The 72,089-nt window shown below is 39.7% G+C and overlaps 1 protein-coding gene across 2 annotated transcripts; it reads right to left on the reverse strand.

Annotated features, from left to right (window-relative positions):
- Positions 1 to 28,492: 28,492 nt before the first annotated feature.
- LOC121994052 (auxin-responsive protein IAA17-like) lies at positions 28,493 to 35,838 on the reverse strand. 2 transcript variants are annotated; one of them, XM_042548231.1, is made up of 6 exons: positions 35,764 to 35,838; positions 35,194 to 35,660; positions 29,638 to 29,867; positions 29,235 to 29,376; positions 29,004 to 29,065; positions 28,493 to 28,810 (listed from the first exon to the last, which is right to left on the reverse strand). In XM_042548231.1, the coding sequence occupies exons 2-6, from the start codon at positions 35,652 to 35,654 to the stop codon at positions 28,773 to 28,775; spliced, it is 933 nt and encodes a 310-aa protein (XP_042404165.1). In that variant the 5' UTR covers positions 35,655 to 35,660; positions 35,764 to 35,838; the 3' UTR covers positions 28,493 to 28,772. The 2 variants fall into 2 exon arrangements, with proteins under 2 accessions (XP_042404165.1, XP_042404164.1); XM_042548230.1 differs by lacking the exon at positions 35,764 to 35,838 and having other exon boundaries at positions 35,194 to 35,738.
- Positions 35,839 to 72,089: the final 36,251 nt, after the last annotated feature.

Consider the following 72,089-nt stretch of genomic DNA (forward strand, 5'->3'; position numbering starts at 1 on the left):
GCCGAGCCACGGCCGCCGACTTCTCCTCCCCACCGCCGGTCACGACGACCCCAGCCGTCGATCTCTCCCTCACGCGGACAACACACAACGGCGATCTCTTCTTCCTTGAGCCCTCACGCGAAGCCGTTGGATCTTCCTCTCCACACGCGAGCACCAGAGCGTCGTTGCTCTTGTGCCCTAGCGCCAACCGACTAGGTCCTGTTTCTCACAGCCACGATTGGGATCTCCACCGAGCCGCTACCCAACAAACTGAGGTGCACTTTAGATCTGACTAGATTGATGGGTGGATTAATCTACGCTTGTGGTTAGCTTAGTATTGATTTGGTTTTTGTTATTAGATTAGAGATTGATAATCTGTTGTTGTTGATAGAGATTAATTGATCCTTGGTTGGAATCTTTGAGGTAATGGATGGATGAATTGGATAAAGAATTGATCTGTTGGTTAAAGATAAATGTAATATCCGATCTATTTTATAGGTTGGACTAATTGGAGTTACCTAATCAATTTAGGATTAGGATTTGCTACTTGATGTATGGTAGAACCTTGTTATGATATGCATTCTATATTGTAGGGTTTGATTTCAGATTTTCTATGATGGTTGGGTTGGGTTAATCAGTTAGTAGGTTGATTTCAATAATTTAATGAGCATTAATAGAAAATCATTAGATTGTTATTGTGATAAGTGGTGATGGGTTATGAATGAGATTAATTCTCAAATTTAATGGATTCAACGATTAGAAAGATTAGAGGAAGTAGACATATCTATTTAGGTTTGGGATTTAGTTTAGCTAGTAAATGTCATATGCAAATAGTTAAACTGTACATTATGTGATTTACAGGGCCGTAATTCGAGACGAGCACTTCGACGTGGAGATTGTTTAGCTCGGTCTACATTTAAGGCGGGTACTTCTTGCTTTGTTTTCTTTTAGTAATTTGACCTTAGTGCATGAATTATTTTGGATAAGGACTGTGTACCTTGACTCCACTCTTATTTTTCCTGTGCTTGATACTTCCACGTGATCTTTGAGATATTCGTTTCCATATCTATACAGTCTCTAGTTGTTGTCCATGATAAGTAGCAGATATTAGATACCATATTTGTATGCTTGACTGTTGTTTATTATGTACTATACTGAGCATGCTGGCTTCATGTAGCATACCTGTTTCTGCTTATATATATATGATGACTGTTGCATTGTTTGCATCATGTCATTGCATGCATGCCGCATCCTCGGCCACTCGAGAGAGTGGTAGCTGGAGTTGATGCCGCTTGTCCTGTTGTGCCGCACTCGGCCATTCGTGCGAGTGGTAGCTGGAGTACGAGCAGCAGGGACCCCGTCGCAGATGTAGCTAGTTAGCTACTATGCAACTGTCCCCTCGGCCATTCGTGTGAGTGGTAGCTGGAGTGGTGTACAGTCTGTCACTGACCCGACCTCTCGACTATACAGGGGTCATGGTGCAGAGAGGTGGGCGGGAGTGACCATCCGTGCATACGCTGTTATTATATTTGCTTGGGCTGCTGTTGTTTATATATGCTGTTATTGCTTATTTACTGCTGTTGTTTACATACGCTGTTATTGCTTGTGTGTACCTTGCTTGTTGTCTCTGTAGTTATGAGTAGTACTGTAGCAGATTAGTACCAGTTCTGTCCCACTATACCTAGCCTAGGATATGGTTTCAGGTATGAGTGCTTATTTTGGTTCTATTGTAGTATCTGCTATTTCTGTATGAGACTGTATACTCTTGGCTCACTTTCTAGTTGTATTTTATGTTCATGCACTATCTTTCCTTACCCGCTGAGTTCCAATACTCACCACCCCGTAAAAATGGTTTTCTTTCGCCAGGTAGCAGTAGATGATTCATGGATGCTTGGAGAGTCCCAGCTGCCAGTCCCACGACACACTCGAGGATAGCTTCTTTTTCTAGTTTTGGTTGCTAACGCAATTTATGTTTTGGTTTTGTGAACTTGGTATTGTATGCTTCGATATGGATTTTGGATTCTAGTCTGGTGGTTGTAGGTATTTTTGTTAGTGCCATTGTTAATTTTACGTTCGTATTATTTTGTGTCTTCCGCTGTGCATGTTTCCAGTCGTGTGGGTTGTTGTTAACTGTGTGGTTGTTTTTATTCATTTATGTCCAGCCAGGTAGGCTGTGTATATTAATTGCGTGTTTGTGTTATTTCTATATTGTTATATATTCCAGCCGCATTTGGCTGAGGTATATGGTGATGTAGTAATGATTCAGATTGTCCGCCGTACAGGGGAGATGCTATCGAAATTTCTTCGGACAGGGACTCCTCCGGGGCGTGAGTTAAGGTTATAAAAATGGAGAACTTAGGGATTGAGTTAATCACCGAAGCCTAATTCCTCTCTTCCTCCTCTCGCGTGCGCGACGATTCTGCCCGAGCGAAACCGAAGCCAAGATTAGGGTTGTCTCCGGCGCCGGCTTGAGGTGTTCTTCAAGGGGTTCTCTCCACCATCACGACCTCTTCGTTGAGGGGAGCTCGAGAGCACGAGGGAGAGCCAGAACCGTGAGCCATCCGAAGCCCTAGCAGTTTCTTTGGGAGTGAGTCCAAGAACACAAGTAAGTGCTTACTCACCTGCGGTAAGATAGTTTCGAGTCTTTGATTTAGAGTTTATCTTGTTTTATGAATGTGCCGTGAGGAATTGTTGACAAGGAAGCTTGGTGCCATGAGTTTTATAAAGAAGATTGTTCTTCCCTTTTTGAGCTTTCGGATTTGTTGTAAGGATTTCGGAATATCTAGGGATTAGGTGTTTGTGATTGCAATCGTTGCTGTGCTGTTTCAATTGGTTTACTCGAGTTCAGGACAGTGTCCTTAGTTTTGTTTGGGTTATGTCATGGCAGTTGAGTTCCGGATCTGGATTTCAATGTTTTGGTTGATCGATGTTTTGTTCTCTTCTAGTGTTTATGAAAGTTACGGACAGAATATTGATGGCTTTGTTTACCCATTGTTGGTGAAAGGCTGGATTGATTATGAAGATAGGATTTCGATCGATGTAGTTCGGTTTATTGAATTTCCATGGGTTGGTATGAATTCCATTCATTGTGATTCTGTTTCACTGAATTGAAGCAGACTTGTGTGGATTTTGGGAGTTAATCCGATGGATTATGAAATAGGCAGATGGTAGTAAATTTGTAATCCTAGGTTTGTAGGTTGGGCAAGGAATTATAAATGGGATGAGATATCATAAGAATGTAGTGCAGGTGTAATACCATTGTATTGTGCTAAGTAGTGTTTATGGATAACATCTATGCTTGGTTGATTCTGGAATTTTGAATGGATTACGAGTTATAATATCTTTATTGAGTGAATTCCAGATAAGCTGGTTATTAGTCATATTATGGAAAGGAAGTTTGAGAGACGATGAAAATCTGTACTAGCCAGAATATGTTTCTTTTGTTAAGTTTCTTTGCAGAATTTCTGTTAAGCAAGTGCAGATTTTGTTAAGCTAGTATGCAGATTTCTGTTAAGCTATTATGAAGATTTTTATTAAGTTAGTATGGAGATTTCTGTTAAGCTATTATGCAGATTTTTATTAAGCTAGTATGTAGATTTCTGTTATGCATTAGTGCAGATTTTTGATAAGTATTGTATGTGCAAATTTCTTTTGTATTCTATGCATGATTATGTGTTACATAGTTAGTTTCATTCATAGATGCATACGAAAGATACCCTAACAGTATTTTGGGTTTAAGAAAAGTTTAAGAAAGATAAAGAAAAGTATAAGAAAGATAAAGAAAAGAAAGAAAAGGTCGAGGCCTTAAGTAGATCCCAAAGTCAAGACTTTAAGGATTTTTGGCACACAAGGTGCCTATTAAAATGTCAAGGTATTTAAAGAAGAAGTAATTAAGATTATAAGTATTTTACTTTTAAGAAGAGGCTAGTACCCGACTTCCGAGGTTGTCGTTAAACAAATCAAGGTGTCCAATTCCTAGGTCTTGGCCCTGGTAGACCGAGGTCTGCTCTTTTAGGATTGGTGGCTCGCTACCCCAACCTATTAGGGAATCCGCATAAGATGGTACTACGCCTGGGCCCAAGAAGAAAGTTGATTATTATTTTGAAGTATTAAAGTATAAGTTTTTAAACAAATGAAATAAGATTCAGAAAGTGTTTAAAATTCAACAAGATTATGCTAACATGATTGTATAGATTTGTTTTACACGTTTAACATTTTAGTATGTTTCTTTTGCTTGTAGATGAGCATGAGTAGTTTTCCTTTTGAGCATTCAGCTTTTAGATTTATTTTATTCACATACATATTCGAGTTTTGTGAGTTAGATAGCGCTTACTAAGCAATTTTTCTTATAGTTGCATTTCCTCTTACTGCAGATAAAGGAAAGGAAAAGTTATAGCAAAGGAAGGCGACATGGAGGTGCAGATGAAGGTGTGTGATGCCTGGACTATAGAAGCCTTGGGACCTAGCATAAGAATTTATTAAGATTGTCATTTATTAAGAATGTAATAGATAAGTCATTTAGTCTTCCGCTGCTAGTTAATTGTATGTTTTGAGTTCTCCGAGAGTTTTAGGAATTTCTATCAACATGTGAATAAGGATAGTTAAGTAAAGTTAGTAGCCCAGTAGCGCTCCACCCTCACAGTCCACTAGCGAGGAGGGTGGGGTGTTACATAAGGCGCCTTGAGCATGCTATAAAAGAAGGTCACGAGCAGCTCTTCTATATATCAAGATTCTAGAGCTCTTTCTCCTGTGCGCTGCTTACGTGACGACCTCAACGTGCTGTTTCAAGATCCCGACGACCCAAAGCGCCATTTCTTTAGATTCTGTCATTCGGTATATTTTTCTTATTACACTAAATTGTATTAAGCTTGTAATATTTTTGATCTTATAGTTGTTGCCCACTAAAAGCGGTCAACGACCGCGGGCCTTCGAGTAGGAGTCGAGCTAGGCTCCGAACGAAGTAATTCGACTGTGTCTTCTGTGTGTTTGTTATTTTATCATTTCCACTGCGTTTACTTTCAAACGATTTCCGAAAATGATTAGTGAAAGTCGCGAGCGCTATTGACCCTCCCTCTAGCGCTTTCGATCCAACAATTGGTATCAGAGCGGGGTCGTGTTGATTTGGTGCAACCACCAATCACATAATTTTTTTTTCGCGGTGTTTTAAATTTTTCAGAGTCAATTGAAATTAGTATTATTACTATATTCCAGTTTTTTTTTCGTTCGTATTGATCTCGCTCGAGGTTGGTGCAACACCACTCGAGTTAGTTCTTTTTCAATTCTTTACTCCCGCACTACTAATCCAAGACTTAGTCTTGGGACATATTTTTTTCTTATTTCTTTTGCATATTCTCTCAATGACCCAACAAGAGGGTTTCAGTACCGTTAGTCCCCCCCCCTCTTCTCCGGAGAAGATTTTGGATACTGGAAGGGATGAATGGAAACCTACCTGAAAATCTAATTCGAAACCTGGATGATAATCAAGACTGGGATACAACTACCAACAGACGATGATGGCAAGCCTACACCCTGCGAGAAATGGGAGCCATCCCTAATCAAGAAGGTGGAAGCCGACGCCAAATCTACCTGCACCCTCCAGTGTAGTCTTACCAAGGAGGAGCTCAACAGAATCGGTCCATTTTCAACCGCAAAGGAGCTGTGGGAGAAATTGATAGAACTCCACGAGGGCACCTCCGACACCATGGTAAGTAAAAGAGATCTTTTACTTAATAAACTATATAATCTGAAAATGCAGGAAGGTGAGACGACAAGTTCTCTACACGCAAGAATTCAAGATATCCTCAACTCTCTCCACGGAATAGGGCAAAAGGTAGAGAATCGGGACATCATAAGGTACGCACTAAATTCGTTTCCGAGGAGCACATTGTGGGCATCAATGGTAGATGCCTACAAAGTCTCCAAAGATTTATCTTCAATAAAGTTAGATGAATTATTCTGTGAGTTTGAATTACATGAGCAGACTAATGCACAGCCAACCGAGAAGGGGGTTGCTTTAGTTGTAGGTACCAGTCGAACGCGCGAACCGAGATCACGACGAAGAACTGAACCAGAGTCAGAAGGAGAACCTGACTCAGATGATGAAGATGAAGAACTAACAACGGAGCTCATGAACCTTGTGAAGAGACTCTACAAGAAGAAGAAAGGCTTCAACAAGAAGGACCTAAAGAAGGCAGTCCAATCCAAGGAGTCCCAACCAAGTTCTAAGGTAAAGTTCGAAGTGATCTACTACGGGTGCAACCAGAAGGGGCACATCATGGCCAACTACCCTAATCAAAAGGATGCGAAGAAGCAAAGAAGGAAGAAGGCCCTAAAGGCGACGTAGGATGAATCCTCATAAGAAGATACCGACAATGAACTCGATTAGATGAGTTTACTCACACTGATGGCCCGGGACCAGATCGACGAATCCGAGAGCGAGACCGAGTCGGAGGCCGAGTCCGAACGAAGCCATGGATCCGTATCCGTTTTCGAAGGGCCTAATCCCTCTGTAAGTATCCCTCGCCTTAATAATCTAGTAAATTACTTATTGCGAAAATTAGCTAAGTCGAACCTTAGAGTTAAGTCCCTTCTAAAGGAAGTAGAAGTCCTTAAAGAAGCGACTAACTCCAAATCTCTGACTGAACTAGTTCAGACTGGAAACTCAACTCAAGTCCAAACAGTTGAGGAAGAGAATTTCAGCCTGAAAACTCAAGTCAAGGATCTGGAGAAAACACTAGAACAGTTTTCTTTAGGTTCCAAGAATCTTGACCTAATTCTTGGGACACAAAGAGTCGTTTACAATAGAACTGATCTAGGATTTAAACCAAAAAGAAAATATAAATCCTACTTATCTCTTGTAGAAAGAACAAATAAGAAAACAGTCCAAGCATGGGTCCCCAAGTCCAAATTGATTAATCAAGTTGGAGTTGGTCAATATTGGATCCCGAAGGATCAAATACACTACCTCAATAGACCATATCGAGGCTATGATCCAGGGGGAGCAAAAAGGAAAACAATCTTAATAATTCGAAATTAAATTAAAAATTAAATTAAAATTCAAAATTTAATTAAAAAATGCAATTAAATTAAAAATTAAATCAAAATTCAACTTAAATCAAATAAAAAAATTAGAAGGAGGATCCAGAATAGCTGGCACTCCCAACTAAACTACCCGACTAGGTAACCCAACTTAATCTACCCGAAATAGGTAAACAAGAGTAGACTACCCGGCAGGATAATTAAGATTAGATAAAATGGGCTAGGTTTAACTTGACCCACGGTACTGGTGAAGTTTTTGGATGATAGTACGTTAGGAAAGCTTGGGCATCGCATGTCTAGGAAGATATGGCTTCGACCTGATGCATTTGGCCAAGTGGAACTGACCGAAGGTACCCTTAAATGGATCCTAACCAGTTAGACCAAAGTTTAGTATTAAGCTCAATGGGTAGGACTATTTGGAAAACCTCGAAGGCATGGTTACTTTAATGAGTTCCTTGTGACTCACCATAGCCCAGAAGTTTATCCAAAGAATACTTGCTTGTTGAACCCAAAGCTAAATCTGAATCTAACACAAAGTTAAACAAAACCCTTAAATTGAACCTCAATTCATCTCACAAAAATTATAGGATTTCCTGATTGAAAATTTAGATCGGGTGAGATGACTAAGTAATTAAAATCAAATTGATAATTAATTCAATTTCAAAATGATTATAAAAATTCTTTTAAAAACTTAATTTCAAAATTAATTGAAAAATCTTTTAAAAAATTATATTAAAAATCTTTTAAAAACTTCATTTCAAAATTATTTGAAAAATCTCTTAAAAATTATTTTAAAATTCTTTTAAAAATTTAATTTCAAAATTATTTGAAAAATATTTTAAAAAATTATTTTAAAAAATCTTTTAAAAACTTCATTTCAAAATTATTTGAAAAATATTTTAAAAATCATTTCAAAAATCTTTTAAAAATTATTTCAAAAATCTTTCAAAATTACTTTTAAAAATTATTTTAAAAAACTTAATTTCAAAATTACTTTTAAAAATTATTTTTAAAAAACTTAAAAATCTTTTAAACTTAATTTAAAAATTACTTTTAAAAATTATTTTAAAAAACTTTTAAAAACTTAATTTCAAAATTACTTTTAAAAAACTTAAAAATCTTTTAAACTTAATTTCAAAATTACTTTTAAAAAGTATTTTAAAAAACTTAAAAATCTTTTAAACTTAATTTCAAAATTACTTTTAAAAATTATTTTAAAAATCTTTTAAAAACTTAATTTCAAAATTACTTTCAAAATTATTTTTCAAATTAAAAAATAGTTTTCAAATTAAATTAAAAATTATTAACTTAAATTATTTACAATATCAATCAAACTTAATTTTCAAAATTAGTTAACTTAAACTCATATCACAATTAAAAAAAAAAAGAAGAAAGACACGTAGCGCCTGTTGGGGGCGCCTCCCATACACGGGAGGGGAGGCACCCTAGAAAGCGGCGGGAAAACTCCCGCCGCCTGAGACTAAGGCACCTCGGATCATGTCCGAGGCGCCTCCAATGCCTTTATAAGACGCCTTAAAACTCCTGTTTAAGGCGCCTTCAGTTCTTCATATTGCCACGAACAAAAGCTTATTCTGTTCGTTTTCGCCCGAAACACAACCCAAAGCTCGTGTACGATTTCTTCACGATCTAAGGCGCCTTCAACCTGTTCTTCCCCTTCTACACCCCACAATGCCTCCTAAGTAAACTCTAAACACTTCCCAGTCAATTTTTACATAATCTTTGCGCTTATTTTGCCAATTTTTGTATAAAAACGTTGAAAATAGGAAACGACGTCAAGTCGATCCCAATCCGGCTAGACTCCCATCAGCTGACCTCAGATTCCCAACCGACCAACTTAGGGCTACATTTGCTAGCTTTAAATTTAACACTATCAAACCTAGATACGTAAATAGGCCCTTTTTTAGTCAGTTTTGTCACCCATCGATCCAGATGATAGAATACTATCAGCTAGACAAATTGGTTTATTGCAGTAATGCAATAAATCATGATTTATGTGCACAGTTCTATCACAACCTTGAAAGGGTTGATGATAGAACATACTCCTCTAGAGTTGGTAGCACTGACATTCAGCTTACCCCCACTTTGTTACATACCGCTTTAGGGCTTAGAGCGTCAGAGTGTACCTTCCTTTGCTACCCCGGTAGAGATCTGCCATTTGGCGATCCCTACTCTCATATTACGTTAGACATGATCTATACGTATTTTTTTTTGGGGGGGGGGGGGAGACCACTCGGCTTGACTGAGTTCAGGTCAGTTTCTCTTAGAGTCCAGGACTATGTCATGTATAGGATCTTGACAACCTGCATATTGCCGATCTCATCTCGGGATGTCCCGAAGATGCGATCTTTACATTCATTCTTTCCATATGCCTTGAGTCATCAGTTGGACATTGATATAGCCTTACACATGTTCCAGAACATCATCTCAGCATCTAGTACAGTCACTTCTCGGATAGTGCATATGCCCTACTGCCATATTTTGACTTCCATCTTTTTGGCCATCGAGGGTATAGATGTGACTAGAGGAACAATTATCCCTTTAACCATATACGACGAACTAGGGCCACGCAGTTGTAGACTAGCCCGTGCTGAGGTCAACGCTGATGGAGTTCTAGCCTGGACAGGTCGACCATAGCCAGCCGATGCCCCTATCGATCCAGAGGCCGAGGATATACCAGGCGAGGGTGAGGAGTGGGATGACTTCTTAGCCGAGGACTTTTTCTCAGATCCTTCCACCTCTGTTGGACCCTCTACATCTGCCGGTCCTTCGACGTCGACACCACTTTCTGTTGAGGACAGACTGACTCGGCTCGAGATCCAGTCCTCTCAGACGCGATGAGCTGTGATAGATAGCCATCGCTTACTTCGATCTATGCGATCCGAGATAGCTGCAGGTTTCGCGTCTCTCCGAGGCGAGATACGACGTCATGGACAACCTCAGCTAACACCCGAGCAGCCTCTAGCCGATCCTCCAGCTGACGATCCACCTGCTTGACTCTATCTTTTTAGACTATCTGGATATGTCACTCACTTCTTGGATCTGGATATCGTACTCATCTTTTGGATTGTATCTTGGATTTGGTTATCTAATGTTTAGCTAACTTATGTTTAATTCAGTACTTATGTGTCACTTTTTCAAAATTGTGAGTATAAGTTCAAAATCACTTTTAAATTGGTTTTAAAAATATAGGAAAAATAATGATTTTAAAATCCCCTTCTTAGAATTTTCAAAAATTGGACTTAGTTTAGGCTTTACCCTAGAAATCCTGTTCCCTTAGATTAAGCCAGAGCATCTCACAAACACCTAGGTATACCATGCTTGTGTTTTAAAAACATAGAATGGTGTGAGATTCATAGGGTACAGCCTGGACGCAAGTATGCTTATTTCTGTGCATCAATATGGGTCTGGGCGTTAAATACTTTATTAACAGCAATCAAGTCAAGTCTTCCAACTCTAGTCAAATCTAACTAGACTAAATGACTTAACTCGACTAACCAAGTGAAAGCTGTTGCCCTCTAGGCAAACAGCAAGTAGCTAAAGGTTAGACAGTTGGTGAAGAAAATATTAAGATTAAGCATGCTTGTAATTTAGGGCTCTGATACCTGATCAAAACAAATTAATAAGTTAACAACTATTTAACTTGACTCGTGCTTGGACTTAAGGACCAACTGAATAAATAACCTAAATTAAAAATTCTTCGTCCCTTTTTAATTAACAAATTCTTACTCCTATTTTTTCAAATATAAGTATTGTTTTATTCAAATTAAGCTAAGTCCCTTTTTAACCTAAGCTATATTTTCAAAATTCAATGTTTGCAAAAGGCTTAGCTAAGTAACTTTATAAAATTCTTACTAAGATATTTTTTCTAAGTTACCCTTCAGATTCATTACTTCGCTAAAGGTATTGAAAATTATAGTTTTGCAAAATTTTAACTCATTGCTTTCAAAAGTTTAGGTCAAAAATAAAAATTGAAAATTGACTTATTTTTTGATAAATGGCAAAGGGGGAGAGTAGGAAATTCAAATGTAAAAATCTATCTAATTCAAAAGTAAAAGGAAGCCCTGTATTAAGGGGGAGCTTCACAAAGTTTAAGTGTTAGCTTAAGTTATGTTTTTTTTATATACTTAAGCTTGCTCACTTAAAATCTTTTAATATACTTATGCATTTGTTTTACTTAACTTTGAATTTGGGTTGCCATAATCAAAAAGGAGGAGATTGTTGGTGCGGGAAGCATCCGACGATCGAACCTGAGTTTTGATAATGGCAAAGGATTCAAAGTTAAGGTGTGTTGTGATCTAACGTGCTTGACTAAGTGTTTCAGGAAAGTCCTAACTGTGGTTAGGCAGGTGAAAACCCTAGGGGGTGGTAACCCTAGGTCATAGGGGGTGGTAACCCTATGCGGAAAGTCTTGGTGGGTCGAGTGCTTCAGGCAAAAGTCCTAGGGGGGTAACCCTAGGTGGAAAGTCCTGGTGTCGCGAACCAGGTGAAAGACTGGACCAGCCGAGAAGCGGAAGTCCAGCAGAAAGTCCGGAAGCATCGAGCACCGAGTAAAAGTCCAGTCGATCTGGAGGATCGCACTAGCATCAGGTAAATCTCCTGAGTGGAGTAGGTGAGGACACGTTCCCCGTAGAGGGAACAGTAGACGTCGGGTCGACCTAGGATTTCCGGTTGGAAATCCGAAGTCAGACCCGGACAGTTCGGAGACTGTCATTATATTCTGTTATCATATTTACTGTTGTTTTGTGTTAACTTTGTTTTGCAAAGTAAGTGTTTGGGACTAACACTTTTGCAGGACCAAAGGAGCACAAGTTAACCTCGGATGAACAGTGTCCGAGGCGCCTCGGGTGCAAGCCGAAGCCAGCTGTCCAGAGGGGTTGGAGGCGCCTTGAAGGAAGCTCAAGGCGCCTTGGATTGGAGGCTGAAGGGGCCTTGAAGATCAGTGAAGGCGCCTTCAAGTGATAAGGTTCGACCAGTTCAGCTCTTATCTCCGTGGCTGATTCGGCTCACTCAAGGCGCCTTGGATGGGCTTTAAGGCGCCTTGAGCATGCTATAAAAGAAGGTCACGAGCAGCTCTTCTATATATCAAGATTCTAGAGCTCTTTCTCCTGTTCGCTGCTTACGTGACGACCTCAACGTGCTGTTTCACGATCCCGACGACCCAAAGCGCCATTTCTTTAGATTCTGTCGTTCGGTATATTTTTCTTATTGCACTAAATTGTATTAAGCTTGTAATATTTTCGATCTTATAGTTGTTGCCCACCGAAAACGGTCAACGACCGCGGGCCTTCGAGTAGGAGTCGAGCTAGGCTCCGAACGAAGTAATTCGACTGTGTCTTCTGTGTGTTTGTTATTTTATCATTTCCACTGTGTTTACTTTCGAACGATTTTCGAAAACGATTAGTGAAAGTCGCGAGCGCTATTCACCCCCCCCTCTAGCGCTTTCGATCCAACACATTTAACGTGGTTCGGAGATTGCTTACTCCTACTCCACGACGTGTTCTTAAGGTGGACGATCCCTATCCGTTGGTGGATTATCCCCCGGCAAACTCCGGCTATCTCAAGTCGCTCCTTGTGGATGGAGAAACCTCACCACAACACCAACCATGACTCTTGAGACTAGTGGACTACTTATTAGGGTTTATCACCACTAATTTCATCAACATTAATCAAGCTCCCAAGGCTTGGTCATATAGGCCACGGGTTGGAAACCCCGCCTACCAGTCGACTGCCAAAACCATCAGTCGACTGCCCTCTTATGGAAATTTGACCGTTACATCCCAACGGCTTGATACCAGTCGACTGCTAAAACTAGCAGTCGACTGCTCCACATTGGTCGAGAGAACAAAAGCATTATGTTCGCTCCCAGTCGACTACACCAGTCGACTGGTGAAACTAACAGTCGACTAGTACCCGAGTACAATCTCTCAGCACTCGGACCCTCACCCTTACGACTCATTTGACGCTTCCTTCGCAGCCTCGACCTCTTGCCTTCAAGCCTACTTCCTTTGGCTCTTGTCCCTTGGATGCATTCAAGCTCGCGGCTCGTCCCCAGTGTCATCCTTCGCGTATGCCTCGAAGTCGCTTCCCTCGTCCCTTGTCCTTGCTGCCTTGTCCACGGTCCCTCAGATGCTCCATCCTTCACTGGACCCGAAGCCATCAACCTGAGTCACATGTGTATCCTACAAACCTGCACATTCACATACACATATCAAATACGAGGGTGAACCTAACTTAAATCCTTTGCCCAAATACCAAAACACATGGTCGCACGGACCATCGGGATTCCTCCAACACTCCCCACTGTGGTGCCAGCTTGCTAACATCTCCGACGGGTTTGATGCGCTTCCATACTTGATCACCAACTTGGGAAAACCTTGGGATTATCTTCCTATTGTAGTTTTGTCTCATCCGTTGCTAATATGATGTGAGGCGGGCTACTGCTCTGTCGTGAATTTCTTCTATAAGATCCAGCTCCATAAGATGCCGACCTGAATTACCCTCATCGTATAACCTCCTCCGATGAGATTCCACCCCATCCTCTATGGGAACTACTGCTTCTCTACCATACACCAACTAAAAAGGAGTTATGCTTATAGCTTCTCTAGGAGTAGTATGAAATGCCCACAATACACTAGGCAACTCATCTACCCAGCTACCACCAACATGATCCAATTTAGTTTTAAGGCCTCAAATGATTTCCCTGTTGTTACCTCTGCTTGTCCATTGCTCTGTGAGTAAGCCACAGAGGTGAATGCTTGTGTAATACCATATTTCACACACCATTTCTTAATCCTTTCTCCTTGGAATTGTCTCCCATTATTAGAAATCAACTTGTGTGGAATACCAAATCTACAAATGATATGTTGCCATAGAAATTTGATAACAGCGTGTTTAGTAATCCTATCCAGTGGTTCAGCCTCCACCTATTTTGAGAAATAATCTGCAACCACCAATAGGAATTTCTTTTGCGTTGTTGCCAAAGGAAATGTAACACCCCACCCTCCTCACTACTAGTCTGTGAGGGTGGAGCGCTACTGGACTATTAACTTTACTTAATTAGAGTTGTTCACATGTAAACAACAACGAATAAAACTCTCTAATCATGCATTTAATGGCAACGGAAAACATAAATGACTCATCCTATCATACTACTCAAGCATATGTTCACATCTAAAACTACATATCAATCTGAATATGCTAAACACATATCTATTAATCTGAACATGCATGCAATAATACTACAACTCAAATCATGAAACTATTGTACATAGCAATTAATAGGAAGAGTTCTAAAACAATAAGTATTCAATAGTCAAATCCAACAACATGAAAGAAAATAGTTCTAATATTCTGAAAACAAAATATTAATAAATTTCTAAGCTAAGTCCCAAGGCTTCTATAGCCCAAATACCACACATCCATCCGCACCTCCTTGTCACCTTCCTTTGCTATAACTTTTCCTTTCCTTTATCTGCAGTAAGAGGAAAATGCAACTATACGCAAAATTACTTAGTAAGCGCTATCTAACTCACAAAACTCGAATATGCATGTGAATATACTGAAATGCTAAACATGTGAAGCTGCTCATCTAATAGTAAATAACAACAAGCAAATTCTAAATAACATGCTAGCACAAAAAGAAACCAAACTTGCTGAATTTTAAACTTATGTAAAGCTTATTTAACTTGTTTAAAATCTTATACTTTTATACTTCAAAATAATAATCAATTCTCTCTTGGGCCCAGGCGTAGTACCATTGCGCGCTCCCTAGTAAAACTGAGGTAGCGAGCCACCAGTTCTACAAGGGTAAAGACCTTGGTCTTACTAGGGCCAAGACCTCGGAATTGGTCACCTGAATTTGTTTAACGACAACCTCGGAAGTCGGGTACTAGTCTCTTAAAAATAAAATACTTATTATCTGTTTAGAACTCTTAGAACAAATGCCTCGGCATTTCTTCGGGCACTTGGCGTGATGCTGATCTAAATTCTGAAATTTAGGTATCCTATTAAGACCTTGGTCTTGCTTTATATACAACTACTCATAAGCCTAAAAGAAAACTAATAGGCACAATACCACTCCACTGTCTACTCATTTATATGCTTGATTTTATTCATTGCAGCAAGGAAAAAAAATCCAACTAAGATGGTACACAATGAAATTAAACTACATGCTCCAAATCTAAATCATTTCTTGCTCATTACCTAGCAACCAAAACTAAATCTGCAGGGGTAAACATAAGCTGATCATGCCCATTAAGGTAACAAGGAAAACCTAAATCTGTGCTGCTAATCATAAAGCTGTAGAATGAAATGCTATTTATAAGAATTATAGAATGAAATGCTAACTATGAGGACTGTTCTTTATGTTCAATAACAAAGCATAACCATTCTACAGTAAGCTACAAAAACAACCCACATGCTTTAGAAGAAAACTAAACTCTTTCTTATTCCTTGCCCAGCAGCAGGAATCCGAAATCTGTAACCCTTCAATTAACTGATCATGCCCATAAAAAAAAATTCATGAACAAAAAGATTTAATCAACATCTGAATTCCTAGTTTCAAGGACTAAAAACACAACCTCCTGTTCAGTGCCACGACAAGAAACCAAAAGGAACCGAAAACTACATACAGTGAATCCAAAATCGCATGTTTAAGGAAACTAATAACAATAGATAACCACATGTCAAACCTTAACAATTCCCCTTTCGTTTCCTTTATGAAACTCACGGTAGCAAACACAAAATCCCCAATCTTTACAGCATGCTTCGGATTCAAGAAGAAAACAAGGTTCGGAAACTACTCCTACTGCAGGTGAGAAGTGTTGGTGCAATATCCCTCAGGTCAAGGCTAACCTGGTTGACCAAGCTTGAGTCTTGGTTTCAGTTTTGATGTTTGACAATACAAGGTTGATTGAAGAAGAGTCAAGTAGGTCAAGGTTGACTAGATACTTGACTGGGAAGTCCTAACTGGGATGTTAGGCAGAAAGAAAGTCCTGGTGAGTGAAGCCAGGCAGAGGAGAAGTCCTAGTGAGTGAAGCTAGGCGGATTGGAAGTCCTGGTGAGTGAAGCCAGGTACGGGGAAATCCAGATGGGTCAAGGTTGACCAGATATCTTGTGAAAGTCCAAGTAGGTCAAGGGAGTGACTGGATACTTTGCATGATGAAGAAAAGTCCAAGTGGGTCAAAGGTATTGACCGGACACTTGGTGAGGGAGTCCTAGCAGGTCAAAGGTGACCGGATGCTAGGCATGATGAACCAACAGGTCATGGATTGATCGGATGTTGGTTTGGGGGCTTTAGGACTTGGTTTTGGACAAAAACCAATAGCTGGATCGATCAGCCGATCGATGGGCTGGAGCCCAATCGATCGGCCGATCGATGGGCTGGAGCCCAATCGATCGGCCGATCGATTGGGGTGTCCCTGTGAGAAGCCTTCATCCCAATCGATCGGTGGATCGATTGGGAGGAAGTCGCGAGCGCACAGAATACCTCTGGATCGATCAGTCGATCGATCCAGAGGTCCCAATCGATCAGTGGATCGATTGGGAAGGTGTTGTATGTCGCGATAAGCTCTGGATCGATCCGCCGATCGATCCAGGCAAATTTCCAGAGCACAGAGGCGCTCTGGATCGATCCGTTGATCGATCCAAAGCCTCCCCGATCGATTGGGAGCAATCCAATCGATCGGGATCCGACCGTTGGCGTCGTATTTAGCTTCAGGCGAGCGTTTCCTTCAGTAGAACTTCACCGATTCATCTCAGATCACTTCAGCGCTTCCACAGCTTCTCCACAAAGATTAGATCGCCAGTTCTTGAAGGTTCTTGGAGGTTTTCCATGTCAAGAGGCGGATCTACAGCTGAAGAAGAAAGCTAGGGTTAGGGTTTCTATACTCATTGTAAGTTTTTGCTTGTATTTGTGTATCCTTTCCCTTTCTTCTTGTAGTGTGAACTTGTAGGGCTTCTCCGCCTTCGGTAGTTACCGAAAAGGAGTGTTTATTAGTGGAGGTGTGTGTGTGTGCGTGGATCCTTGGACTAGTCACCTCTTGTGAGGTGGATACCAAGTAAAATCACAAGTGTTAGCGTTGTATGTTTTTGTTTCTTGTATTACCGCTGCACATCTTCGAAGAAACAAGCAACGTCAAGCACCGAGCACGCGCTGAGCTATTCACCCCCCCCCCCCCTCTAGCTACTTTTCGGTCCCAACAAGTGGTATCAGAGCGAGGCCGCTCTTCACCAGAATTATCGCCGAAAGGGGCAAACAAAACAAGTAAAGCTAGAGGGTGAAGAAGTTGAAGAAATTCTACAAGTCGAAGACTTCATCAAAAGGCTCAACTTTAAGATGCAATTCCAAGATGGACTTGGATTTGACACAAGGGTGGCTCCACCGTACACATCCACAAGCTTCGATTCTTGGAGATCAAGAATCGAAAATTTCTTGATGATGGAGATAGAGCAATGGTTTGCTCTCATGGAAGGATTTGAAGCTCCAACAAACTCCAAGGGCAAGCCTCTCAAGAAAAGCAAATGGAGTCAAGAGCAAGTTCAAAGGAGCAAGGCAAACGATAAAGTGACCAAGCTTTTGGTCAATTTATTGCCAAGCAATATTTTGGCTCAAGTTGGAGAATTCAAGGATGCCAAGGAGCTTTGGAGCAAGTTGACATCAATTCATGAGATCCCCTCCACTGTACCGAATCAAGAAGAATCCAAAGAGGGCGACTCATTGGACAAGATCAAGAGGAGGACTCTGAAGTTGAGGGATGCTCAACTTCCGAAGAAGAAGTTCAAGAAGAAGCTTCATCTTTGAGGAAATGCAATGAAGGGAACAAGAAGGGAGCACACTCCTTGTTCAATGTACAAGATGATGAAGCCTCCACCTCTAGGATTGAGGGGTAGCAATCTTTGGTGACACCGGATCAAGAAGAAGGAGAAGCTTCTACATCCGGGTCAAAAGAAGAAGAGGATGATGAAGCTTCCACCTCCACAAGTCAAGCAAAATCAAATGGAGGAGTATCATCTTCGGATCAAGAGGAAGCTTCTACCTCCGGATCAAAAGGAGAAGATGTCACCCCTACAAGCAAAGGTATAACAATTTCAATTAATAATAAAAACCATATTATATGCTTTGAATGTAGGGGAAAAGGGCATTACAAAAGTAAATGCCCTAAATTGGTCAAGAAGAAGGGCCAAGTGGCACAAAAGAGCAAGGAGAAGCCCAAGGAGACCATCCCCGGAACAAAGAAGAGCAAGGAGCACATTGTGTGCTTCTTATGCAATCAAAAGGGGCATTACCGAAGTCAATGCTGGGAAGAAGAAGGTGATCAAGGCTCTTGGAGGAAGCTCAATTCAAGGGGGAGCCTCCAAGGTAAAAAGAAAGGTAACTTTTATTGTGACTACCCCTTTAAATTATGGTAAAGAGCATACTAGTACTAACCTATATCATTTTTGTTGGTTGCTACTCGGAAAACCTAATGGTTCCACTGCACAAAAATTTTGTACAAAGATCTGAACCTTTTCCTAGCTACCATGTGTTCTTTTAAATTAAACTTGAATCGCCTGCGGAACTTAACACGTTTGATTCAAAGTATAATTTATTTGTTCTTTTAGGTTTAGACTTGGATCTCCTGCGGAACTTAACACGTTCGATCCAAATCACCTAGGTTATTTATTTGTTCTTTCTCGTGGCTTCTTGTCTAGAAGCCCGATCCTAATGACCAAAGAGTTCCTTGAGATTGTTCATAATGTCATAAGCTATTGGTAAATCTTGATGCTGATGTTGCAATACATTTGACATTGAAGCTAAAATGTAACACCGCACCATCTCATCTGCCTTTACCCATTTCTTAAGATATTCAATCTCTTCTTGGGTAGATTCACCAGTGGGTGCATCAGGACAAGGCTCAGTCAGTACAAACTTATAGCTTTCAGCAGTAAGAACAATGTCCAAGTTCCTTTTCCAATCTATGCAGTTAGGACCAGTAAGTCTATTCTGTTGTAGTATGATGGACAGTGGGTTGAAAGTCATCCTAAGAATCACAAATAACTTTTGGTCAGAACTCTAAATTTAGAATAATATTGATTCCTCAAACAATACTATTTTAAATTAACCAACACCTCAAAAACACCGTGAATTTTGTATGCCACGATAGTGTGGACGTATACAAATTCAACATTTGTAAAAGGAGGGTTTTAACCCATTAATTTTATTATCTTGTCAACCTAACTTTTTGACAAATAAAATTAATAGTTGGTATCCTTTGGTCACACAAATAATAGCAGTGACTCCGATGGGGAGGATACTATTAGTTGTGCCTAAGTGTATACCATTACTTGACACTAAGCCCATTAATAAGATTGTGCCCCTTCCGATGGAGAAGATCACACACTCTTAATTAACTTCCTATAGTCATCCCAAATGGAAGTTTGTTCTAGTGATCCACAAACAAGCTCATCCGATATGGAGGAAGGCACTCAGAGCCAACGCGCAAGCTTGTTTGCATCACTTACAAACCAGTAATGGAGACCGTGGAATTTATTTAAAATCTCTCTCCCACTTAGTTATTTATAAATGAGAAATTTTAACTATGCTAGCCTGCTAAACATGTATACTAACATACACACACAGCACAATATAAAAGCAATAAATAGAAAATCTAATTTTTAACTATTATGGCTTTTATCTATGGTTGTCCTCCGTGTGTTGTCATCCCAAGCTGCTGTCATACTTGGCCACTGCCACCGGGTCTTGCTGTCGCATCCATCTTGCTCCTTGTTCCGCTGCGCCTCTGGTCCTTAAAAGGTTCCACGCCTTGCAAGATTCGATCCGCCACACAAATAGAATTTTACATTTTTCAATCCTTTATTCCTCGAAGGAATGTACATGTAAACTAGATCGAAAATAAAATAAAAATTTACATCCATCGATCCTATATTCCATAAAAGGAATGCACATGTAACTAGATCAAAAATAAAATCCTAATAAAACTAAATACAGCTCCTGCTGTATTTTATAATACAATCATGCACACACATATAAAGGCCCTTGACATGTCCAAGGGTCCAATCACACACATAATAACTAAAAGTCATAATAGTTGGATCCTGCATCCACAAAGTTAGCACATCCTACTATTAACCTGCCTAAATTATGTATGACATGTGCATAATTAAACTAATACCAAATACATAGAGATAAAACCCTAGCTCTGATACCAATTGTTGGTTGCTACTCGAAAAAGCTAATGGTTCCACTATACAAAAATTTTGTACAAAGATCTGAACCTTTTTCTAGCTACCATGTGTTCTTTTAAATTAAACTTGAATCGCCTACGGAACTTAACACGTTTGATTCAAAGTTTAATTTATTTGTTCTTTTAGGTTTAGACTTGGATCTCCTGCGGAACTTAACACGTTCGATCCAAATCACCTAGGTTATTAATTTCATTAAATATTAGTTTCCAAAATTGGCTCCCAGTACTGACGTGGCGAGGCACATGACCTTCTTGGATATGGGAACAACCACCACCGACTAGACAAAGCCTTTTAAGGAAAGTTAATATTTAATTTCCTTAAATAACTTTAGGTCAACCGAAAAGAACAATCAAATCACAAGGAAAAAAAACATAAGAACACTACATCGAAAACAAATTCGAAATACTAGAATCGTAAGCCTCTTGTATTTGGTATTATTTCCAAAAATAACTAGTATGATGCGGAAAGGAAAAATACTAGTTATACCTTTTAGAAAGACCTCTTGATCTTCTACTGTATTCCTCTTCTAACCTCGGACGTTGTGTGGGCAACGATCTTCCGAGATGAGAAACCACCAATACACCTTCTTCTCCTCCTTGCAAGGTTCGGCCAAGTCAATAGCTCCTCCAAGGATGAAGAGAAAACACCACCAATGCTCCAAGGGATAAAGCTTTCTCTCCTTCTTCTCCAAGCTTGAATCTGGCCACCACTTGATCTCCTAGAGGAAGAGAAGGTTTGGCCACAACAAGGAGAAGAGAGAACTTGAAGAGGCCGGCCACACCAAGGAAGAAGAGAGGGAGAAGAATAATAAAAGTTGTGTGTCATGAAGGCACCCCAACCCCCTCTTTTATATTCCTTAGCTTTGGCAAATAAGGAAATTTAATTATAATAAAATTTCCTTAACTTTCCTTGACATGAATTAATTAAGAAAAATAAAATAAAATTTCCCAATTAACCTTGTAATGGCTGGCCACCTCATGGAGATCAAACAAGATAATTTTTAATCAACAATTAAAAATTCCTTATTTGTCTTCGGAAATTTTAAAAATAAAATTTCCCTTTAAAATCCCTTCATGGTTGATAAAAAGAAATTTCTATAATTTTAATTTTTCAACATGTGAATAATTTACAAAGAGAAAAAAAAATAAAATATCTTTCCAATCTACAAATAAGGAAAGAAATCTAATCTCTTTCTTTAATCTTTTGTAGATCCTTTTAAAAAGAGATATTTTAATTTTTAATCTCTCCAATTAAATTATATCTTTCACATAAAAAAAATTTAAAATTAAAATTCTTTTAAATTTAATGGGGCTGGCCACCTAAGCTTGGGTTCAAGCTAGGGCCGCCCACCCATGAACCAAGGCTTGGCCGGCTCTAGCTTGAACCACAAGCTAGCTTGGCCGGCCCCTACATCATGGGTACGAAGGTGGGTATAGGTGGGTATAGTACTCTATAAATAAGAGTCTAAGATAGGGACCGAGAGGAGGAATTGATTTTGGTCTCTCGATAAAATTAAGCATCCCGTGTTCGCCCCGAACACACAACTTAATTTTATCAATAATAATTCATTCCACTAGAGAACTATTATTGAACTACCGCACCAATCCCAAATTACATTTTTGGGCTCCTTCTTATTATGAGTGTGTTAGTCTCCCTGTGTTTAAGATGTCGAATGTCCACTATTAAGTGAGTTACTGACAACTCATTTAATTAATATCTTAATCCAAGAATAGTACCACTCAACCTTATCGTCATGTCGGACTAAGTCCACCTGCAGGGTTTAACATGACAATCTTTATGAGCTCATCTTGGGGACATTATCAACCTAGATTAATAGGACACAGCTTCCTTCTATAATCAACAACACACACTATAAGTGATATCATTTCCCAACTTATCGGGCTTATTGATTCATCGAACTAAATCTCACCCATTGATAAATTAAAGAAATAAATATCAAATATATGTGCTTGTTATTATATTAGGATTAAGAGCACACACTTCCATAATAACTGAGGTATTTGTTCCTTTATAAAGTCAGTATAAAAGAAACGAGCTCAAATGGTCCTACTCAATACACTCTAAGTGTACTAGTGTAATTATATAGTCAAGATAAACTAATTCCTAATTATACTACGACCTTCCAATGGTTTGTTCCTTTCCATTTTGGTCGTGAGCTACTGTTTATAATTTATAAGGTACTGATAACATCATCTTCTGTATGTGACACCACATACTATGTTATCTACAATATAAATTAATTGAACAACAACAACTAAATGTAGATAATTTGACCAAATGTGATTCTTTATTCAAAATAAATGTTTACAAAAGCTTAGGCTTTCAGTATACACTCTAACAATTTTAATGCTATTTACCATGAAATTAGGAGGCATGATAAAGTTAAAGAAAATCATGTAGCTTTTCATGCTAAAACCACTACACCTAGGGCTAGGAATGTGGATAAAAATCTAGGCAAGAACACTAAGGTCAATAACTATAAGCCTAGAAATAGAAATGTTCAAGGATTAAATAGAAAACCTAAATCTAGGGATTTATGGGAAGAAAATCAAGTCTTGAGGTCAAGACTTGATAAAATGGAAAAAACCCTAAAAAGGATGGAAAATATCCTAAAAGGGCAAAATGAGCAAAACCTAGGTTTAGGAACACTACAAGGGTCATCCAAGGACCATAGAGGTTTGGAATACAAACCTAAAATCAAAAAGGATGCACCTACTTATCATAGGGTTCCATATAGCTATGGAACCAACCCTAAGTCTAGAGGTCAAGTCAAGGATACAAGGGAAGTTATCCCTAGAAGTATCTTTGCAACGACAAACGTGACTAAGACCTCTAAGAAGGCTAAGAAAGTCACTAACAAGGTCACAAGGGAAGCAATCCCTAGGGTTGACTTAGAAAAAGTGACCAAGGCTTCTAAGAAGCCAAACAAGGTCACTAGGAAGGTATCTAGGGAAGTTATCCCTAGTGAATACCTAGAGCATCCAAGGAGCACCAATAAGTTTTGGGTTCCTAGGAGCATCTTCTCTACCCCATAGATGGGTTAGAGAGTGCCAACTCTAAGAAGAAGGGTAGTAAACCCAACTTTGAAGAAATTGACACTCAAAGAGCATTTTCAAGGTTATTATCAACTTTTGAAAATGAAATGGATTTATGATTTACTCCTTGAAAGAGTAAAATGTGCCAAATTTGAGAAGTATTGATTTTAATCTTAATTGGCACAATTTAGGAAACATAAGAAATAACAAGTTGGGACTTTGGTATTTTCTTAGTAATTTAAGGCAAATCTAAGCCTTAATTTAAAGTGCTACTCTTGTGGAAAAATGAAATATGCCAACATCTGAGGAATATGCTTGATTTCAATTGGCATAAATTAATCAAGAGAATTAGAAATGTCAATTTAGGTTTTGGCATTTTCTTAAAGCACTTTTGGGCAATCTAGGTTTAATTCTAACTTAGCTAAGGTTTAAGGACACCTAGATAGGTAATCTAGGTATTTTAGTTACGCTAAACTTTGCCATGATTGTTTGCCCATTATATGTCATGACATCATGTTTAGTTTTGTATTTTGCATTCATCTGTTATCATGAAAAATATAAAAATATCATGTCATGTCATACATACATCATGTAGTTATAGGAATCTTTCTTTTGAAAGCTATTTCATTTTGATGTATGCCATAACATTATCATGCATTATGTTTATTTCCTTAAAATTAAGGACAAATGTTTTTACCAACAAGTGGTATAAACAAATGGAATTTATAAACAAGTGGAATCAACAAGTAACATCCTTGTTGGATGTTTACCACTCAAAATGCCTAGAAAGATATGCATGATCCCTAGATTAGGGCAAAACCAAAATTTACATCTTACAAAGACCTATAAGATGACTTGCATGTGTTTTGTGCACATTAGATACAAGTGAGATGTTAAGATGATGAACAAAACTCAATATGTTGATTTAGTGCATTCTTTTGAGTTTTAAGTTCATCAAAACACATAGTTATATGTGTTCCCATTATTGGGAAAGCTAGTGTACAAGTCATGTACATTAAGCCCAAGGAACATGATGAGATATTGGTTTTGAAAATGTTTTTAAAATGATTTTGGAAAACCTTGGTGAAGACTATCTTTTGATAGTAATCACCATTGAATAGTTAGACACAAACTTGAAGAAAACACTAAAGTTTTTATAAGTTTTCAAGTTTGTGTCAATCTTTAAAAAAATGATGTATTTTCATAGAAAACTATTTTTCCTTGATAGTATATACCCTAAATAATGTCTACACAAATTTTCATAATTTTTGAATTTTTGTAGAATTTTCTAGGGGTTTCTGAAGTTGGCTGAAATGGAATTTCAGCAACTATCGAGCTCCAATCGATCGGGCGATCGATTGGAGTACCTCATTAGATCGGGCGATCGATTGAGGGAGGTTCTCCCGTGAGCAGAATCTCGTTGGATCGATCGGCCGATCGATCCAGGAAGTCTGAATCGATCAGTGGATCGATTCAGACGGGTTCAATCGATTGGAACCCAACTCCAATCGATTGAAGTTGCTGATTTTGGCTGGGAAAGCCTGATTTCAGCATGTTTGAACCATGATTAGTCTATGCAACCATTCCAAACCCTTAAAATACATTTGTATACATAAAAAGGGTGTTTTCATGTTGAAAACAAGGATGGATTGGTTAGGGAAGACTAAATTGAAGTTTCGGTTGAGGTTTGTTTCAAATTTTGAATATTTGAACCTCAAAAACTTCTAAATTTGGGTTTCCTAAAGGTTTAGGGATTCCAAGTCATTGTTGGTGCAATGACAGAAGTTACCACCCTGTCTTTAGGGGGAGGGACTCATTAAAGACATGAAAATTATTTTTCATGAACCTTGGAAGGTGGTTAACCTTCTTTTTAGAACATGCTTAAGGTTGAGCGTTTGAACTTTAATGGGGAGTGGATATCCTCATTGTTTAAGTGGTTCAAGTGGATAATGCTCAAGGATGGGCATTTAACTACATTGAAGGAGAATGTAAGTTGAAGGATAATGAAGGGTATGGGACTTTCCTTATCATGTTGATCACAACGAGTGAAGTTGTGAACAACGATGAGCAACTCTTCAGGGGGAGAGTTATCAACAAGTGATTTTGTTGATGTGTGCCCAAAAATGGGGCATGGGTTGATGTGTGCCAATAGGGGGAGAATGAAAGGGAGTAAGTTAGGCCTTCATTACCTAGAGGGAGTTTGCCCTCTTAGGAGGAGAATGAAGGGTTTAACTTATGTAGTCATTACCTAGTGGCATGAAGAAGGTTTAGGCTATGGGATTAGCCTAACTTACATGTGTAATTATAAGTGGTTGTGTGGTATTGTCAAACATCAAAAAGGGAGAGATTGTTGGTGCAATATCCCTCAGGTCAAGGCTGACCTGGTTGACCAAGCTTGAGTCTTGGTTTCAGTTTCGATGTTTGACAATACAAGGTTGATTGAAGAAGAGTCAAGTAGGTCAAGGTTGACCATATACACTACAACAAAAATCCTCATAGACATCGGTTTTCCACCGGTGTCTATTTCATTTTCGACCGATGTCTATGAAGCCGATGTTAAAAGTCTGTCATTTTAGACATCGGGTTAAAACCGGTGTAGTATCACTTAACGACACCAGTCTTCGAATCAGTTATTAACCGGTGTAGTATCACTTAACGACACTGTTTCATCAACTGTGTAAAACCGATGTAATATTGTATGTTAATAACACCAGTTTTGGCAGCGGTAAATGACCGATATAATATTAGTTAATAACATCGGTTTTGCAGCGGTGGAAAACTGATGTAATATGTATATTTTTTAACAGCGCAAATTTGATTTCCGAAACAATGAAAAACCGACAATAATAAAAAAAAATACAAATATTCACAAATTATACAAATATTCTTCCTCAACAATATCCATAAAATACACAAATATTCACAAATTATATAAATAATCTTCTTACAACAGTATCCATAAAATACTCAAACATTCTTTTTACATCAAAAGCTAGCTAATAGATATCAAAATCAAAGTAGAACATTCTTTTAACACATCAAGGTAGAACCGCACTTCAAATGTAATATAGCATGCATTCAACCCACTCGAACCGCACTTCATCAATTTCAACTCTAGAGTACTTGAGATTTGTAAACTGTAAAAACACATAAATAATATATTAGTAAACCAAGACCAAAGATAATAGTTGAAAATGCAATAAGAGCACTAGGTAACAAGATGACTAATTGGAATGCTTAAAAAGATAAACATTCATCAATTATCTCAACCACATCATATAGTGATAGATCTATGAATAACAAGTTCAAATCTAACCCTTGCATCCTTTTGGGAGGCAATCTAATTTGATAAACGAGCAAAAAGATGATTTACTCAAAATTAGTTTGCATTTGTAAAAAACAATATCACTTCTGATACTTTATTTTGCACATTTTATCAGTTAAAAGGTAAAAAATACACTTACCACATTGAACACAACAGGGGGCTCTTTACCTGGAGACAAATTCATGTTCAAAAACAGATACTAAGACAAATCAAATTAATAGATGTGTAAATATTAGTGGAACTGTTTCTTTCGTTTTCGGTTACCTGTTTCAAGATCATGCCAAGGATGGGCAGCCACTGATCTCTTGGACAATGACGACAATATCCTTTCATTCAACTTTGGAGCTGCAACGTTCTCTTGTTGTCCGCTCATATTTCTACATACATAACAACATAATAAGGAGTATTTGAGGAGATTGCAAGAGTTTATTGATAACAAAAGTCCAAGGTAACTCATGATCCATGAAAAAAATATATAGAGAGAAAACAAAAAACTAGCAATCTGGAAGTTTTGTGCCTTGGCATTATCAGAATGAAAGTTTAGTAATATGATAGCTGACGTCAAATAGAATTGCAAATCCAAAAGATGGCCATTTGTTCCCCTATTATGGAAGTTAATTAACAATTGAACTTGTATCCAACAAATTAAAGAATGAAAAATTACTGGACAAGTTGGAAAATATGTTATTGTTTCATTTTTATGCTCGCATAATCATTGTGGTACTAATGAACCGTAAACAAATTATAGGGCACTAATTGGATAATCAACCAACTGCTTGCATTTAAAGCAATGTAGAAGGTTTCATCACTTAACAAGACCTCATAAAAACAAGTCCTTCATCAAGTTCACCAGCATTACTACAGCAGATCGATAATTCACGAATAGTTTAATGATTTTAATGCAAGTAAATGATCAAAATCAAGACTAAAAGAGATTAAAGCAGGAATCGGAACCGAGAGTGCGATGCTTTTACCTTGACGAAGGAATCGGAAGCGATGAGACAGAACCAACAATTGAGTTATTGGAGATGGATACCAGCCATTCCCTATGACCTTGATGTCTGTTATCACCATCATGGACTTTCACTGCTACTTGAAGGGGTTGCAGTCCATCCCTGAGATCTTCACTGATCAAACCTTTGTAAACTCTACCAAATCCTCCAACACCCAAAACATGATCCTGCCTAAAATTCCCAACTTATTACTGAAAATGCCATACTAATTAACTCATGCCATACTAATTAATATCTATAACATGCCATACTAATTAACTCATGTATCTTGACATCTACATACTGAAAATGGCTCCATATCATATCTATAAATGGGATGTCCCTTGCTGTCAGATTCTAATTGCTTTCTCTCATAATTCCTTGGTCGAATTACTTCTTCTTCAAGTAGTTTCCACCTTTCAGAAAACGGCAACTACACCACCCAGAAAAAGCAACATGAGATAACTCTTGACACACTTAGCATATACAGTGGAAATTCATGACACAGACATGTATTGAAATTGTAATCACTAGAAAAGAATAGGATTTGTTCTAGAATAGGATTTGAGCTGGTAGAGAAGGATAAAAATGAAAACTGTATGGCACGAGACTAGATGATAACTAAATAGGTCATAGGCTAGAACAGTAAGGTCATAGCAAAATATAGTAATACACAAAGTTACAGACATCTGGAGATGTTTTAAAATACATCTTTTACATCAATGTTTCAAAGGGAAGGAATGATAAAAGCAAATCTGGAGATTCCAATTTTTTTCTTTCCAGATCACTGGCATCCATCAGATGGCTGATTCAGATGTCCAAATAGAACCATAGACTGAGTTTCGAATAGTAAATAATGGCTAATCAGTCGCAAACAGCAATCCAAGCATTTATATTACAATTACAAGGGAAACTCGCAGAAACTCAAGCAAGCATAGTCCAACAAACTTAGGTCCTGACTTAAGCATCGGAATGTAGTAACAAGCCTAAATAGTCCATTCAGAACAGCAAGCCACAAAGCATAAGCTATATAAAACAATTGATAACTAAACCCTTTCAACTTCCATACTCAAATGCACTTACAGCTATCTGATTATTGTGTCCATGATAATGTGTCTATTTCAGGTTCTTGCATTTCTCCAGGGCCCTTGGGGCTACAGAAACAATCATAGTTTTGTTAGTCTTGAGGTTGCATGGAAAATGTGAGCAAAAGCAAGCAACTTAATTGTGGCACAATAAACTCAAACTTCATTTAGGACACACTAAAACATGGAATGAAGGGATGCTTCTTTACATATCAGATCGAAAATCCAGAAAATGAAATGTGAAGGAAAGGATTTTACTGACCAAGTCCAATAGCATCTGAACCTTTCATGATCCTCAACCTCCTGCATGAGTTTGTGAACATCCTGAAATATTTCATTTAATTAGCAGAAAAGAATGTGAATGGAAGTTTCAGGGACAACAAATAATTCATGACCAGAAAGACAAATTGATTACATTACGTCCAAATAGAAATATACAGAATTAATGAAACAGAAAACACATGAACTATGAAAAGCAAATAAGGTTACTTACGCCCATGGCACATCACCGACAAGCATCCAGTCTCCATCCTTGTCTTCATAAGTAATGACATACTCAGAACCATTCAGGAGATCCATCAAATGATTCTCAGATAACTCCTCTCTGCCTGGTATTCCATGAGAATCACACCGACCTGAATTCGAATGGAAAGGAGTCAATCATATGCACCATATTAAGTTTCAGCGAAATTAATTTGATTTGGATAGACAGGCTTCCATCCATGATTTAATTTATTTTCTCATGGGAAAAAATTGAATTAAGGTTTTGATATTTGTTAAAATGAGTATTGTTGCAAATAATGGCATAAAGAAACATATATCTGAACAAAAAACATTCTTCGTTATTTTCTATTTCATTTAAAAAAAACAAATAATAAGGAATAATTAAATCTCACCAATTGTGAAGCCGCTGAACATTTTCTCAAGTGCTGATGAAAGTTCCTTATAGTTTTTGTATATTTTGAGATCAACTTTCCTCAGATAAGGAGCTCCATCCATGCTAACCTTCACATAAAGACACCCTTGCCCTTGTATTCCATCAGCATCATCTTTAACCTTAGATGGATTTGTAATCATAGTATTCTTCCGATAACTACGGATTGGTGGCCAACCAACCACCTGTGCTCTGCCATATGCATGCCCGTTACATGTTCAATGTTCTAACTTCTTTCAGCATAACAGAAACAAACCAAAAATCCCATCTACATAATTAATTACATCTGTATCGTGTAAAAAGGACAATTGGTGGACTTGTGGAGGAAAAAGTTTTTCTTCTTCAATTCTATATACTTACGAGCAATACAATGACTTATTTATAGGGTGGAGTCTACCCTCTTAAAACTGAAATAAACTTAACTATAGGCAATTAAAAAAAATATTAACTAAGAGTAATTGCTGACTCTTGACATTTCATATTCCTAAAACTGTTGGAATAACTAATGTAAATGGACATTTAATGTTTATTCAACAATACTCCCCCATAAACTTAAATGCTTCTGCCATCTTTCATGCCAATCAGTCTTTTGTAGTTGTCGAGAAGTATCATCGGTAGCGGTTTCGTGAAGATATCTGCGACTTGGTCCCGACTTGCCACGTGCATTAATTCCACACTTCCTTCCTTTACCTGATCTCGGATGAAGTGAAATCGAACGTCAATATGCTTGCTTCTTTCATGATTCACCGGATTCTTGCTCAACTCAATTGCTGATTTGTTGTCAACTCGTATTACAGTCGCACCGAGTTGTTGTTGCTCCAAGTTCCCCAATAAATTTCTGAGCCATATCGCATGGCATACACATAAAGATGCTGCCACATATTCAGCTTCACATGTCGAGAGTGTCACGATCGGTTGCTTCTTTGAAAGCCAGGTAAACGCCGTATCACCCTTAAAAAACACATAACCCGATGTGCTTTTTCGATCATCCAAGTCTCCACACCAATCGCTGTTGGAGTACCTGACCAACTTGTAATCTGCAGCATTTGTATAGTATAACCCAAGTGACACTGTTCCTATGATGTACCGTAGGATTCGCTTCAACGCCTTCCAATGTGAATGAACTGGCTCCTCCATGAACCGACTTACAATGCCGACACTTAATGCAAGGTCCGGCCTTGTACATGTGAGATAGCGAAGGCTTCCCACTAAACTTCGGTATTTGCTTGCGTCGACTCGTTCTCCTCCATCAAACTTAGAAAGTTTTGCTCCTGGTTCCATTGGTGTTGAAACAGGATTGCAAGACTCCATCTTGTACTTCTTCAAAATCTCCTTTGCATATGCCTCCTGGGATACAAAAATACCCGTCTTTCCTTGTCTTACCTCCAGGCCAAGGAAAAACTTCATCAAGCCCAAATCTGTCATCTCAAACTCCCGTGTCATTGTGCTCTTGAACTTTTGTAGCATTTTACTATTATTCCCCATAAAAATGAGATCATCAACATAAAGGGCAACAAATAACATATTACCTCCATTCTTCTTCACATAAAGGTCATGTTCGTAGGGACATTGTTCGAACCCGTTCTCCTTGAAGTATGCATCGATATGAGTATTCCATGCCCGTGGTGCTTGTTTCAACCCATAAAGTGTCTTCTTCAATTTCAACACCTTCTTTTCTTCTCCGATTTTCATGTATCCGGGTGGTTGTTCGATATAAACTTCTTCTTCAAGCACACCATTCAAGAATGCCGACTTGACATCCATTTGTAATATCGACCATTTGCATTGAGCCGCTTGTGAAATGAGCAATCTGATTGTCTCCATTCTTGCAACGGGAGCAAACACCTCCTCATAGTCGATTCCTGCCTTTTGCTTGTATCCCTTTGCTACAAGTCTTGCCTTGTATCGTTCTATCTCCCCTTGAGCAGTCATCTTTCTCTTAAACACCCACTTGACACCAATGGGTTGAGTTCCTTTCGGTAATTCTGCTAACTCCCATGTGTTGTTTCGATCTATTGCTTTAATCTCTTCGTCCATGGCAGCTTGCCATTTCTTGTCTCGCACTGCCTGTTCAAAACTTATATTCTCAGAATCTACCAAAAGACATATAAGGTGTACCTCATTTGTCGAATCATACAGATCTTGTAAACTTCGCATTTTGGACTGTCGTGGTTCATCTTCATTATCAATAGTTTCAGAATTTTCTGATATGGCTGTTGGTATAGCAGTTGATGATTCTCCAATTTTAATGATGCCCTCTGTTTCTTTATTCCAATCCCATTCATCTGTTTCATGAACTCGTACATCACGGCTCACAAGAATCTTCTTGCTTATTGGGTCGAATAGCTTGTATCCTTTTGTTTTCTCATCATACCCAATAAAAATATATCTCTTGCTTTTGTCTTCAAGCTTTGTTCTTCGCTGATCCGGCACGTGTGCGTAGGCCAAACTGCTGAATACTTTGAGATGAGAAACTGTTGGTTTTTGTCCGCTCCATGTCTCTTGTGGTGTTTGATCATACAACTTTGCATGTGGGCACCGATTTTGAATATAGACGGCGCATTGCACGGCTTCCGCCCAAAATTCCTTTTGCATTTTCTTGCTCTTGAGCATTGACCGAACCATGTCGAGAATGGTCCTATTCTTCCTCTCCTCCACCCCGTTTTGTTGTGGAGAGTACGGTGCGGTTAGAAATCGCCTTATGCCTTGCTCCTCACAATACTCCATGAAAGCCGTTGAAGTGTACTCGCCACCTCTATCGGATCGTACAGATTTGATGTGTCTACCGGTTGCCTTTTCCACCAGCACTTTGAATTTTTTAAACAACTCAAATGCCTCGGATTTTTCTTTCAGAAAATAGACCCAAGTTTTTCGTGAGAAATCATCAATAAAAGAGATGAAATACCTTTTGCCGCTGAAAGATTCAGGGGTAATTGGTCCACATATGTCGGAATAAATTAACTCGAGAGGTTGCTTAGCCCGATATTCTGCCTTCTTTTGAAATGGCATTCTGGCATGCTTTCCAAGCACACATTCTTCACAAAACTTTCCCTCGTATTGCATGTCTGGTAGTCCATGCACCATATTCTTCATTGCCAATTTGTTTAGGCCTTCATGATGTAGGTGGCCAAAGCGGAGATGTCATAGTGACGCCTTGTCTTCTATGTTGACTTGCAAACATCTTTCTCGTACACTTCTCAAATTCAGTTTGTACATCCGATTTCTCCCCATTTCAACTTGAGCGACTAAATGCCCTTGCTTGTCTTTCAACAGTAATATCTGGTCTTTCATAAAAACCAAATAACCTTTCTCCATAAGTTGCCCCATACTTAAAATGTTGCTCTTGAGGTCTGGTACGTAATACACATCTGGATTGACCCAACTAAACCATCTTTTTGTAAATAATAAATCGTACCTTGGCCTTTGACCTCAACCTTCGATCCATCTCCAAATGATACAGATACAGCTTCAACCTTTCGCATTTCTTTGAAATAATGCTCATGCCCGCACATATGGTTGCTTGCAGCCGTGTCGAGGTACCACTCTGTGTTGTTGTCGGTGTTGACTTTGTCATATGCCATTAAGAGAAAACCTTCTTTCGCTTCATCTTCCATGGCTAGGTTGATTGTCTCTTCCACCTTTTCTTCGACTCGACATTCTTTTGCAAAATGTCCCACCTTTCCACAATTGTAACATTTATCAGAATTGCAATCCTTCGCATAGTGACCATATTTGCCACACTTGTAGCACTCGATGTTGGAATAATTTGACCAACCGCCTCTCCCACGACCGTGTCCTCTTCCACGCCAGTTCTGTTGGTTTGATTGCCTCTTCTCCTCATGATATCTTTCTTGGCCGCGGCTTCTCCCACCGCGACTATTTCCTCGATCACCTGGCCACGCCATTTACCTCGAAAGTTTTGAGAATAGAATATCTTCTCACCATTGATCGATGCTTTGGTTTGAAGTGCCTGCTCAAGTGTCTCCTCCTTCTTCTTCTTCTTTCGGTATTCATGTGCCAATAGGGAACCAGCAAGCTCATCGATCGTGAACATTGCTAGATCCTTTGACTCTTCTATGGCACATACCACATTCTCGAAACTGTCGGTTAACGACCTCAGAATTTTCTCCACGACCCGTGCATCGAACAACTTTTCTCCAACTCGGTTGAGTTGATTCACCACAGTTTGAACACGTGTGATGTAATCTGACACACCTTCTGACTCCTTCATCTTCATGCCTTCCAACTCGTTGCGAAGAGTTTGAAGGCGAACTTGTTTAACTCGGTCGGCTCCTTTGTATGCAGTCTCCAAGATGTCCCATGCTTCTTTTGAAGTTGTTGCATTCGCAATCTTCTCAAAGCCCGACTCATCAACAGCTCGGAACAGCATGTACAATGCTGTCTTATCTTTTGATCGCGTTTCCTTCAACACCTTATTTTGAGCCGCCGAATATCCTGCGGTAGATTCTGGTTCTTCGAAACCTTCTTGAGCCACCTCCCAACAATCCACCGAACCAAGAAGAGCTTTCATTTGGATCCTCCAATTCTCGTAGATCACCTTCGTTAACTGGGGCAACGACACATTACTGATTATACTCCCCATCGGCTCTGATACCAATTTGTGAAAAGGACAATTGGTGGACTTGTGGAGGAAAAAGTTTTTCTTCTTCAATTCTATATACTTACGAGCAATACAATGACTTATTTATAGGGTGTAGTCTACCCTCTTAAAACTGAAATAAACTTAACTATAGGCAATTAAAAAAAACATTAACTAAGAGTAATTGCTGACTCTTGACATTTCATTTTCCTAAAACTGTTGGAATAACTAATGTAAATGGACATTTAATGTTTATTCAACATATCGTACATGATCAATTAAGTAGAAGATAATTTGGCAGTAGGTCTATGGAAAAATTATGCATCTCATGTCTGTTCCAAAGTGTTATGGTTTACAATTGAACATAAAGTAAGTGATTAAATTACTTTATGATTTCAGTATCAAAACACTCGAGTCTAGAAACCCAGAAGTAGACAAAACTTGAATACATATGTTAAGGTCCAAGGGAAGATCTTAGTCTCTCAAAAGCATACATAATATTTTACATAAAGTAATTGATTAAATTCCTTGCTTAGTAATGTCATTTCATGGATACAAAGATCCTGGCGCCGAGAAAAAAATTGATTCTTCCTATTAAATGAATGGCAGAGTTTATACCATTGCAAACCCTTGTTGAACCACAAACCACCAAACGGATGTCACCCAGATTCTACGTTTGTGCACCTAAAAAAGACTCTATTTTCACCGAACGTAAGGAAGAAGGGGAAAAAATATCGAAGAGCAAACAAGAAAAAGAAAAAATCAGTGAAACGGCGAGGGAAATTATAACAAATTCGATTAAAAGATCCAAGCTATGCCAAAAGGGGGGAAAAAAAGAAACAAAAAACAGAAACTAGAACGCATGAAGATTTATGAATCTTTGAAAGAAAAATCTAGGATCATTTTTATCACACTTACTTCGCTGCAGGAGCTACCGGACTATCATTCCCAACAGAACCACAGCCCTTCGGGGTGACCTTCCGCTCCTGCCCAGCCGCTTTCACCGCTAGGTCCTTCCCCACATTCCCTTGCCCAGAAAGCTGCCCTGCACTGCCACCGGACGCAACCTCCCCTCTCCCCGAAAACAAGCTGCCACCTTTTACCGAGTTCACTTCAGATCCGCCACCTTCGGCGGCAAATCCCCACGTCCCGCCCCCATCGTTGGCGTCGGAGAACCCCCTCTTGGCACCGGAGACGAAGCTCTTGGGGAGCAAATCCAGGGTGAGCCCGATCTTCTCCACGCGGTGGGGCGACTCCGACCCAGGCAGCCCCAACCTGAGTTCCGTGGCCTTGAGGTTCAGAACCCCTCCCTCGACTCCACCAGCAGAGGAGTTCCGCACCGACAGACATATGTAATCATGCTCCACCGTCGACGACATCAACCTCTGCATAGAGAACAGGAGATCATCAAACTGCTGAAGATTCAAAGGTAGTCGAACAAACAATCGCAAAGGGCAGAGGAGTAAAAACAAAAAAAAATGGAGACACCTTTGCGTCTGGTTTTGCTGATCGTTAGCAGCTTCCTCTTCCTCCTACATTAGACACTTTGGGCTTATCGTTAGCCCATATCCGTCGGAGAGGGAGGCGACGACGACCGACAAGAGATCAAGGGACGACGCCTTCTCGGAACCTATCTGCATCTTGGCGGATCGAGCGGTGAATCGGAAGCACAGATCTCCGATCTCTGTTTCTGTCTGCTTCGAATTGGGAGAATAAAGGAGGTCGAGATTGGGTCGGCGATGGGAGGGGAGGAGAAGATAGAGGCGGAGAAGGTGAGTCGCCCAAAGACGGCTCTCTCTCTCTTTGCCTCCCGTGGACGACATCATATAGGGTTAGGTTAGAGGGAAGAGTTGAAAATTTTAGCTAAGTATTGGTGGGAAAATTATCATAGACATCAGATTTTAAAAACCGATGTTAAAATCGGTGTTTATTAACGAAAAAACGGACGCTTATAGACATCGCCTAAAAAACCGATGTCTATGAGCGAAAATCTGCGCTCATAGACACCGGTTTTTGAAAAAACCGATGTAAAATACTTAAAGACATCGGTTTTTGCTTAAAACCGTTGTTGTTCCACTGATGTCTATGAGGGTTTTTGTTGTAGTGATACTTGACTGGGAAGTCCTAACTGGGATGTTAGGCAGAAAGAAAGTCCTGGTGAGTGAAGCCAGGCAGAGGAGAAGTCCTAGTGAGTGAAGCTAGGCAGATTGGAAGTCCTGGTGAGTGAAGCCAGGCAAAGGAGAAGTCCTAGTGAGTGAAGCTAGGCAGATTGGAAGTCCTAGTGAGTGAAGCCAGGCAGATTGGAAGTCCTAGTGAGTGAAGCCAGGCACAGGGAAATCCAGATGGGTCAAGGTTGACCAGACATCTTGTGAAAGTCCAAGTAGGTCAAGGGAGTGACCGGATACTTGGCATGATGAAGAAAAGTCCAAGTGCGTCAAAGGTATTGACCGGACACTTGGTGAGGGAGTCCTAGCAGGTCAAAGGTGATCGGATGCTAGGCATGATGAACCAACAGGTCATGGATTGACCGGATGTTGGTTTGGGGGCTTTAGGACTTGGTTTTGGGCAAAAACCAACAGTTGGATCGATCAGCCGATCGATTGGCTGGAGCCCAATCGATCGGCCGATCGATTGGGGTGTCCCTGCGAGAAGCTTTCATCCCAATCTATTGGTGGATCGATTGGGAGGAAGTCGCGAGCGCACAGAATTCCTCTGGATCGATCAGCCGATCGATCCAGAGGTCCCAATCGATCAGTGGATCGATTGGGAAGGTGCTGTATGTCGCGATAAGCTCTGGATCGATCCGTCGATCAATCCAGGCAAATTTCCAGAGCACAGAGGCGCTCTGGATCGATCCGTTGATCGATCCAAAGCCTCCCCGATCAATTGGGAGCAATCCAATCGATCGGGATCCGACCGTTGGTGTCGTATTTAGCTGCAGGCGAGCGTTTCCTTCAGCAGAACTTCACTGATTCATCTCAGATCACTTCAGCACTTCCACATCTTCTCCACAAAGATCAGATCGCCAGTTCTTGAAGGTTCTTGGAGGTTTTCCAAGTCAAGAGGTGGATCTACAGCTGAAGAAGAAAGTTAGGGTTAGGGTTTCTATACTCATTGTAAGCTTTTGCTTGTATTTGTGTATCCTTTCCCTTTCTTCTTGTAGTGTGAACTTGTAGGGCTTCTCCGCCTTCGGTAGTTACCGAAAAGGAGTGTTTATTAGTGGAGGTGTGTGTGTGTGTGCGTGGATCCTTGGACTAGTCACCTCTCGTGAGGTGGATACCAAGTAAAATGACAAGTGTTAGCGTTGTATGTTTTTGCTTCTTGTATTACCGCTGCACATCTTCGAAGAAACAAGCAACGTCAAGCACCGAGCACGCGCTGAGCTCACTACAACAAAAACCCTCATAGACATCAGTGGAACAACAACGGTTTTAAGCAAAAACCGATGTCTTTGAGTATTTTACACCGGTTTTTCCAAAAACCGGTGTCTATGAGGGCAGATTTTAGCTCATAGACATCGGTTTTTTAGGCGATGTCTATGAGCGCCCTTTTTTTCGTTAATAGACACCGATTTTAACATCGGTTTTATAAAACCCGGTGTTAATGAACCAAAATTAAATATTTTAATTTTCCCACTAGCCAAAATTTGCAACATTGTGAAGTTCCCTCCAAACTTAAATATATATCGCGCCCCTTCCTCCGCGCGACCATCTTTCTCGCCTAAACCTAAACCTAAACCTCCGACCATCTGACCATCTCTCTCAGCCTAAACCTAAACCTCCGACCATCTCTCTCAACCTCATCTCCCTCTTCCCCCTTCCTAGATCGACGCCCCTTCCTCTCCCGATTAGGATCAAGACACGACGCCCTTGCTTCTCCGTCCAACCACACAGCATCTCCTCCAACTCCTCCATTTGGTTGAGAAGAGGAGGCCTGGTATCTCCTCCAACCACACCGCATCCTTTTTTGACTTTATCTTTTCCGAGATCTGGTATCTATTTGGTCTTTGTTCTCTGGAAATGAAAAATGTAGCTACGATGTGTTTTTGTGCTGGGGTTTTAGGAAGCTGCGCTGCAGTCTAAGGTGACCACCAAAGTCTACTTCGACATCAGCATCGGCAACCCGGTGGGGAAGGATGTGGGCAGGATTGTGATAGGGTTGTACAGGGATGATGTCCCTCAAACCACAGAAAATTTTCGTGCTCTTTGCACAGGTCACTTCATCTTCTCTTTTGTTTCTTTTGATTTTGTTCTTGATTTTTTTCTCCGCCCAACAGATTTCTGTTTCGTTTGATTGGTGAAAGTATTTGCATTATGTGACTATTTTGATCAGGTGAGAAAGGCTTCGGTTACAAAGGATCTGCATTTCATCATGTGATCAAGGATTTCATGATCCAAGGAGGAGACTTTGACAAGGGAAAAAAAATAAGAACCCTCTGTAACCCTAACCTAACTTTATTATTATTTTATTCTCCAAATTCTTAACTAAGGTTAAATTTTGAACAAATGTGTTATTTGCCCCTTTTTGTAAATTTTAGGCAATTCATATAAATAAGGAGAATTCTAATAAAATATGAAATAGTAGCTTCTATCAATGATTAAATAAAAAAAAAAATTTTTAATTGTTTTTTTGTTATCTGGAATCTTGATCCTTCCCTCGACAGTCAAATGAAGTCGAGAGGTTATCACATTTCTGTAGTCATAGTAGTTTGCATGCCATTGGCGATCAATTTATCAGAGTACCTAAACTTGATTCTATTTAAAATTTTGTTCTTCACTACTGTGTTTTCACCTAATGCCTGAGTAGTTCAATATTTGAGATCTCGAATTCCTTTGAGGTGCATCTTCAATTGGCCTTCCTATTTAGCAAATGATTTCCAAGTTATAACTGCATGATGAAAGCACTCGACGTTATGTTAGCTCGATCTTGGGCTAACATAAGTTCTTTTATTTGGACGCAGGTGGAGACATGGAGCTGCCGGAATGGTGCAAACTGCTGCCGAAGATCGAGCTCCATGCCCACCTCAATGGCTCCGTCAGAGATTCAACCCTGCTGTGAGATCTCGCCCATCTCTTTCCCTACTAACTAACTCATCTATCCATACCTAGGGATCTGCCATCGAAACGTCCGTGCTATCATTTCATACTCTCTCTGGATCACTCACTGTATGCCGTGGGACTTGTCGATGTACAAGTATTTCATCATCTGCCACCCATCGTTGAAACGATTCTAATTCCTTATGCCTGTCGGACCGATATGTATGACTTTGATGGGTTTTTAGGTTCTTCTACAAGTCTGAAAAATGTTTCCTTTATACCATGGAATTTGAGGAGTAATATTGAATACTTGAGGTGGACATTATTTGGAAATTCTTCAAGGCAGATTATGTCCGCCGGAATGGCTGCCTGCGAAAACCTAGCCATGGCTTGGATAATTCCCTATTTCACATAGCATTGTGCATTTGCCTTTTCTTTAATTACTGAATTAGTGATAATAAGCATTTTGCATACTGTGGGAGTTCACCTGAAAAAGAAACTATATTTAACTAACGGATGAAGACAAGAAAAAAAAATAGTTATGACAAACTTGCCAGATAATATGGTAGGGTGTTTAGATGATGTTTCTCATAAGATGCATTCATGGAGTTTATACTATGGTGGCTGCGCTAATCTCATTTCTTTAATATACAATGTGGCATTGACCCATACATACATTGAAAAAAATAGGTTGACTTCTCTATTTGATGGTTTAACTTAAGAATTTGTTCTTTATGTACGTTTTTTTTACAACTGTGGCTTTTAGTATGATGCAGAGATGAATGTTTAAATACAATAATTTAATAGCCCAATATATTAATAGTTGTGGGTTATGCTTGCATCAAAATGCATTAAATGATGAATCCAATTATTCAATTAAACACAATGTAAGCAAAGGTAATAGCCTTCATGGGGGTGGCATTATCCTACTCAGTGATGCTGTTAGAAGAACACTTTGAGTTACCCTATTTAATCTTATCTGTGTCTTTTCTCTAACTTCTACAGAGAGCTTGCAAAAGTATTGGGAGATGAAGGTGTCATTAATTTTGAAGATGTAGTACATGTTATCATGAAAAGTAAGTGATACTGAAGTATTCTGGTTTTCCTTGATTCAGTTATTCTTTTGGAGATAAATTGAACTATTGTTTAGAATCTCAATATTTCCTGTTAATTTTTTTGACAAAACACAACTTTCATATTTCTGTCTAACAATTATATTTCTGTAAATTGAACTATTGCTTCAGTTGATATGGGTTAGTGGATGAGATGGAATTTCCACAACAAACTTAAGCAATGCTAATGTAGAATGGGGAAGGATTAAATACCAAGTTTAACATGAAAACAAGATAGAAGTATTTAACAATATTAGAAGGCAAAATTTCAACTCATTGAATAATGCAGGCAAGTGTTAGATCTATGTGTCTTGAACGTTAAGGGATCTACAATGTATGGTGCCTTTAAACTAACAATTAAAGGTTCAAAAATTGATATAGCAATAGATGACTTAGAAGGCAAACCCAATATGGATATCTTAGAGCTACTACTCTACAAACCCGGTTAATGTGTGCTTAAATTTCAAATCTTGTAGACTTGGTATTCTTGATAAATCATTATCATGATTAAGCTGTGTTGGTCTTTACTACTTGAGGCTTTCTCCAACCTAATAATTTAAAAAAAAAAATAAAAATCATTTAAAATTTGATTGCTGGTTTGTTGAACCTATTCTTATCATATCTTAAGGTAGTAGTACAACAAACATACAAACAGCGGTTCCCGGGCAAACAATTTTGCACCCATCATATTCAATTCATCAAAACCTCGAAGTCTGTTTTACAGCAACATGCAGAACTTTTACAATGGTTATATACTCTATCTTACTTGTTTAATATTTTTTTATTGCATCGTACTTTTCAGGCGCTATCCAAAGCCCTAACAGAGGATCAACTGTTTTATCTAAGATCACAGTTTAAGCTGCTAGCACCAAACGAAGAAGGTCACATATCGTTCGACAACTTTCGAATGGTCAGTCTAGTCGAATTTGTTTGCCAATATCCAAAATGTGATTGTTCAGTTGCATACTTTCCTCTGTCATTTACTTCTATGTCTATCCTTGTGCAGGCCCTATTGCAAAATGCAACCAAGTCAATGAAGGAGAGTAAGGTTATTGATATCTTAAATGTGGCGAGGCATCCATTCCTGCTGCCATTTTTTTTGCAGTTGCTAAGTTTCTTTTGTATGCCTCCACAATTACCATTACTACAGAATTTATATGCTGCAGTTTTGACCTATTTGAGTACTCATATAAGCTTAAAGTTTTTTTTTTTATGACAAGAAAACACTTCTTCACCTTCTCATATCAAAAACTTTTTTTTTTAACCTCCGAAGGACCTACAATATCTCTCATTTGCTGGTTTATACCTTTTCTAAAACTCATGCTTGTAAATAATATCATCTCCAATTGGAGCCACTCTCGTACAGAAAGATGGACTTTGAAGAATTTTGTGCTGCTGCAATCAGTCCCCATCACCTTGAGGCCTTGGATGGGTGGGAACAAATGACAAGTACGACTTTTGAGTACTTCGAGCGGGAGGGGAACCGAGCCATCACCGTTAAGGAGCTAGCTCAGGTACTAACGATCCTCTCCTAGTGATACTTTACATTCCAGTGATTGTATCTTCCTTTTGAATTATAACTCAACAATTTAACATTCCAGTGAAATTCATGTTGACTAGTTAGCATTTTAGCTATTTTCTCCTTGAAATAAAAACTTGTTTTGATGTTATTGTATCATTGGAAATCATATAAATGAATTGATGTTATTCATCTTTATTGCTGCTGAGAAATTTATTTACTTTCCATATACTCTTAGTGATAAAAGTGAATTTATTATTTGCAAACTAAAAGTGAATTTATTTACTTTCCATATACTCTTAGTGATAAACAGTTATGTCATTTGGGTCAACTACTAATGAATTGAATTTGAAAGATTAAAATTGTTGTTTATGTAGTTAGATTAAAATTTTTGGTTTGGATTATATTAAGTCCCCAAGAATGATAGATCTATCACTATATGATGTGGTTGAGATAATTGATGAATGTTTCTCTTTTTAAGCATTCCAATTAGTCATCTTGTTACCTAGTGCTCTTACTGCTTTTTTCAACTATGATTTTTTGTCTTAGTTTGCTAATATATTATTTATGTGTTTTTACAGTTTACAAATCTCAAGTACTCCAGAGTTAAAATTGATGAAGTGTGGTTCGAGTGGGCTGAATGCATGCTAGATTACATTTGAAGTGCGGTACTACCTTGATGTGTTAAAAGAATGTTCTACCTTGATTTCAATATCTATTAGCTAGCTTTTGATGTAAAAAGAATGTTTGGGCATTTTATGGATACTGTTGTAAGAAGATTATTTATATAATTTGTGAATATTTGTGTATTTTATGGATATTGTTGAATGAAGAATATTTGTATAATTTGTGAATATTTGTATTTTTTTTTAATTATTGTCGGTTTTTCATTATTTCGGAAATCAAATTTGTGCTGTTAAAAAATATACATATTACATCGGTTTTCCACCGCTGCAAAACCAGTGTTATTAACTAATATTACATCAGTCATTTACCGCTGCCAAAACTGATGTTATTAACATACAATATTACATCGGTTTTACACCGTTGATGAAATGGTGTCGTTAAATGATACTACACCGGTTAATAACCGATTCGAAGACCGGTGTCGTTAAGTGATACTACACCGGTTTTAATCTGATGTCTAAAATGGTAGACTTTTAACATCGGCTTCATAGACATCGGTCGAAAATGAAATAGACACCAGTGGAAAACCGATGTCTATGAGGGTTTTTGTTGTAGTGGCTATTCACCCTCCCCCCCCCCCCTAGCTACTTTTCGGTCCCAACAAGAAGCACTTACCTTGCGTACTTGGACTTACTACCGAGCAAAACAGCTTCTAGGTTTTCGGAGAACTCGAGATTTCAGCCCCTTCTTTGTGCCTACGGACTCTCCTCGACGAGAGGACCGCGAGGAGGTGAAGAACTCTCGGATTGGACCCTTGGCCAGCCGCCGGAGACGAGCCCTAACTTCCCTTTTTTTTCCGCCCGCCGCCGTCGCACGCAGAAGAGGAGAAGGGATTAGGTCACGAGCAAACAACTCAAACTCTCCTCTTAATACCTCATTATTTCTGTTAACCATTACTACATAAATATATTTCTGACCTCTATTTGATCAGCACGGCCCTGCTGGGTTCTTGGTCATCATGCTTCCCTTAAGACTCGGGTTGGGTCGGAGGTCGCGGGTTCGAACCTCGGCCGAACCTGTTTATTTTTTCGAAACTTCTTTCTTTTGGTAAAAATACCAAACGAACTCCAAAAATTACATAAAAATACTCTAAAAATTCCTAAAAATCTCTAGAATATTTCTACAACATTTCTAAATATTTTTAAGCACTATTAAGACTTGTAATGAGGAAATTTGGGTTGTTACAATTCCCCATACCTTATAAAAAGTTCATCCTCGAACTTAGAATAACTTTGGATATTTCTGTCTCATGCTGTCCTCACGCTCCCAAGTAACCTCCTCGTGCTTCTGATTCTGCCAAATGACCTTCACTAGTGGTACTTCTTTGTTCCTTAGTCTTTTAACTTCTCTGTCCACTATCTGTGTAGGTCTGCTCTCATAGCTCAGATCCTCCTGGATCTGCACTAACTGAGGCTGAATCACTTGACTAGGGTCGTGGAGGCACTTCTTTAGCATGGAGACATGAAATATATTATGTATTGCTGACATGTCTTGAGGTAAGTCCAGCTTGTAAGCTACTTTCCCAATCCCCTCGGTGATCAGGTAGGGTCCAACGTAGCGAGGACTTAACTTGCCCTTCTTACCAAATCTCATCACTCCCTTCATCGGAGCAACTTTGAGAAAGACTGAATCTCCTACTTGGAATTCAAGTGGCCTACGGCGTGTGTCAGCATAACTTTTCTGTCTACTCTGGGCAGTCTCAATTCTCTATCTGATCTTCTGGATAGCCTGTGTGGTTTCTTCTATCATCTCAGTCTGCCTACCCAATTCTGATTCCATCTTTTTTCTTTCCCCAGCTCCAACCAGCATATAGGTAATCTACAATTCCGGCCATACAATGCCTCGTAAGGTGCCATCTTGATAGTGGCCTGGTAGCTATTGTTGTAGGCGAATTCAACTAAATATAGATACTTGCACCAACTACCTTTAAAATCTAATGCACAAGCCCTGAGCATGTCTTCTAAAATCTGATTTACTCGTTCTATCTGTCTATCAGTCTGGGGATGGAAGGTTGTGCAGAACTTGAGTTTGGTGCCTAATGCATTCTGGACACACTCCCAAAAATGAGAGGTGAAGCGCCCATCCCTATCGGAAACAATCGACTTCGGAACTCCATGAAGTCTGATCACTTCCTTAACATATAGCTGTGCCAACTCCTCTATTGAGTGGGACACCTTGATGGCTAAAAAATGGGCAAACTTGGTCAATCTATCCACTATCACTCATATCGCATCATATCCATTAGTAGTTCTTGGAAGAACTGTTATAAAGTCCATGGATATTTCTTCCCACTTCCACTCTGGTATTAGGAGAGGTTGTAGAACTCCTCCTGGTCTCTGGTGCTCTGCTTTGACTCTCTGGCATGTTAGACAGGTATTGACATATTTTGCTACATCCCTCTTGAGTCCAGACCACCAGAATCTCTGTTTCAAATCTTGATACATCTTGGTGGAACCAGGATGCATGGAGTATGGTGTGCTATGAGCTTCTTCTAGAATCTTCTTTCTCAATTCCTCATCATTGGGAACACAAAGGTGGTTCCCCTGATAAAGAACTCCACTGTCTGATACCCCGAATCTCTGAATTTTCTTTTTTTGTATCCCTTGCTTGATCTTCTGGATATCTGGATCTTCACTTTGCTTTCTCTGTATATCCTCAAGCAAGGTAGACTCTAAGGTCAATACAGAGAGTTGCCCATCAACAATTTCGACTCTAAAATCTAACAGTTCCTTCTGCAGTGGCAGTGCTAATGATGACAAGTGCATCAGAGTTACACTGGACTTTCAACTTAGTGCATCCGCCACTTTGTTAGCTTTACCTGGGTGGTAGAGGATTGCACAGTCATAATCTTTAACCAACTCTAGCCACCTGCGCTATCTCATGTTCAAATCTTTCTGGGTAAAGAAATACTTTAAACTCTGATGGTCGGTGAAAATTTTACACTGGACTCCATACAGATAATGTCGCCAGAGTTTTAGTGCAAAGACCACAGCTGTCAGCTCAAGATCATGAGTGGGATAGTTCTTCTCATAATCTTTGAGTTGTCTGGAAGCATAAGCTATAATCTTCCCTTCTTGCATGAGAACAGCTCCGAGGCCCATCTTGGATGCATCACTGTATATATCAAAACTTTTGTCACTCTCTGGAACAGTCAAGATAGGAGCACTGGTCAATCTCTTCTTCAATGCTTGGAAACTTTGCTTACATTTATCTAACCATTCAAACTTCTTGTTCTTCCTGGTTAAGGTCGTTAGTGGAGAGACTATCCTGGAAAAGTCCTCCACAAATTTCCTGTAGTACCCTGCTAAACCAAGGAAGCTTCTGATCTCCCTGGCGTTCTTGGGCCTACTCTAATTGTTGACCGCTTCTATCTTGGCAGGATCTACTTGAATACCTTCTTTAGAAATGACGTGACCTAGAAATGCCACTTGCTCTAACCAGAACTCACACTTTGAGAATTTAGCATAAAGCTGCTTTAGCCAAAGGATCTGCAGTACTATTCTCAAGTGCGTGTCATGCTCCTCTGGGGATTCTTGAATAGATCAGAATGTCGTCGATGAACACAATGACAAACTTGTCAAGGTATTCTCTGAACACTCTGTTCATTAAGTCCATGAAGACCGCAGGTACATTAGTCACTCCAAAAGGCATGACTACAAACTCGTAGTGTCTATATCTGGTCCTAAAAGTTGTTCTGGGTATATCACTTTCTTTCACTTTCAACTGGTGGTACCCAGAGCGCAGATCTATCTTAGAGAACACTGTTGCCCCGTTTAACTGATCAAATAGATCATCTATTCTGGGAAGAGGGTACTTGTTCTTAATTGTCACTTTGTTCAGCGCTCTATAATCTATGCACATTCGCATAGATCCGTCTTTCTTCCTGACGAACAACACTAGAGCTCCCCATGGTGAGTGACTAGGCCGGATGAAACCTTTGTCAAGTAGCTCCTGGAGTTGTTCTTGTAGTTCTTTCAGTTCTGCTGGAACCATTCGGTACAGAGCTTTTGAAATTGGACCGGTACCAGGAACCAACTCAATTTCAAACTCCACTTCTCTGTTGGGAGATAGTCCAGGTAGCTCTTCTGAAAATACCTCTGGATACTCACAGACTACCCAAACATCCTCCTGCTTGGGTCTTTCTTGTTCTTTTGCATTCACAATGTGCGCATGAAAACCAGTACATCCTTTAGCTAACATCTGGTGAGCTGTGAGGGAAGAGAGGAACTTCTGGGTCTTCCTCTTCGGCACTCCCGTAAACTCAAAGGATGGTTCACCTTCTAGGCTAAAAATCACTTTCCTTCTGTGGCAGTCCACCGAAGCACTGTACTTGCTGAGGAAATCCATACCCAGAATGACATCGAAATCTTGCATCGCAAGGACTACTAGATCAACATATAGCTCTCGGTCTGAAATTCTTACTGGTACAACCCGAAGCCACTGGTTGGATTCCATAACTTCCCCAGAAGGTAGGGTCGTTAAAAATTTAGAGTTCATGCTCTCTGTAGGCATCTGAAATTCTTTGGCAAAGAGTACTGATATAAAAGAATGAGTCACCCCAGTATCAAATAGTGCAGTAGCTAAATGCTGAAAAATAACTACTTGACCTGTTACGACCGTAGAGGCACTAGCAGCCTCCTCTTTAGTGAGGGAGAATACTCTGGCACTGGCTGAAACTGGTGGAGCTTCCAATCTTCCTTGACTGAGCTGAGGTTCGTCCAGAGTCGCAGGCATGTAGTGTAACTGAGGCTTATTCCCGTATTGTGCTGCTTGTTGCTGAGATGCTTTGAGCTTGTTAGGACATGCCTTAGCCAGATGTCCTTCTTGACCACACGAATAACATCCATTCATACCCAAAAGACAGGCTCCTGGATGTACTCTCCCACATTTGGGATAGGGAGGAAACTTAGCATGTTTGTCTGTAGAACCTCCCTTTTGGCTTCCTCCTGTATTCCACCGTTTCCTTTTGTTATCTTTGCCCTTCAAGTGCTGCTTACTTGCCTGAGGTTTCTGACTCTCTGTTGTCTTGTCTTCCATCTTGACTGACTTGAATTACATTTGTTGTGCCTTGATGCTGTTCAGATAGTGCTCATCGACCAATGCCCTGCTAACCAGCTCTTCACCAGTCTGTGGTTGGTGAGTTCCACTACTCACGTTAAGTGCTATTTCTGGCCTCAGCATTCAAAGCATCAGCCTGACTCGTTCTTTCTCTGTACTTACTAGTTCTGGGCAGAGACCAGCTAGTCTGTTGAATCTCTTGACTGCTTCTTCCACTGACAGGTTACCTTTTCTGAATTCTAAAAATTCCTCATAATGTTTATTGGTGATCCGTTGGCGGAAGAATTCTTCGTGAAACTCCGTCTCGAAGTCAGCCCAGCTCATCTGATTGACTGCTCTCTTGCTCTTAACTCTCTCCCACCACATACAAGCATCCCCTGATAGGCAGAAAGAGACGCACTTGACCTTCTCGACTTCTGGCCAGTCAAGAAGCTCCATGGTGCTCTCCAGTGTCTTAAACTAAGCCTGAGCATCCCAGGGCTCAGTCATGCCGGAGAAACTTTCTAGCTTCAGCTTCAGATTCAACCACTGTATCAGGTATGCTTCCTGTCTTCTAGGTGCTGTGGGGACTTCCAGGGTGACTGCTGGAACCTCAGTCACCACTGGAGTCTCCACATTGATAGTTGGAGGAGTGGGAGGGACTGGCTGTCGATTCTCCATCAGATTGATGATCACTTGTTGTTGCTCTACTACTTGTCTCTGAAGTTGAGCAACAACTTCAGAGAGATCAGGTTCAGTTGTTCTGGGCTCTTCATTCTCCTGGGCTCGGTCCTCAGTAAGAGCGGTACGGGGACGTCCTCTTCTTGACATCTAATTATGCAGAAAGAGAAAAAAAACTGAAATCGTCTCTATTCTTCCTAGGCATATATATAAAAACATAGAAGAACCAAACAAAAACTTTTATCTCACTTTTGCACTTATAAGCAAATATTTCTAGGATTTCTCTATACTACCAATAATAAGGAAAAGCATACTAAATAAAAGAATTTTTTAAATACTTTCTTACTTGAAGACGGCAAGGTTGGTGCTGATGTGTGATGTTGGAGAATAGGAACGGCTCTGATACCAACTTGTAACACCCCACCTTCCTCACTATTAATCTGTGAGGGTGGAGCACTACTGGACTATTAACTTTACTTAATTAGAGTTGTTCACATGTAAACATCAACAAATAAAACTCTCTAATCATGCATTTAATGGTAGCGGAAAATATAAATGACTCATCCTATCATACTACTCAAGCATATGTTCACATCTAAAACTACATATCAATCTGAACATGCTAAACACATATCTATTAATCTGAACATGCATACAATAATACTACAACTCAAATCATGAAACTATTGTACATAGCAATTAATAGGAAGAGTTCTAAAACAATAAGTCTTCAATAGCCAAATCCAGCAACATGAAAGAAAATAGTTATAATATTCTGAATACAAAATATTAATAAATTTCTAAGCTAAGTCCCAAGGCTTCTATAGTCCAAACATCACACATCCATCCGCACCTCCTTGTCATCTTCCTTTGATATAACTTTTCCTTTCCTTTATCTGCAATAAGAGGAAAATGCAACTATAACCAAAATTGCTTAGTAAGCGCTATCTAACTCACAAAACTCGAATATGCATGTGAATATACTGAAATGCTAAACATTTAAAGCTGCTCATCTAATAGTAAATAACAGCAAGCAAATTATAAATAACATGCTAGCACAAAAAGAAACTAAACTTGCTGAATTTTAAACTTATGTGAAGCTTATTTCACTCGTTTAAAATCTTATATTTTTATACTTCAAAATAATAATCAATTCTCTCTTGGGCCCAGGCATAGTACCATTGCACGCTCCCTAGTAAAACTGAGGTAGCGAGCCACCAATTCTACATGGGTAAAGACCTTGGTCTTACCAGGGCCAAGACCTCGGAATTGGTCACCTGGATTTGTTTAACGACAACTCGGAAGTCGGGTACTAGCCTCGTAAAAATAAAATACTTATTATCTGTTTAGAACTCTTAGAACAAATGCCTCGGCATTTCTTCGGGCACTTTGCGTGTTGCTGATCCAAATTCTGATATTTAGGGATCCTATTAAGACCTTGGTCTTGCTTTACATACAACTACTCATAAGCCTAAAAGAAAACTAATAGGCACAATACCACTCCACTGTCTACTCATTTACATGTTTGATTTTATTCATTGCAGCAAGGAAAAAAAATCCAACTGAGATGCTACACAATGAAATTAAACTACATGCTCCAAATCTAAATCATTTCTTGCTCATTACCTAGCAACCAAAACTAAATCTGCAGGGGTAAACATAAGCCGATCATGCCCATTAAGGTAACAACGAAAACCTAAATCTGTGCTGCTAATCATAAGCTGTAGAATGAAATGCTATTTATAAGAATTATAGAATAAAATGCTAACTATGAGGATTGTTCTTTATGTTCAGTAACAAAGCATAACCATTCTGCAGTAAGCTACAAAAACAACCCACGTGCTTTAGAAGAAAACTAAACTCTTTCTTATTCCTTGCCCAGCAGCAGGAATCCAAAATCTGTAACCCTTCAATTAACTGATCATGCCCATAAAAAAAACTTCATGAACAGAAAGATTTAATCAACATCTGAATTCCTAGTTTCAAGGCCTAAAAACACAACCTCCTGTTCAATGCCACGGCAAGAAACCAAAAGGAACCTAAAACTACATACAGTGAATCCAAAACCGCATGTTTAAGGAAACTAATAACAATAGATAACCACATGTCAAACCTTAACAATTCCCCTTTCGTTTCCTTTATGAAACTCACGGCAGCAAACACAAAATCCCCAATCTTTCCAGCATGCTTCGGATTCAAGAAGAAAACAAGGTTCGAAAACTACTCCTACTGCAGGTGAGAAGCACTTACCTTGCGTACTTGGACTTACTACCGAGCAAAACGACTTCTAGGGTTTCGGAGAACTCGAGATTTTAACCCCTTCTTTGTGCCTACGGACTCTCCTCGACGAAAGGACCGCGAGGAGGTGAAGAACTCTCAGATTGGACCCTTGGCCGGCCGCCGGAGATGAGCCCTAACTTCCCTTTGTTTTTCGCCCGAGCTCCGCCGTCGCACGCAGAAGAGGAGAAGGGATTAGGTCACGAGCAAACAACTCAAACTCTCCTCTTAATACCCCATTATTTCTGTTAACCATTACTACATAAATATATTTCCGACCTCTATTTGATCAGCACGGCCCTACTGGGTTCTTGGTCATCACACTTCGCTTAAGACTCGGGTTGGGTCGGAGGTCGCGGGTTCGAACCTCGGCCGAACCTCATTATTTTTTTGAAACTTCTTTCTTTTGGTAAAAATACCAAACGAACTCCAAAAATTGCATAAAAATACTCTAAAAATATCTAGAATATTTCTACAGCATTTCTAAATATTTTTAAGCACTATTAAAACTTGTAATGAGGAAATTTGGGTTGTTACAGGAAACATGCCAACTATATCCATACCCCATTGATCAAAAGGACAGGATATTGTAGAAGTTTTCAACAGACTAGTGGGGTGATGTGGAATGTTCTGATGCTTCTGAGAGCTAAGGATCTCCCTCCTATATGACTGCCACAAGAACCCTGATGAACCTCTTAAAGAATATATTACATATCCTCCGGCCCTATACACTTGAGCAAAGGACTAGAGAAAGCCCTTTTATAAAGTTGATCGCCAACCATAGTATACCGAGTGGCCCTCTTCTTAAATATCCATGCTTGTTCTCCATCTTCTGGTAGAACACCCTACTGAAGGAATAAAATGATTGATACTCTCCAATCACCTTGTATTTCTACATCGGTATGTCGTTCAATACAAGATACCAACATAGTTTGTTCTACAGGCCTATCCAAGTTCTAAGGTATTATGGTTGAGGTCAATTTAGCCAACTCATCCGCCACTTGATTTTATGATCGAGGGACCTTATGTATAGTTACTTCTTGGAACTCTGATTTCAACTTGTCAAATGTTTCTGCATATAATTTAAGCCACTCATTATAGATTTCAAAATTTTCTGTTAACTGTTCTGCTGCTAGCTGGGAATCAGAATACATCCAAACTCGAGCGACCCCTACATGTCGGGCGGCCTGTAACCCTACAATCAGTGCTTCATATTCTGCCTCATTATTAGTGGCTCTATAATTTAGCTAGATGGAAAGTTGCATCCAATCATCCCTTGGTGATATAAGAAGAATCCCAATACCACTGCATTATCGAGTAGAAGATCCATCAACATATATTTTCCAAGTTCCATCTTCCTCTAGTCCTTATATCTCTGTTATAAAGTCAGCCAGAGCTTGTGTCTTAATTGCCGACTGAGGTTGATACTATATATCATATTTACTAAGTTCCATCGTCCATTTGATTAACCGCCCGGATGCCTCAGGATTAAGAAGAACTCGATCGAGAGTGCTATTAGTTAATACTATAATTGCATGCGATAAGAAATGAGGACGTAATCTTCTGGCTGCTAACACCAATTCATAGGCCAACTTCTCAAGTGCAGTATAGCGGCACTCGACTCCTTTTAGTAATAACTCCAAAAGTATACAGGTTATTGTTCCTTCCCCTCTTGCCTTACTAGAACTGAGCCTACAGCATCCTCATTTGTTGACAAGTAAACCTATAATGTTTCTCCTACTACAGGCTTGGCTAATACAGGTAAAGTTGACAAATAATTTTTTAGTTCTTGGAACGCCCGGTCACATTCCTCATCCCATTGGAATTTAGTAGCCTTCCTTAGTATCTTGAAAAAGGGGAAGCATTGGTCGGCCGACATAGAAATGAAACGAGATAGCGTCGTGATTCGGCTGATCAGTCTTTGAGCTTATTTCATATTACGTGGGGGAGCCATGTCTTGGAGCGCTCGAACCTTGCTAGGGTTAGCCTCTATTCCCCGTTCAGTTACCATGTATCCCAGGAACTTGCCACTTTTAGCTCCGAATAAACATTTGTAGGGATTGAGCTTGAGTTCATATTGTCACAAGGTTCTACAAGTTTCCTCCACATCCTTGCATAAGTCAGAAGCTTGAAGGGATTTGATAAGTATATCAGCCACATAAACCTCCATATTTCTCCCAATCTATTTCTTGAAAACCTTGTTCATGAGCCTTTGATAGGTAGCTCCTGCATTCTTTAATCCAAAAGGCATAATATTATAACAATAAGTACCTTCAACCGTTATGAAACTAACCTTCTCTTGATCCTCCTTTGCAAGTGGGACTTGATGATATCCCTGATAGGCGTCTAACATGCAGATGAATTCACATCCAGATGTAGAATTCACCAATTGATCAATCTGGGGAAGAGGGTAATAGTCTTTCGGGCAAGCTTTGTTAAGATCCCGAAAATCAATGCACACTCGCCACTTATTCCCTAGTTTAGAGACCAAGACAACATTGGCCAACCAACTGTGGAATTGAACTTCTTGAATATAGCCTGCTTCTAGTAATTTATCTACCTCCTCCTTGATGATTATATTCTGATCAACTCTGAAATCTCTCTTCCTTTGCTTAACCGGCCGAGCATCCGGATGGATGTGAAGTGAATTTTCCATCACAAGAGGAGATACGCCCGTCACCTCCTTTTGTGTCCATGCAAATACATCGTTATTGAATACTAAGCACTGCACCAGCTCAATTTTGAGTTGAGGATCCAGGTTGGACGCTATATAAGTAACAGCTTCTGGCCGGCCGGCCTAGATTTGTATCTCCTCCTTCTCCTCATAAACCAGGATGGGTGATTTTTCTTGAATAGTGTTGACCTCCATCCTCTGAATTTTTATGGCAGCATTGGCTTTTGTCTCAATGATCTCCATATAGCATTTTCGTGCAGTTAATTGAACTCCTATAACTTCCCCCACTTGATCGTCTCGGGGAATTTAATCTTCTGACAGAAAGTAAAAACGACTGCCCTGAACTCATTCAAGGCAAGCCAACCAAGTATAACATTATAAGAGGAAGGTGCATCTACCACCATGAAATAGGACTGCCTCGTCCTCATCAAGGGCTCCTCCCCTAAAGATATGGCAAGCTTGATTTGACCTAGTGGTTGTACCTCATTGCCAGTGAAACCATATAAAGGGGTTACCATAGGTTGCAGCTCGCTCGGGTCTATCTGTAGTTGATCAAAAACCTTCTTGAAGATAATATTAACATAACTCCCTGTATCAATAAAAGTATGAGAAATATTATAGTTAGATATAACAACTTTAATGATCAGTGCATCGTCATGGGGTATTTCCAAACCTTCTAGATCTCTGGGCCTGAAGTTGATTTCAGGTCCGGCCGCCCTATCTTGGTTGCACCCAACTACATGAATTTCTAATTGTTGGGCGTGTGATTTTCTTGCTCGGTTTGAGTCACCATTAGTGGTCCCTCCTGCTATCATGTTAATATTACCCCGAACGGCATTACCTCTATTTTTTTCTTGTTGAGCGAAGGATGGTTCTTGTTGCACCCGTTCGAGCGCCTGCCCCTGTGTTATTGTGGTCCAGTTGTTCTATATTTCAGCTTGAGGGGACTATTCTGTCATGGATAGGATGGCTGGTTAGGAAATGGAGCACGTCGACGATACCGAGCATTACTCATTTGCTGATTCTTCAGAGCAAAGTAGTTCTCTGTGTTGTGGGTGTTCATCATATGATACGTACACCATCTTCGTGGAGCTGGATGTGGCATCTCCACATGTTGAACTGCTTGCGGTCGTGGCTCTAGTGGACGATGTGAAGGACCTGCTCGTGGTCCTCTGGGTGGTTGAACATGAGCCATAGGATGTTCATTAACTGGAGTAGGATTAGGTTGAATGCCCTCCTTCTTACGAACAGCTTGAGCTTCCTCAACATTAATGAATTCAGTAGCTCTTCAATTAATAAATCAAAGTTGGTGTGAGGATTTCTCACCAGATCCTTGAAGAAGTCACTATCATTGAGACCTTGAGAAAAGGCACTCATCAGAATTCTGTAGTGGCAGAAGAACATCAATAGTCACTTGATTAAATCTTTTAATATAAGCCCTGATACTTTCTTTGGACCCTTATTTAATAGAGAGAAGACTCCACGGAGTCTTTTGATATCTCCTGTTACTAGAGAAATGATGGAGAAATATCTTCCTAAAATCCGTGAAACGCCTAATAGAGTTCTCTGACAACCTTTTGAACCACCTCTGAGCGGCACCTCTGAAAGTGGTTAGGAACATCCAGCACTTAACTCCATTAGTGAATTGTTGTAACAGAGTCGCATTCTCGAACTTGAGATTAGTCTTCACTGTCCCTTTCCATGCGAATCCCTATGTCCAAAGTTCCATTGAGCCACTTGAGGCCAACCTATGCCTTGTCCATCTCTAGCCCCGTTGACTCCCTCCTAAGACCTTACTGGACCGCCATATGCCAACCACCGGTCTACTCATGGCTCATGACCAGTCCTCTCCTCACCCATCCCTGATCCCCTATCTTCCCTTAAGCTGTGACCAAGCCATGTTGCACACTGTGTATGCCACCTCCTACCCACGCTCGAGATGCCCAGAAAAGAGAAAAACACTCTAACTGAAGCACAACACTTTCCCTTTTAATCCAGAACTTATTCCCACATCCAAGTCCTCTTAAAACCTCTTAGACATCCTCCCAATAGCATCTTTATGGCAGTCCTACCCCTCGAATTCACCAAGCATCAAGATTCTGTTATAACCCCAAGGTTGTTTTGGTGTAATCAACAAGTTAAGTTATGTCCTATATGTTTTTAACCTTGTGTCTAAGTGTGCAGGAGCTTAGGAGCACAGGTAGTTGAGCGGAAGATGCATCTAGCGAGAAGGACGGCACGCAGTGTGTCCGAGGGACGAGGCACTACGGAAGAGTACATTGGTGGACGAGAAGGAAGCGTGCGGTGGTTCTGAGGGACGAGAAGCCGGAGCGGAAGACTGCTCGAGGAGCAAGAGACGCAGCTAGAGAGAAGGTCGACACGGAGTGCGACTGAGGGACGAAGACTGCGGATGAGTACGCTGGCGGACGAGAAGGAAGCACGCGGCAATTCCGAGGAGCGAGAAGCCGAAGCGGAAGCCTGCTCGAGAAGACCGGAAGTTGGGTTCGGGTGAGCCCTATTCCGGATGGTAGAGATCACCCAAGCGAGCGAAAGACTCGGTCTGAAGCAAATGGAGCCGGAGCAGAAGACTCGGGCTGGAAAAAGTCAATGGAGTTGACTTTTCCCTCCGGGGCGCTCGGAACCCTTCCGGGCGCCCGGAGTTGACTTTTTGACCAGATCGCATCAAACACGATCTGAACATTTGGGGATAAAGTTTTATCCCCCCTATGGCACCCAAAATCCCTTCGGGGTGCCCCCACCAAGGCTATAAATACAACCTTGGTCCAGAAGCTTTTCAATAATTTCAAGCAATTCATTTCAGACACTTGTGCGCTTCTTTTTATAGTTAAGCTTCTATTTTTTGTACGTCAAAGCTGTAAGAGGCTTCTCCGCCTAGAGGAGATTTGTTAGTATGCTTTTCATCTGCCTTGGATTAACAACCTCCCCGGTTGTAACCAAGTAAATTATGAGCCTCATCCATTCTATTTTATTTACTTACTCTTTATATACAAGTGTTAGTTTAAGAAGTCGAGAAGGGTTGTGCTTTTTGTTTTTGCAGGCTATTCAAACCCCCTTCTAGCCGGCCTTCGTGGTCCAACAAGTGGTATCAAAGCCAAGGCGCTTCAGGAGGACTAACCTCCAATCGAAGCAAAGCTAATGGTCAGACGAAGTATCTACCCACCGAAATTCGAAGGGGATTTCGCTACCTGGAAAAACCGAATGCAAGTATTTTTTACAACAGATTTTGAGTTAATTCTAATAATGGAATTTGGTTTTGTAGCTCCAGAGGGCAAAGAAAAATACCAATGGATGAAAAAAGAGTAGGTCGACTATGTAGCGAACGGAAAAGCAGAATACCATCTGCTAAGCGTTCTTCCGGTACAAGAAGTCAACCAAATCGACAACTACAACTCCATGAAGGAACTTTGGGAGAAGTTCCTTGAGCTGCACGAAGGGATGCTTAAAGCCAAGCTCGCTAGACGAGATCTACTTCGTAATCAGCTCACCAGCCTGGGACTTGGGGAAGACGAAACAGTTGCACATCTGCACTCGAGAATTAAAGAAATCATCACCGAACTTTCGAATCTCAGAGAAAAGGTAAGTAACCGAGATTCACTTAGGTACGCGTTAAATTATTTTTCGAGAAATTCAAAATGGGCATCACTAGTAGATGTCTTTTGCATTTCGAAAGATTTAGAGAAAATTTCATTAGAAGAATTCTTTTCGACATTTGAAGTGCATGAGTCAAGATGTGCAGGTACGAAGGAGCCTACGCACAACGTCACCCTCAAAGCAACGAGTGACGAACCTGAGTTGGAGTCTTCTCTCGACGACGATGAAATGGTAATGATGGTAAGATGATTTAAGAATCTTTGTAAATCTAGGAAATCTAACCATCCGTAGGGGAAAAAGAAAAGGATCATCCGCTGCTACCACTATGACGAAGAAGGGCACGTCAAGGACAACTGCCCCAAGCTGAAGAATAAGGAGAAGGATAAAGGTAAGAAGCCTGTCCAAAAGCGTAAGGCCCTAAAGGCGACGTGGGGCGATACGTCGTCCGAATCGAAAGTCGAGGCGTTCTCCGGGCTTGCATTAATGGCGACTCATCAAGACGACGACTATGATTTAAGCTCTTCCGAAATGAGCATCAAGAGAATCGATGAAGGGGGAGCTACGTCGGAAGAAAACAACACTTCAGGGGGAGACACGGATAATGAGATTGACAAGGTAAGTCAGGTACGATCTCTTCCTCCCAATAAACTCTTTAAATTTGTTAAATTGTTAACAAAAGATTACTGCAAATTAGAAAAAGAAAATAAAAGTTTAAAAGTAATACTAGCTAAATCTTGCCCTCTAGAAGATTTAGACAAATCAAAATTAGAAAATGAAAAATTGAAATCAGAAAATGAAAATATGAAAATTCAAGTAGATAACTTGAAAAATCATGCATGTTCAAATAAAACATATTTTAGAAAATACAAGAATTTAAATTGGTATTTTTGATATCATAAGGGCATATTAGAAATATTGCAAAGAAAAATATCCCTAAGAAATTCCTAGTTAGTCCAGTAGGCTGGAACCTATATTGTGTTCCAAAGTCCTATCTGACTTGAACTTGAACTAATTAGATTTAGAGCTTTCAGCGAGAAAATTAGACATTAAAATGAGGCTTTGTCTAAGGAAGTGGTTGTTACTCCAATAACTAAAAAAGTCAAGTGCCTCGACACGACCTGGAAGCCAAAATATTGAAATAAAATATTTAATTAATTTTCTGATAAAAGCATTAAGGTGGAAACTTAATAATACTTTAAAAAGTTTTTTAAACATTTTTTAAAAAATTTCAAATTTTTTTTACTTATAAATTTTTTTTGCATAAAACTTTTACATAAAAGTTAAAAGTTTTTTCTGAAATTTTTGCTTAAAATCTTTACTTAGAAAATTTTTCAAAAATTTTTTTTTACAAAATTTATGAAGTCATAATTTTTTTTTAAATTTCTCTTCCTTAAAGCTTTACTTAGATTTTTTTTTTCTTAGAAAATTTTCTTACCTAATAAGTTTTACTTAGAAATTGTTTAACTTAAAATATTTTTTGCCTAAGTTAAAAAATTCTTCTGAAAATTATAAATTGTTTCGTAAATTTTTTTTGGTTAGAAAATTTTTCTTTTTCAACTTAGAATTTTTTTAAGAAAGTTAGAATTTTTTTTTAACCCTTAGATTTTTTTCGGAACCTCATTTTTTTATGTGATTAAAGGGGGAAAAGGAAAAGTATAAGTCTAGGGGGAGGTAGACAAATTTTTTATCTTTTTACACTTAATTGCAAAATTAGTTAGTTTATTATTATGTCTATTTTTAACCGAGCTTAAGTTGGGTTGCTCACATCAAAAAGGAGGAGATTGTTGGAACCCCAAGGTTGTTTTGGTGTGATCAACAAGTTAAGTTAGGTCCTATGTGTTTTTAACCTTGTATCTAAGTGTGCAGGAGTTTAGGAGCACAGGTAGTCGAGCGGAAGACGCAGCTAGCGAGAAGAACGGCACGCGGTGCGTCCGAGGGATGAGGCGCTGCGGAAGAGTACACTGGCGGACGAGAAGAAAGCGTGCGGTGGTTCCAAGGGATGAAAAGCCGAAGCGGAAGACTACTCGAAGAGCAAGAGACGCAGCTAGCGAGAAGGTCGGCACGGGGTGCGACCAAGGGATGAAGACTACGGATGAGTACCCTAGCGAACGAGAAGGAAGCACGCGGCAATTCCGAGGGACGAGAAGTCAGAGCGAAAGCCTGCTCGAGAAGACCGGAAGTTGAGTTCGGGTGAGCCCTATTCCGGATAGCAGAGATCACCCAAGCGAGCGGAAGATTCGGTCTGAGGCAAATAGAGCCGGAGAAGAAGACCCGAGCTGGAAAAAGTCAATGGGGTTGAATTTCCCCTCCTGGGCACCCGGAACCCTTCCGGGCACCCGGAGTTGACTTTTTGACCAGATCGCGTCAAAAACGATCTGAACGTTGGGGGATAAAGTTTTACCCCCCCTAGGGCGCCTGGAATCCCTTCGGGGCGTCCCGACCAAGGTTATAAATACAGCCTTGATTCAGAAGTTTTTCAGCAATTCCAAGCAATTCATTTCAGACACTTGTGCGCTTCTTTTTAGAGTTAAGCTTCTATTTTTTGTACGTCAACATTGTAAAAGGCTTCTCCGCTTTGAGGAGATTTGTTAGTACACTTTTCATCTGCCTTGGATTAACAATCTCCTCGGTTGTACCCAAGTAAATTGTGAGCCTCGTCCTTTTTGTTTTATTTACTTACTCTTTATATGCAAGTGTTAGTTTAAGAAGTCGAGAAGAGTTGTGCTTTTTGTTTTTGCAGGCTATTCAACCCCCCTTCTAGGCGGTAGCCATGATCCAACAGATTCATCGAGAAAATCAAGAAAACCTCCATAAACTTACTATTTTCTTTTATAACAGGTAATTAAATAGTTGAAAACGTGATCCTCTATATTTATCAAGCATGCTTACAGGAACTTACATATTATGATTTGAATATCATTAAAAGTGTTTAAAGACGTGTGTTTGCATTTAAGATGTTCAAAAATCGATCCTTGCCGTGAGGAGATGAGCAGGGAGCCTTTAGCCGAACCTCCTCCCTCAAAAACCTCACATTTTTTTTTCTTTCTACTGTCCTTCGGCAAGGGAGACCCCGGCGGCACTGTCTCTTTTCCTCCCAGGCTAGGGCTTTGGCTTTAAACTTATCTAAACTCAATAATCCCATGTATCTTTTTTTTTCTTTTTGATTACCTTTTCTTTATATCCATAACCCCCTTTTTTTTCTTTGTATTTATCTATTTCTAAATTCGGTAACCTTTAGTATTTATTTAGCCATCACTTATTCAATTTAAAATGAATAACCCATTTAATTAAATTAATCTAGCGATTTACGTTAGGAGATCTTGGGTGTTAAATAATGAGTGCAAAGTATAGAGATAATAGAATTAAATGTATAACCATTATAAGAAGTTATCACACCTTCCTCCTATTGAGTGTCGGCAACATATTCGATCGAGTTATTTGAAACTCAAGATGATTAGAACTACATGTGTGCTCTGTTTGAATCTGAGGTATTTCAGGTAACTCATTCTATAACAAATATCTTTTTTAGATACAAAATTTAATTATTTGTTCTATAACTAATGTTTTATTTATACAAAATTGTGTTGTAGAAATGATTTGTAATAAATGCTAAAAATCAAGGGAAACTCCTTTATAACCATCGCGGAGATTCTAAATCATTCTTTCAATATAGTTATGATGGTGTACATACTAATTTTATAATTATTATATATTTTTTTTTGATTAAAATATTAAGACACTATTTTTTTCAGATTGATCAGACATAGAGAAAATATCGAATTACTATTTTTAATAAAACTCATTATAGCTCGTCAAAAGGGTGGATTGCGGATAGCACTAAAACTACATACGTATGCTATAATTACTTTATTTAGTGAATTTGTTCTTAACTATACATAATTATTTTTAAGATATTTTTAACATATTAGTTATTTCTAGGATGATATGGTGAGACTATGTGAAGAGTATGTCGAAACTCAAAAAAATACAAAAAATGACATCAATGCAGTCCAAATTATGGATACAGTTTGTGATCAGACCCACGATACTCATTCTATTATCTACATGAAATGTTTGGTACAATTTGATTGATACTTGCGAATTCTGTTCATAATGCTTCTTTGTTGACTTTTCTTTTGCTATTGTATTGTATTATCTTGTATTGTTTAACTTGCAATTTTTATTATATCAGGTCCTCAGTACTCTAGATACTTTAGAGGACTTGGAAGTGGGCCAAAGTCATTTAGGTCCACTTCTTCATATGCCATGTCATCCAGATAAACTAATGTAGTATTGTGTGAAAAGCTTGAATCCACCGAGCAATGGCTAGGAGGCGTGAAAGAAGTGTTGAGTTTTGAGTTTAATTCAAAATATTTTTCTTTGTTTTAATTGTTATGCATATGTGTATGCATTTAGTCCCACATTGCTAAGCCAAGAAGGTTGGAAGAGCTTATATATGGATCCCTTCCATCCTTGCTTAGTAAAGTTAAGGCGACCTACACGCATACGCGGGCCGAGCCCAAATCAAGTGGTTTCGGGGGGTTCGAGCCAGAAATCCATAAACCCGGCGCGACGCACGCGATCATCGCGCGCAGGGGGGATGCAAATCCCCAGCTTATGGGCCTCGCGCTTGCAGGCAACCTGGTTTGTTTTTGCTAGTCTCTGGTTTGGTCTGGTTCTTGGTTCTGTTCCGAGCGTGAGGAAGCGCACTTGGGTTTGGTCCGCGCGTGAGGAAGCGGCGCACCTGCCCACGCATAAGGAAGCAACGCATCTATCCCGTGCGTGAGCAAGCGATGCACCCGCGCTTCAGGAAGCGGAAGCGACGCACGCTTTGCTTCGTGCACTGCTTCAGAGTGTATAAATACACTGCCTCTGTTCCTGGTTCAAAACACACCAAAGCATTCTGCTTTCTCTCCTTCACTCTCTCTGTCTTCTTCCTTACCGAGAGTCTGTCCTGAGGCTTGGTTTATAGCGATCTGAGGTTGAGTCCGAGTGCGACGTTCATCTTGGAGTGCACCTACGGACGACGCGAGTGGTTGTCGGATCTTGGGAGAATTTTACCGGAGAGCCTCTGCACCATGGGCGACAATAAATTCTCTAAAGACAGTCGACACGCTGACGCTTCAACCGGAGATACATTTTCTCGATCTCTCTTTTATTTACCTGTTTATTGCATGCTTGTTATTTTGGTGCAATTTTACTACTGTTAGTGCTCTCGTTTAAACAACAATTTTAGAGAATTTATTGCAAGCATCAGCAGACATGATAAATGATAGGGTAACGGGGTCTGATGAGGCTAGTGCTAGACCCGAAACATTTTTCGGACAAAACTTCAAACGTTGCCAACAACTGATGAAATTTTGGCTTACTACACTAGGGCTATTCTCCGTTATAGAAACAGATCCTCCTTCACCTGATGAAGAGGAACCTGCCTACAGTGCTGCCTTACAGAGGTTTAAGCAAAGGGATTACCTCTGCCATGGGAGGATCCTGTCTGCCCTCTCATACGCACTATTTGATGTATACTGCACAACATCTTCAGCTAAAGAGCTGTGGAAATCTTTGGATAAAAAATACAACTCCGAAGATTCTGGTTTAGAAAAGTATACTGTGGCAAAATTCCTAAACTTCAAAATGGTAAAAGGCAAATCTGTGGTTGAACAGACACATGAATTCCAAGTTCAAATTCATGGTCTTGCTGAAGGAGATAGGTCATTACCTGAAAAATTTTAGGTCTTATCTATCATCGAAAAATTGCCTCCGATTTGGGAAGATTTTGGCATGACTCTTAAACATAGGAGAGGTAAAATCTCTCTAGAAGATTTGATGATTGCCTTAAATATCGAAGAACATCGGAAGCAACATAAAGATGATGATAAAAGAATGCCTATGGATTTTATTCCAAAGGCAAACATAGTAGTCTCATCTGATAAGAAAAAATTCAAAAATCAGAAAATGAAGAACAAGATGGAACCCAAACCAAAGATTCAAAAGAAAAATGGAACCAAGTCGTGCTGGACATGTGGACAAGTTGGGCATTATGCCAAATTCTTCCCTAAGAAGAAAAACCAGAGCAATATGTCCAACACCAAGGCACAAGCAAATGTCGTGACGACACCAGTAATAGGTTTGTTACCTTCAACCCCGAACTAAATTTAATCTATCAACCCAATGAATGGTTAGTTGATACAGGTGCTAATGTGCACTGATGTGCTGATCGCTCTGCCTTCCTTACTTATTAGGTAATTGAAGGCACTTCCGTGGCCATGGGGAACCATTCTGCAGCCAGGGTATTTGGGATAGGACAAGTTGACCTAAGGTTCACCTCTAGAAAAGTCCTGTCACTGCATGAGGTGCATCATGTTCCAGCGATCCGTCGGAATTTGATTAGCGGGTCAAAGTTAGTCCGCGTTGGTTATGAGTTGAACTTTAAATGTAATAAAGTTGTAATATTACATTTAGGAACTTTTATTGGAAAAGGTTACCTTAATGAAGGTTTATTTAAAATCAATGTAGAAAATGCTACCTTAAATAAATCTACTGATATTGGTTGTTCATATAATATTGAGTCTTATGATATATGGCATGACAGATTAGGACATGTCAATTTTAATACCGTAAAAAGAATGATGAATCTAGACATGATTCCTAAGCATGCTATAAATGATAAGAAAAAATGTGAAGTTTGTGTGCAATATAAACAACCCCATAAACCCTTCAAATCAGTTGATAGAAATTCTGATATTTTAGAATTGATTCATACTGACTGTTGTGAGTTTAACGGTGTAATAACGAGAGACCATAAACGGTATTTCATTACCTTCATTGATGATCACTCTCGTTATTGTTATGTTTATTTGCTGAAAACTAAGGATGAAGCTTTAGATAAATTTATAATTTTTAAATCTGAAGCTGAGAATCAAACAAATAAATCTGTTAAGAGGTTAAGGTCTGATAGGGGTGGAGAGTTTACCTCGAATATGTTTCAAAAATTTTGTCAAGATGCAGGTATAATTCATGAGGTAACTGCTCCATATAGTCCTCAATCCAACGGTATAGCAGAACGAAAAAATCGAACCCTTGAAGATATGATTAATTCCATGTTAGGCAGTTCTGGGTTACCCAACTTCATGTGGGGGGAGACTCTATACACTGCATGTCATGTGTTAAATAGAGTCCCCATGAGGTCAAGGGATAAAAGCCCATATGAGCTTTGGAAAGGCCGGATGACAAGTTTGAAATACCTTAAAGTGTGGGGGTGCCTTGCAAAGGTACCAGTACCTGAACACAGAAGGAAAAAACTTAGTCCAAAGACCGTTGATGGTATCTTCTTGGGTTATGCTCAAAATAGTATTGCATATAGGTTTCTGATTATTAAATCAAAAATTTCTGGAATAGATGCAAATACTATTGTAGAACTTCGCGATGCTATATTTTTTGATGATATATTTCCTATGAAGATGAGAACACCTCAGTCTATATCTAGTATTCCTACTAGAGATAAGCCTGCTTTCGTAGAGGCTCTATTATCCGTAGAAGGTACACCTTCCTCAAGTCACTCTAGACTAGATGAATCTAGTGAGCATACAGAACTGAGAAGGAGCAAGAGGGAACGTGTGTCTACGGATTTAGGCCAAGACTTTATCACCTATAATATAGAAGGTGACCCTGTGACATATAGAGATGCTATGGCTTCTCCTGAAGCTAAGCACTGGAAAGAGGCTATTAAAAGTGAAATTGACTCTATTATCTCTAATGTCACCTGGGAGTTGGTAGATTTACCTCCTGGGTGTACCACTATAGGATGTAAATGGGTGTTTAAGAAAAAACGAAAACCTGATGGGTCAATAGATAAATTCAAATCCCACCTAGTTGCTAAGGGATTCAAACAGAAAGAAGAGATTGACTATTTTGACACTTATTCTCCTGTTACCAGAATTACTACAATCCGAGTGTTAATAGCATTGACATCCATATATCATCTTAAGGTCCATCAAATGGATGTCAAAACGGCATTCCTAAATGGAGATCTTGAAGAAGAGATATATATGGATCAGCCTGAGGGACATGTAGTTTCTGGAAATGAGAATAAAGTCTGTAGGTTAGTCAAATCTGTTGGTGCAGTAAGCATCCGACAATCGAACCTCAGTTTTGATAATGGCAAAGGGATTCAAAGTTAAGATTCCTTGTTATCTAACATGGTTAAATAAGGTTTCAGGAAAGTTCTAACTGTGGTTAGGCAGGGGAAAATCCTAAGGGGGGGTAATCTTAGGTCCTAGGGGGCGGTAACCCTAGGTGAAGGAAAATCCTAAGGGGGGGTAACCTTAGGTCCGAGGGGGCGGTAACCCTAGGTGGAGGAAAACCCTAAGGGGCAGCAACCTTAGGTCCTAGGGGGCGGTAACCCTAGGTGGAGGAAAACCCTAAGGGGCGACAACCTTAGGTCCTAGGGGGTGGTAACCCTAGGTGGAGAAAAATCCTAGGGGGCGGTAACCCTAGGTCCTAGGGGGTGGTAACCCTAGGCAGAAAGTCCAGTCGGTCTGGAGGACCAGACTGACATCAGTTAAATCTCCTGAGTGGAGTAGGTGAGGATGCGTTCCCCGTAGAGGGAACAGTAGGCGTCGGGTCGACCTAGGGTTTCCGGTCGGGAATCTGAAGTCAGACTCAGACAGTCCGGAGATTGTCATTATCACTTCTATTATGTTTTATGTGCTAACTTTGTGTTGCAGGGTATATTTGGGATTAATGTATCTTGTAGGGACCAAAGTGCAAAGATTAACCTCGGATGAACAGTGTCCGAGGCACCTTCATTGAGCTTGGAGGCGCCTCGAGTGCAAAACCTGAGCTGGCTGCGAAGCAAGGTTCAAGGCGCCTTGGATAGGCTGAAGGCGCCTTGAACACATTGATGAAGGTGCCTTGGAGAGGTTGGAGGCGCCTTGAACAGGATAGAATTCGACCAGGGCGGTTCTGATCCACGCGGGTAAGACGGCCAGTCTGGAGGCGCCTTGGAGGGGTTTAAGGCGCCTTGAGCATCCTTTATAAGAGGGGTTCGAGCAGCAGCAAAAGACAACGAAAGAAAAAGCTTCCTCGTGCTGTGTTCTGCTCAAGTATTGCTTCCGAAGTGCTGCTGCAACATTCCGACGACTCGGAGCTTAGATTTTTCTACCATTGTTGTCAGTATAACTTTAATTATAGTTACATTTGTAATTAGTTTGTAATAATTATACGAGCTTATAGTTGTTGCCCACGGAAAGCGATCAAGGATCGCGGGCCTTCGAGTAGGAGTCGCCTTAGGCTCCGAACGATGTAAATCCTCCTATCTCTGTGTGTTTGTCTTCTTTATTCCACTGCATTTTTACTTCTTCGATAGTTTTTACGATTCCGATAATCGAACGAAATAGCCACGAGCGCTATTCACCCCCCCCTCTAGCGCGTCTCGATCAAACAATTGGTATCAGAGCGGGGTCGCTTTGAACTGGTGCAACCACCATTACGCCTTTCGTTTTTTCCCTCCAAAACTACTTTTGAAAAATTAATTTTCATCTTTTCACCATTGGTTGGAATTAGCGAAATATTACGTTTTCAAAAATTTGTGGTAATATTTTTTTTAATATTATTTTAATAATATTTTAATAATATTTTATTATTTTTTTTCGAAATTCCTGAATTACTATCTTTATTTCTCTCCCGCACTACTAATCCAAGACTAAGTCTTGGAACAAGTTTTATTGTGTTTATTTTACGAGATTCCTTCTAATGGCCTACGAAGATGGGTACAACTCCACACATCTACCACTGCTATCTGACGAGAACTTCAGATACTGGAAAGACCAGGTGGAGCATCAATTAAAGACCAAAGTAGAAATATGTGTTGGTGCAATATCCCTTAGGTCAAGGTTGACTGGTTTGACCAAGCTTGAGTCTTGGTCATAGTTTCGATGTTTGACAATACATGTAGACACATGGACAATGCAGGTGCAGTTGTTCATATGGGGAGATTCTGATCAGGGACTGATCAGTGTGAATGAAGAAGAGTCAAGTAAGTATACCTGACTGGATGGAAATCCTGGTGAGTGAAGCCAGGTGAAAGTCCTAGTGAGTGAAGCTAGGCAGATGGAAATCCTGGTGAGTGAAGCTAGGCAGTATGAAAATCCTGGTGAGTGAAGCCAGGTGAAAGACCTAGTGAGTGAAGCTAGGCAGATTGAAAGTCCTAGTGAGTGAAGATAGGTAGATGGAAATCCTGGTGAGTGAAGCCAGGTGAAAGTCCTAGTGAGTGAAGCTAGGCAGTATGAAAATCCTGGTGAGTGAAGCCAGGTGAAAGACCTAGTGAGTGAAGCTAGGCAGATTGAAAACCCTAGTGAGTGAAGCTAGGTGAAAGTCCAAGTAGGTCAAGAGAGTGACCGGATACTTGGCATGAAAGAAAAGTCCAAGTGGGTCAAAAGGGATTGACCGGACACTTGGTGAGGGAGTCCTAGCAGGTCAAGGGAGTGGCTAGATGCTAAGCATGACGTACCAACAGGTTAAGTTTGACCGGATGTTGGTTTGGGAGGTTTGGGACTTGGTTTTGGGCAAAAACCAAGCTCTGGATCGATCAGTGGATCGATCCAGGCTCTGGATCGATCAGTGGATCGATCCAGACCTTTCCTAGCGATCAAAAAGCCTCTGGATCGATCAGTGGATCGATCCAGAGGTCCCAATCGATCAGTGGATCGATTGGGACGCTGCTGGTTCGTGTGATAAATGCTGGATCGATTCGTGGATCGATCCAGGCATTTTCTCCAGAGCACAGAGGCGCTCTGGATCGATCCGTGGATCGATCCAAAGCCTCCCCGATCGATTGGGTGTTTTCGAATCGATCGGGATCCGACCGTTGCGTCGTATTTGAGCTGCAGGCGTGCGATGGCTGCGGTATATCTCTTCACCGATTCATTTCAGATCTTGACCAACTTCTCCACAGCTCTTCCCAAGCTCGAGATCGCCAGTTCTTGAAGGCTCTTGGAGGTTCTTCCAAGTCAAGAGGCGGATCAAAGCAAGAAGAAGAAACTAGGGTTAGGGTTTTTGCTCTCATTGTAAGCTTGTATTTCATTACCTTTCCCTTTCTTCTTGTATTGAGTCTTGTAGGGCTTCTCTGCCCTTGGTAGTTACCATAAAGGAGAATTTTATTAGTGGAGGGTGTGTGTGTAGGTGTGGATCCTTAGACTAGTCACCTCTTGTGAGGTGGATACCAAGTAAACCAACCGTGTTAGCGTTGTGTGGTTTGTTTCTGTATTTTCCGCTGCACATCTTTGAAGAAATAAGCAACGACGAGCACGTAGCACGCGACGATCTATTCACCCCTCCCCCCTTTAGCTACTTTTCGGTCCTAACAAGTGGTATCAGAGCGAGGCCGCTCTTCACCGGAATCATCGCCGAAAGGGTCAAGCATAACAAGAAGAGCTAGAGGGTGAAGAAGTTGAAGCAAAATTGTCAAAGTCAAAGAAATTCAAAAGCTCAACTTCTACAATGGAATTCCGAGATGGGCTCGGATTCGACACGAGGGTAGCTCCACCATACACTTCCACGAGTTTCGATTCTTGGAAATCAAGAATTAAAAATTTTCTTATGATGAAGATAGAGCAATGGTTTGCTCTTATGGAAGGCTTCAAGACTCCAACAAACTCAAAGGGCAAAGTTCTCAAGAGGAGCAAGTGGAGCCAAGAGCAAGTCCAAAGGTGCGAGGCAAATGACAAAGTGACCAAGATTTTGGTTAATTTATTGTCAAGCACCATTCTTTGCAAAATTGGAGAATTTGAAGATGCAAAGGAATTATGGAGTAAATTGGCCAAGCTTCATGAAGAGATCCCCTCCACTGTACAAGAGCAAGAAGAATCCAGAGAGGGTGACTCTTTGGAGCAAGACCAAGAGGAGGACTCCGAGGTTGAGAGATGCTCAACCTCTGAAGAAGAAGTCCAAGAAGAAGCTTCATCTTCAAGGGAGTGCAATGAAGAGAACAAGGAGGGAGCATACTCCTTGTTCCATGTACAAGAAGAAGAAGCCTCCACCTCTAGGATTGAGGGGGAGTGTAGATCAATGAACCCGGAGCAAGAAGAGGCCTCCACATCCGGGTCAATTGAAGAAGAAGAAGATGGTGCCACCTCCAAAATTCAAGAAATATCAAATGGAGGAGCAAGTGTCATCCCTACACAAGAAGGTATAAATGTTTCAATTAAAAATAAAAATCATATAATATGTTTTGAGTGTAGGGAAAGTGGGCACTACAAGAGCAAGTGTCTCAACTTGGCCAAGAAGAAGGGTCAAGTGACACAAAAGGGCAAGGAGAAGCCCAAGGAGACCACCCCCGGGACAAAGAAGAGCAAGGAGCACATTGTGTGCTTCTTGTGTCAACAAAAAGGGCATTACCGAAGTCAATGCCCTAAGAGGAAGAAGATGGTCAAGGCTCAAGGAGGCACTAGTCAAGGGGGAGCCTCCAAGGTAAAGAAGAAGGTAGCATTTATTGAGTCTACTCCTTTACGTTATGGTAAAAAGCATGATAGTTCTAACTTATATCATTTTAATGCTATTTACCATAAGAATAGAGAGCATGGTAAAATTAAGGAAAATAATGTAGATTACCATGCTAAAACTACCACACCTAGGATTAGGAAGGTAGATAAAAAACTAGGCAATCACACTAAAGACCTTAGCTACAAGCCTAGAAATAAAAATGCTCATAAATTTAATGGAAAACCAAAAACTAAGGACTTAGTGATAGAAAATCAAGTCTTGAGGTCAAGGCTTGATAAAATGGAAAAGACCCTAAAAAGGATGAAAAATATCCTAAAAGGACAAAATGAGCATAGCCTAGGTCTAGGAGCACAAAGGTCATCTAATGGCCATAGGGGTTTGGGATACAAACCAAAGGCTAAGAAGGATGTAATCTCTTACCATAGAGTTCCATATAGTTATGGAACCAACCCTAGGTCTAGTGGTCAAGCCAAAAATACAAGGGAAGTTATCCCTAAGAGTATTTTTGCAACAAATGTGACTAAGACTTCTAAGAAGTCTAAGAAAGTCACAAAGAAGGTTACAAGGGAAGCAATCCCTAGAGTTGACCTAGAAAAAGTGACCAAGACTTCTAAGAAGTCAAACAAGGTCACTAGCAAGGTATCTAGGGAAGTTATCCCTAGTGAATACCTAGAGCATCCAAGGAGCACCAATAGGTTTTGGGTTCCTAGGAGCATTTTCTTTATCCCATAGATGGGTTAGAGAGTGTCAACTCTGAGAAGAAGGGTAGTTAACCCAACTTTGAAGAAATTGACACTCAAGGAGCATTTTCAAGGTTTTTGTTAACCTTTAAAAATGAAATGGATTTATTATTTACTCCTTGAAAGAGTAAAATGTGCCTAAATGGTTGAAAATTGATCTTATCTTAAAATGGCATATATTGGGAAAACCTAGAGAAATACCAAGTTGGGATTTTGGTATTCTCTTAGAAATTTAAGGCAATCCGGGCCTTGATTTAAGTGATTACTCTTAAGGAAAAATGGAATATGCCAACATTTGAGGGTATGCAAAATTTTTAATTGGCATAAACAAATCAAGAGAAATAGAAATGTCAATTTAGGTTTTGGCATCTCTTTGAAGCATTTAGGGCAATCTAGGTTTAATGTTTTAAGATAAAACAAGTTGCATATTTTGAGTTTAACTAAGTGGTTAAGGATACTTAAAAAGGAAATCTAGGTACATTTTATTTATGCTAAACCTTGCCATGATTGTTTGCCCATCATATGCCATGACATCATGTCTATTTTTGCATTCATGTTTTATTATGAAAAATACAAAAATACCATGTCATGTCATACATTCATCATGTAGTTATAGGAATCTTTCTTTTGAAAGCTATTTCTTTTTTATGTATGCCATAATATTATCATGCATTATGTTTATTTCCTTAAAATTAAGGACAAGTGTTTTTACCAACAAGTGGTATAAACAAATGGTATTTATAAACAAGTGGAATCAACAAGTAACATCCTTGTTGGATGTTTACCACTCAAAATGCCTAGAAAGATATGCATGATCCCTAGATTAGGGCAAAACCAAAATTTACATCTCACAAAGACCTATAAGATGACTTGTATGTGTTTTGTGCACATTAGATACAAGTGAGAGGTTAGGATGACGAACAAAACTCAACATGCTGAGTTAGTGCATTTCCTTGAGTTTTAAGTTCATCAAAACACATAGTTATGTGTTTTCCCATCATTGGGAAAGCTAATGTACAAGTCATGTGCATTAAGCCCAAGGAACATGGTGGGATATTGGTTTTGAAAATGTTTTTAAAATGATTTTGGAAAACTTTGGTGAAGGCTATCTTTTGATAGTAATCACCATTGAATAGTTAGACACAAACTTGAAGAAAACACTAAAGTTTTTGCAAGTTCTCAAGTTTGTGTCAATCTTTGAAAATATGATGTATTTTCATAGAAAACTATTTTTCCATGATAAAATATACCCTAAATAATGTCTACATAAATTTTTACGATTTTTGAAATTTTGTAGAATTTTCTAGGGGTTTCTGAAATTGGTTGAAATTGAATTTCAGCAATTTCAGGCCTCCAATCGATCAGTGGATCGATTGGAGTTCCTCAATCGATCAGCCGATCGATTGAGAAGGCATTTCTCGCGAGCAGAAGCTCGCTGGATCGATCAGCCGATCGATCCAAGAAGACTGAATCGATCAGTGGATCGATTCAATCGATTGGAACCCAACTCCAATCGATTGAAGATGCTGATTTTAGCTGGGAAAGCTTATTTTCAGCATTTTGAACCTATTTTAGTCTAGGAAACCATTCCAAACCCCTGAAAATACATTTGTATACATAAAAAGGGTGTTTTCGTGTGGAAAACAAGGATGGAATGGTTAAGGAAGGCTAAGTTGGAGTTTGGATTGAGGTTTGTTTCAAATTTTGAATATTTGTACCTCAAAACTTCTAAAATTGGGTTTCCTAAAGTTTAGGGGATTCCAAGTCATTGTTGGTGCAATGACAGAAGTTACCATCATGTCTTTAGGGGGAGGGACTCTTTAAAGATATGAAAATTATTTTTCATGAACCTTGGAAGGTGGTTAACTTTCTGTTAAGAACACGCTCAAGGTTGAGCGTTTGAACTTTAATGGGGAGTGGATATCCTCATTGTTCACG

This window comes from Zingiber officinale, chromosome 6A (assembly GCF_018446385.1).
Source record: "Zingiber officinale cultivar Zhangliang chromosome 6A, Zo_v1.1, whole genome shotgun sequence".
Taxonomy (NCBI): Eukaryota; Viridiplantae; Streptophyta; class Magnoliopsida; order Zingiberales; family Zingiberaceae; genus Zingiber; species Zingiber officinale.

Coding starts and splice junctions, on each gene's coding strand:
- LOC121994052 (XM_042548230.1), bottom strand. CDS start 35,666: ATGCAGAGGTTGATGTCGTCGACGGTGGAGCATGATTACATATGTCTG. Junction 29,377..29,637: donor GTTCAGCGGCTTCACAATTG/GTGAGATTTAAT, acceptor ATTCGAATTCAG/GTCGGTGTGATTCTCATGGA. Junction 29,066..29,234: donor GTCGGTGATGTGCCATGGGC/GTAAGTAACCTT, acceptor GAAATATTTCAG/GATGTTCACAAACTCATGCA.